Source organism: Tachypleus tridentatus, chromosome 9, assembly GCF_004210375.1.
Source record: "Tachypleus tridentatus isolate NWPU-2018 chromosome 9, ASM421037v1, whole genome shotgun sequence".
Classification (NCBI taxonomy): domain Eukaryota; kingdom Metazoa; phylum Arthropoda; class Merostomata; order Xiphosura; family Limulidae; genus Tachypleus; species Tachypleus tridentatus.
Genome location: NC_134833.1, coordinates 7,569,603 through 7,635,895, shown reverse-complemented (window position 1 = coordinate 7,635,895; position 66,293 = coordinate 7,569,603). Strand labels below are relative to the sequence as shown.

General features: G+C 33.5%; 1 pseudogene across 1 annotated transcript; it reads right to left on the bottom strand.

Annotated features, from left to right (window-relative positions):
* Positions 1-11,010: 11,010 nt before the first annotated feature.
* LOC143224728 (chitotriosidase-1-like) lies at positions 11,011-60,702 on the bottom strand (annotated as a pseudogene). Its single transcript, XR_013013419.1, has 16 exons — positions 60,566-60,702; positions 37,817-38,077; positions 36,506-36,684; positions 34,864-34,988; positions 30,698-30,821; positions 27,607-27,792; positions 24,358-24,476; positions 23,740-24,019; positions 21,431-21,737; positions 21,117-21,240; positions 19,899-20,023; positions 18,820-18,943; positions 16,686-16,871; positions 14,960-15,079; positions 13,833-14,025; positions 11,011-12,121 (listed from the first exon to the last, which is right to left on the bottom strand). The product of XR_013013419.1 is annotated as a chitotriosidase-1-like (transcript).
* Between the last annotated feature and the right edge of the window lie 5,591 nt (positions 60,703-66,293).

The following is a 66,293-nucleotide window of genomic DNA, read 5'->3' as shown; positions in this document are numbered from 1 at the left end:
TTACAAGTCGAGCACCCTAACCACCTGGATATGCGGGCTAATCTAAAAAACTCATTCAACAATAAGAAACCAGCACAACAATAGTAACTTTTGTTGAGTAAAATGTACTTTTACAATAAAATATTAATATCCGTAAAATAAAAGTATAACAAACTGAATTTGTTGTTGTTTTAATAGAAGCTGGAAATGAAAAACACGCCACTTAATGATGAAGTTTGGAAAGAAACTCGTAAATGGAAAGATAATTACTTGGATGTACAAGCAACGATAAAGGAAAACCACACGATATCATCATTAAACTCTAATCTACGACAGGAGGTACCTCTTTTGTCGCTTTTTTTGTGTGGGGGGAAGACAAAGAAATTATAATGTTAAATTAAGCTTAAAGTGAGGTGTGTTAAATATCCATGTTCATCATTGGAAAAAAAAATGTTGCATGATTATAAAAGATTCGACCTCTTTCCATGAATGGACTTGTCTTCTTCAAAGAGATATTATCTTCCTTTGCCCCTAGTAAAAGAAATTAGTTAATAAAAACAGAAAAGAAAATGAAATGGAAAAGAAAAAGGTAATCGCAAGAAAATAACTCAGGTGAAAAGATTAAAGAAAATTACACAAACAGGTTTGTGTATATAACAGCTAAGCCTATTACTGAAACCATTTAAACCAACTGAGTTAGTAATTTTAATTCATAATAGGTGTGTAAGCATGTGATAATAAAAGTAAAATGTTTATTTCGGAATTTGTCATTTTATACCATTCCTAAAACGTGAGAGTTTTTATCTGTTTGTGTAATTTGCGTAGGTTTATAAAACTTTTATTGTTATCTCTGATATTAGAAATTATGTTGCACATTGTCAATCGTATTGAAAAGCTTCTTGAAATAAAACAAAAAGAAATAAATATGAGTTATGTTTTCGTGTTTATAAACCAAAGATGGAAATACGTGGCATGAAATAGCCTTTTAAAAAAATATAAAAAACCTGAACCATCATGGGCTAAATTTTATTAAACATTTGGGTGGAGTGAAACACTGTATCCTGTAAGTTACTCTTATTGTGAAAAAATGTAAGATGGCACTGGTGTATCGTATGTGGTTGTTTTGTAGTTTAGAGTTTATTTATCAAAGAACGTTGAAATATTTGGATAATTACCGTTTCCTCTTCACTACAGGTCGCGTTGTTGAGGAACGCTGTAGCGGTAAGTGTTTTAAACTTTATTATTGACAGGAAAGATACGAGACGATTCAACGTGATTTAATTTGTGCTGCATTAATTTATTTTATATTAACTGTAAACAAATAGTTTCTAAGTACTTTTATTTTATAATTTCAAAATTTTCTCGTGTATAACGAAATAAAAACTTTTGTTGTTGTTCTTTACTGACGTACAAAATGGACCTTAGTTTGTATCGCTACTTAATTTCTGGCTCATTCTAAATAATAACATTTAAATAATCAAATTGTTATATTCCTGAAATCCGGTGAACAGGGATTTTTTTATAAATTAATAAGAAGTCGTGACGTGTAAAATTCTAATAAATCGTTCTTATTATGATACATTGGTATTAGGCCTATTATATCTTTAATAGCGTATTCTAGGCCTATTAGAAATACAAATGTCTTACGTCAAATGTAGTAATTATCACTCGTCCCCAGCTTGGTGAAGGCGTTCACACCTGATTATAGATACTGTTTATCTTCAACAAGCACCCTCTAGTGGCACAACGGAAAGTCTACGGAATTAAAACGCTAGAAACTGGGCTGCGATACCCGTCTTCGGCCCACAACAAATAGCCCATTGTATAGCTTTGTGCTTAACTACAAACAATATATTTTAATACATATATTTAAATAAACAAAGAGAAAAATACAAAACATTTGAACTTTTTAGAAAATTTATTTATTGCATTTAAGCTTAGATCGTAGATTTCTGTAAGCTATTTATTTAATTTTGGGTTTTATATACACTAGAGCCTGGAAGGAGACAAGATCAGACTGATGCAGATAGAAAGCGAGGTATGTGGTTATGTTGTAGCAAATATCAATATACAATGTTGAGACAAATGTCTTTCGGTCTCGACTCACAGCTTATACTATACAAAATATTATACCTTAAAAAACTGAAAAGTTATATTGGGATAATAATATGAATTTGAAAATAAAATCAATCTCTATTATAAATGCATGTTTATATTTGTAGAACTATTGCAGTGACAAAACTATTTGTTTTAGCGATTTTGGTTAAATAATAAAGTCAAGGAAAAGTTTCAGTAATTTAAACAAGGTGTGTTAGGTGTTATGGTGAAATGGCCTACCTTTCGCGCCTGTTTAACAATGAAAATACTTTCTATACATTTTTACGATTAAAAACAACAACGTAAGGGTTCCTTTCAAGCCAGGCCCGGCATGGCTAGGTAGTTTGGGCGCTGAACTCGCAATTTGTGGGTTTCAAATTCGAATACCCGTTATACCAAACACAGTCGCCCTTTTTAGCCATGTGGGCGTTATAATGTGACAATGAATCTTACTATTTGTTGCTAAACGAGTAGCCCAAGAGTTGGCGGTGGGTGCTGATGACTAGCTGCCTTTCCTCAATACTTAGGGACGGCTAGCGCAGATAGTCCTCGTGTAGGTTTACGCGAAATTGGAAACAAACAAGTCCTTTAAGCCTTTTTTGCATATCAAGCCGTATTTCCGTGCATTCTAAAATATAGGTAGTCTTGAAAAGTGATGAGACATTGAAGTGTACAAAGTACGAAACCAAAGACGTCTCAATGTTCTAAAAATATTTCAAGCTCAGGTCCACAGGTGCAGGAACTTTCGGTGTTTCAGTAAGGTATCGATCATGGTTTTCTATTATGATTTTTCAAGAAGGGCTTGTGTACTCGAGCCTTGCGACACCTCTGTACAAAACTTTTTCTCACGACAGGAGGTCTGGTTTTTGCACACAAAAATGAAAACGTTTCTAGTTCCACTTATTTGAATGTCCATTCTTAAATAAAGTTTCTTTAAAAATTGGTTTATTTACAGAAGCTCACTGTTATTTGTGGAAATAAGCTTTTTCTAACTTTTTGAATGTCTTCTAAGAAGTAACTTTTAACGGTTTATTTCTGTTATTTTCAAACATTTAACGTTCCAAGAATCAAAAAGGAATGTGTTTTAGAAGAATACCTACAAAAACCATTCCAAGGTCCAAAAACCTTTCATATGTCGAATGTTGAAAACTTTCATCTGTTTGTTTATTACAAGGAGAGGGAGTAAAAGAATTATGCGGACAGCGTCAGTCCGTGGGTTTCACAAAACTGAAACATTATCAACATGGTAATCGCAAGTGGTCCGCGATAGTTCAGGGAGGTAGGAAGACGACATCTGGTGTGGAAAAGATTGAAAAACGCTAATCTAATTCATGTCCTTCTGCAGGTGTGAACTTTGGCATTCTGTTATATTAAACATGAAGAATCGTAAGAACTGGACCCAGAGTCAGTGACCGGGAAGTCACACTTTGAGTGTAGACATATTATTGTCCACATTAAAAAAACAACAAAAAAACCAACTTCGGTTACGTGTCGCTGAATAAATGTATACGTACAAATTATATATTTTAAACTCTGAGAAATACATATTAGTTGCATAACATGCTTTGATTGCTTATCCTTGCATTCTAATCTTGGTAAGTCCAGCAGACGCTCAGTTGTTAGGCCTAGGCCAGCTAGAGTCTATAGTAGCGATTCTCAAACTTTTCAGGCTCGTGTACCAATTTTATTACTATTTCTTCAAAGTATAAACGAGGCCTAATTTTAAAGATACCAAAGGAACTTACTGGCAAAAATTAATTTTTCTGAAAAGGTCCGAAAACTGCCTGGAAGGGTAATCTGTTTTAAATCCACTCGCTCCGCTATTTAATATTGTGTTGTCTGTCTGTCAGTAGATATTAAAATGACATTACATAAGAGACGCTTAACTTGGTAATTCGTACTGTCGTGCGACAGTAAAACCTGTGGAGGGGGTATCTAGAAGGGAAAGAAATAATTTATGAAATCGGGAAATTCAAATTGAGTGTTACAAACTCCTGAGGATGGATGACTGGCAAAATAAGGGAAGAGGTCCTTGGAACCTGACCCTTAGGTCTAGCAGACCTATATCCCGATGACTGGAAGATAATTTTGAGATTAATATTTTTCGCGTATTAAACATTATTAAGGATGTAAACTTTTGATAAGGATATATATATCACACAATATGAGTATACAAACTATTGGTGAGGTACGGGATATATGTCATACATTGTGAGTATACAAACTATTGGTGAGATACGGGATATATGTCACACAATATGAGTATACAAACCATTGGTGAGGTACGGATATATGTCATACATTGTGAGTATACAAACCATTGGTGAGGTACGGGATATAATGTCATACAACATGAGTATACAAACCATTGGTGAGGTACGGATATATGTCATACAACATGAGTATACAAACCATTGGTGAGGTAACGGGATAGAAGCCTCATACAATATGAGTATACAAACCATTGGTGAGGTACGGGATATAGCGTCATACAATATGAGCATATACAAACCATTGGTGAGGTACGGGATAGAAGTCATACAACATGAGTATACAAACCATTGGTGAGGTACGGGATAGAAGTCACACAACATGAGTATGCAAACCATTGGTGAGGTACGGATATATAGTCATACATGTGAGTATGCAAACCATTGGTGAGGCAATGGATAGAAGTCATACATGTGAGTGGTACACAAGACCTGGTGAGGTATGGGATATAAGTCGTATATTGTGAGGGTACAAGACCTGGTGAGGTACGAAATATAAGTCATACATTGTAAGGGTACAAGACCAGGTAAGGTACGGGATATGTCATACATTGTGAAGATACAAGCTGTTGTTTTAATAATTATTATAGAGTCACATTAGAGTGTTATTGTTCTAAGAATTATTACAGAGTCACATCAGAGTGTTAGTATTCTAATAATTATTACAGAGTCACATCAGAGTGTTAGTATTCTAATAATTATTTATAGAGTCACATCAGAGTGTTAGTATTCTAATAATTATAACAGAGTCACATCAGAGTGTTAGTGCTCTAATAATTATTACAGAGTCACATCAGAGTGTTAGTATTCTAAGAATTATTACAGAGTCACATCAGAGTGTTAGTGTTCTAATAATTATTACAGAGTCACATCAGAGTGTTAGTATTCTAATAATTATTACAGAGTCACATCAGAGTGTTAGTATTCTAATAATTATTACAGAGTCACATCAGAGTGTTAGTTTTCTAATAATTATTACAGAGTCACATCAGAGTGTCAGTGTTCTACTAATTATTACAGAGTCACATCAGAGTGTTAGTATTCTAATAATTATTATAGAGTTAGCATTAGTGTGTTGAAGTATACATTTTATCAAAGTATATTATACTCGTTGAATCTTCTAAACAAAAAGTCAACTTTTCAAAGTTAAACTGTTTCGGTTTCGTGTAGCTGAAGGATAAATGTGAAGAACTGGAACATGAATTAAACATTATGAAGAAAGAAAGAGAAGAATTGGAGGTAAGATCCCTACTTTCTTTCCACGGTAAGTTTTGTTAACCATCCTTGTCATAGGAGTAAACAAAATTTAGACAGACAAAGCTGAATAATTTGAAATGGATTCAAGACACTACTAAGTCTAATTACAGTAATGAACAAGCAGTATTAGACCCAACTAAGTATAGGCCCGCTCTACCCAGGTTGTGAAGCAGTTGGTTATTGGTTTTCGTTCCGTTGCTACAAAAGTGTACCCTGTACATTGGAACCTTGAGTGTGGAATACGAAGGATACTTGGGTGCTGTTAACATGCTGCCTGCTCTGTTGTTAGCTCAGAATTATGGACGGCTGTCTGCAGATAGCCGTTTTTTAGTAGTTTAGTTAGCGCAAAAATTCTAGAATAAAAGAAATAACTACCGTAAGTTTTTCTCAGATCGTAACTACAATCAAGTTTAAAATTCTATATTTTTGCTGAAACAATAACATTATTTTTTATTAAAAACGACATTTCTAAATTAACGTAATCTCAAGAGAATATAAAAAATTTAAAATAACTGTCTACTTATTAAAATTTTTCGTTTTTTTTAAATAATTAGTTGTTTCTAATACTACTTGTTGTACTCTTATTAAAAGGTGTTCTATAAATATGTATGGAACTTTGTTTTCAGAATACAAAGACAATAACTAAAGCTGATGGCAGTGATGTCGTAACCACAGACTCTGGTCGTCACAGTTTCCAAACTGAGGATGAAAATGACCGACCAGAAAACGAAGAGATATTGATTGACGTTCCCACGATCCGCCCACCTGCGGGTTTTCGATCTCCAACAGAGGAGGAATGTGTCAGTGAGGAGGAGATAACATGTCAAAGAGGGGATGATGAACCCCAGAACCTCATTCAAGGTATAGATCCCCTTATATCGAATGTGGACTTGGACCTCAACTGGAGTTATCCCAAAATACCCCAAGTCAAGATTATACCTTATACCCAAGCTTCTAGGAACGGTGAACTAGCCATCAGAAGGCCAACTGATAAAAATATAGTCTTTGTTCATGAAGAAATGATTTTGTTTCCAAACACTGATAATTTACGAAATAGTTATCATTCTTTAGAAATAAATGGAGATGCTCAACACATGTCTTCACCAGACAGGGAAACAAACCAACGAAAAACTAGCCCTTGTCAGGGTTACGAACGCAAGGTTCATTGTTCCTTGATTACACTGACATGCGCATGCGTAACTGTCGGAACCAAAACGACAGATTCGATCAGATGACATTCGTGACTTTCAGGCTGACTGTCAACAAACACGAAATAGACTCGGAGAAGATCCTCATTATTTAGATAATGTGACTGAGAAAGTGATCAGATGTAAGGAGGACAACTACCGTATTAACAGCTTGTACAAACAACAAAGCGCTATCCTTAATGATTTTATCCAGTTAAAAGCCAGACTTGATCAATACAATTCGAATCCTGACAAGGAACATGATGATGCGAATTCAATAAAACTAGCAAACGATTCGAACATTATACATTTTGAAAAGTCAGATAGAACAATTTTGTCCAAAAGTCCAGAGGAGGATTGCAGGAATAATCCCAACATTATCCAGTCGGAAGATTTATTCCATTATCGAAACACAGATGTATGGAGTAAAGTACCAGAAGATGTTAAACAATGGAAATGTCCAGAAGACTCTACCTCCAAAAATGGTCCACAAAATAAACAGCTTGAAGCTCTAGCAGAAGGAAATTCTTACGCGAACAACGTTGGTCTTACCAGACGTAGGCCAAATAATACCGAGGTAAGATATGTTGATTCATCTGGATTTTTCTTTAAACCAGGTACTGGTAGTCTTGATTTTCCGGCTTCGTGGGAACAAACCGAAACGTCCTGTGCTTATCGAAAGAAAGTTATACAAGAGGAACCAATAAAACCAGTCACAAAAACATTTCCGTTACCCATAGCATACAGAAATAACTTACTAGTAAATAAACACGTGAAGTCTGACCTGTATACTGGGGTAAGTAATAAGTTCTACGACCCACCAGAAAGAATCAGTTCTCTTGTTCATCAGGAAATAACAAAGGCTGTTAAAGAAATCAGTGGCTGGCTGTGAAACTATAGTGGCTCTCTCTAGTGACAACTGTGAAAAATAACAATAACTAACATTTGTCTTCGCGATGCTTTGGGTTATTACATTCAAATTGCTACAAACAAGAAGTAACATAGCACCATCATTTATTTTGGGTTTCCATTAAATTTCAAAATCGTATGTTAATATTAACTGTTTGTTCGACGTACGCGCCATCTATCGTGTGTCTATGAAAATCAAGGCGTCAAGCCTCTTTTATAACATTTACATTTAATTTATTCAGACCTAATATGTAATAATAATTTTGTAAAGTTCTAAGACTTGAAATCGTGGCTGAATGCTGCTAAAGAAATAACAAACCATTCGAATTGCGTCATATTAACCTATAACGCCACCTGCCAATAATTATGTATATTATAAAACAATGATCAATATGAACAATTGTTAACCATACTCAGTAAAGTTCGCTTTATTTCTGAATATACATTGAATTTGAGTAGGAAGTTACCGCGATAAAATATTAGCAACTAACTATGTGCAATTCTCAAAATTAAATTCAAACACATACACTGGAAAGACCAGCATTTACCAACGAATCCAGTATTTCTTCCTTATTCATCTCATTCTATAGAATCGTCAGAAAACAGAATATTCTTTCAAAAGGAGAGAAATTAACACAGTATAAACTTGAGGCTTCGTTATGAGAAAGATGAAGTAAGGATATTAATCCATAAAACAGTCAGTTCTGCATAAATAGATTTATTCACATTGACAAAAGCTTTACAGGTGATTTTTGGGCAAATAAAACGTTTTATTTGACATGTATATGAAATTTTGTGTATTACGTGATTCAGAATATTATTAACAACCGTCCCCTGTAATGTTTAGTTTGTGGGATCTTCTGTAACGTGTCGTTTCGTTAAATTTTATCTGCATTGGTCGAAGTTTAGAGGAGTGGCAGATCTAAAGTTCTAACTTTAAAATAAAAAATAAAATTCACAAACCCAGTATCTGTTTGTTTCAATCTCTGGAAACTATCTGAAGGTATCTTTTGCCCACTCTTTGAAGTTTATAGCAATATGAGAGAATCGAAGGCGAAATTATGTGTTTTTGTAATGTTTGACCTTTGACCCCTTAAAATTTGAATAGTTTCTTGGGGTATTGAATCAAGGTGGTATTCTAGTGTTGAGACAATTGACTGTAAAGTAAACAAGTGGTGCATAGCTGGAACTGTTTTAATGAATTAAAAAAAACGACCATAAAAAATTTAATATATCTTCCTTCCTTTGGTGGCTATATAAATAATTAATGTAATGGCATATGATAATTAATTATTAAATACATTATTAGCTTAAGTGTAAAACTGTCAGCGTCTTAACTAAATAGGAGGATTACTACTACCAAAGGTGGGCCCGTCACGGCCAAGCGTGTTAAGGCGTTCGACTCGTAATCCGAGGGTCGTGGGTTTGAATCCCGTTCGCACCAAACATGTTCACCCTCCTAGCCGTGGGGGCGTTATAATATGACGGTCAATCCCACTATTCGTTGGAAAAAGAGTAGCCCAAGAGTTAGCGGTGGGTGGTGATGACTAGCTGCCTTTTCTCTAGTCTTACATTGCTAAATTAGGGACAACTAGCGCAGATAGCCCTCGAGTAGCTTTGCGCGAAATTCAAAAACAAAACAAACTACCAAAGGTTCCCAATCCACATGTGGCATTTATTTCGTTGTCTTCACACAGATGGCGCTTTCCTACGGTTTTTGAGAAATTAATCCTTCTGACAGATGTTTTATAAACGTATAATTATTTTAATAAATTATCTAACATGTAAGTCCACATTTCCTATATCTCCATGGTGACGTATCCAGAGGCGAAAAAATAGACGTTAAGCCAGTACCAAGGAGAAAAATGTAAACAGTCAGTAAACTTCTGAAAGAACTGAAAGTCTAACGGTTATCAGAACTAGAGTTATAATACAGTAACCTAAACGATTGACTGGATGTCAGCTACGGTGATAGGTATTCACATCTGATTTCGACAGCTATAACCAGGAGTTTACAAAAATCGAGTACACATTCTAAAAATTTAGAATGAACTCTAATTACGTTTCATATTGATCTTAGACAAAATGGAGAAGGCATAACAATCTTTGTGGATTTCTGTACTTCAGTCAAGTGAAGTAAAATAACCATTGAAGCCGTTCTGATGAAGAATATGCCACCTTAAATAAACATTCGTCAAGACAACCCTTGTTTATTTTTATAAACAAGTTTGTTGTCCCCTGGTTTTACAAATGGAAATTATAGATTATGTGCCAAGTTTTATAAAGAAGGCTTGCATATATTTTATCATCGCAGTATTATAATAAAAAAATATGTGTTGCTGTACTTGTTAGCTAGAATTGGTATGTATTCCAAATCTATCGTATATTCAATAAATAATCCTTATGTTACGTCTTTTCTGATTAGCTAGGCCTAGAAGTTGAAAAATCCAAGATTGTATTTGTTTTGTATTTGTAATAATATGTTAAGAGCAAATCTGTATTTTGTTTTATAAAGAATGTAAATAAAGATAAGTAATAACATTTTTGTGTTGTGATTGAATAACAGAATATCGGTTATACGTAGGTTAATGTTGTATTACGTCAGAACATAAATACTCTTCTATGGGATCTTGTCCTTTTAAAAATCTTACAATATAAACCTAAATTACTTGAAGTATGTTTAGCCTATGTTATTGTTAAATATTATACAGCAGACCAACTAATTAATTATTAATTTACTCTTATTTTTCACCGAAGATAAAACTGAATATGTAATTTGTGACGTATAACCCTAATGTGTTCTCTGATTGGCCGTACCGTCTGTAGTTCATATAATCAAAGCACAGTTTTTGATCATTAAACCATTTAAAAATATACTCAAATATCCCATCCATATTATCTACGCATCATTATTATAAGAGGCGTAACTGCATATCTTTGTTCGATGAGCCTTAAATAGGAGAAACTAAAGTTCACAGCAGAGGGCGTGAGGAATCATAAAATGTGTTAAGCCTCAACGTCGTAGATGATGTTTACAATTTTACGAAAACGAAATATCTAATAGAACCACTTCTATTCTATTCCGATGTGAGGCCTACAGTTTAATATTTACATGTCAAACTAACCGACACATGCGTTTCTAAAGAACATAGTGGGTGGAAACATTATTACTTCATGATGAAAACTGGTTATTTCGTTTGTTCTTTTCACTATTACTTTTAATATCAAGACTAAAAAGTGTAAACCAGGCGTTTGAGGGGAGAAGGATCTTTTCGTCTGCTAGCTTTAAACTGAGTAAACAAAAACTGCAATTTTGATTTGAAGTAATTTTATTACGATATGGAAGGATTGTTCAAAACTAGTCAAAAACGTTTTTAGAAAAATTAACAATTTTAGTGCAATAGTAAAGGTGTACGTTCCAAAGAAAAATTATTTATTCCCATAACAAAATTTATATTCTACAGAAACTTAATGCTAAATGTACACAATAACAACCTTACATGGATATTTAACTTTTTTTTTTTTTTTAATCAAAATACAAGTCGAAAGTTACTTACGAATTTGGTAACACCTGTTGACTGAAATTCGAATTAAGGTTATTTCAGTTAAAAATATACAGTGTCCAAATATAAAGGGTTTGAATCTTTGAATAGACAACTTTTTACATTGATTATTACATAATGGAAGACCAGAAGCCTCAATATATACCAAGAAAAATAAAATAAAACAGTATTTAGAGATCACTTACACTAATAATAATATTTCAATCATTTACATGGATCTACGGTAAAATTACAACTACATTTTAAAGCATTCGAACACAAGAAATATCCTGTTTAGAAGAATATAACATTGAAAAATATGACCAAAACTTATACACATATGTATATAAGTGTGTGTGTGTTCTATGTGATGGTTTATATATATATTTTGTAACCTAATAAAACCCTACTCCCCGTAAAAAAAACAATGAAGTTTAAGAAAACCAATTTAAACTAGATATTACACAACGCTGGTAATATCTATAGAGCCATTTTGTAACTATTTTGTAACTATTTTCGCATCAAACAAATAAACTGAGAACGAGTTTCACATTTACAGTTACATTAAATAAATCACCACGTGACGTAACCAACATCGGTATCACGTTTCAACCAATAACCGCGACGTTCCTTTCTCTTATACACACGTGGTCCAATGACAAGAGTTTTAAGTTCTGATGGGTTATTCACGTTTTCATGCATCCTTCGACGTTTTCAGGCCAATCACAAACGTTTTCGTTTGCGTTGAACACCAGCTGATCGGGACACGGCATATGATAGCGAATTTTACCTTGACATAAGAAATATTTCGAACATTCCTTCACATCTCGGTGGTAAGAGATAATTCCATCTGGCTCTTCACACACGACTTCTTCTGGATCTGGTAAAAATACGTGGAAGCCATAAACAGATACATTAGTTCAATAAACAGAAAGGAAATAGAGCAACGCTGACGTGGAACAATTTATTTAGTGTTAGCTGTTACTGTTATGTTGTCTACAAAAAAAAACTATGGAACTAAAACAATACAAACATTACAAAACGTCCTGGTGGTAAATTTCAGAACATCTGTCTAATAGTCTGATATTTGCCAAGGTTTATACTGGCACTAAAGTGCAAAACAATTAAATTATACAAAACTGCCTCAGATATAGGTCAAATCTTATATTGATTAAATAAACCATTTTTCTTTGGGTATTGAGACATTCTAAATTAGGTATAAATTTTCGAAGTGCTTCTGAATAGGTTTATACATATGGAAACCATCTTCCAAGCACAAAACTTTCAGCTGTGAAATTTGTTCTCGATATATGAGAAAAAAATAGACAATTGTAATTATTAAATGAATTACATAAATCTAAAAAAAACTGACTCATTTAATTAAAGTGTGATTGAACAGACACGTTGTTAACGGTAGGATATAACATTGTTACTTAGTGTCAGTAGTACATGTTGGAGTATACAAGACATATTCAGTAGTACATGTTGGAGTATACAAGACATATTCAGTATATTTCTTTAGGAGTGTTTTACTAATATACATGGGCCCAGGCATGGCCAGATGGTTAAGGCATCAGACTCGTAATCCGAGGGTCGTGGGTTCGAATCCCCGTCGCACCAAAAATACTCGCCCTTTCAGCTGTAGGGGCGTTATAACGTTACGGCAATCCCACTATTCGTTGGTAAAAGAGTTAGCAGTGAGTGGTGATGACTAGCTATCTTACACTGCTAAATTAGGGACGGCTAGTGCTGATATCCCTCGTGTAGCTTTACGCGAAATTCAAACCAAACTAAAATACAAACCACAGCTAACAGTACAAAATGGTAATACCAAACTTAATCGTGAAACAAGTTTTACTTGTAATACCGGGTTTAATCACCTGTTATCACAACTGTCATCAAAGAAGCACAGTTTGAGTATTATGACCAATAGTAATTATTTTACTCTTTACGTGTTGCCCTCTGGCTATTTGATAAAGTGGAAAATGAAGGTAAACAAATTAAAAGTTGTTTTCCGTGGCCACGAAAAGATTTGAAAACTGCTCTCAGATCAATAGGATATGTTTAGTATAATTAAGTCCAAATTTGATAAATGATTTTGAAATTCGTAATTAACTTAAAAGTGTGATTTCAACGTTCCATACCAAGGAACGTAGAATCCGCAATTTAAATTTATTAACATAATTACGTCACTCGTTTCATTGCGAAGTTTGACAATCGAGTTAAAAAACAACAACAAAAAACACGTGTCTTACCGACTAGCTGACCAAGAGAGTTATGAATGTTTTAAACACGTGTCTTACCGACCAGCTGACCAAGAGAGTTATGAATGTTTTAAACACGTGTCTTACCGACCAGCTGACCAAGAGAGTTATGAATGTTTTAAACACGTGTCTTACCGACTAGCTGACCAAGAGAGTTATGAATGTTTTAAACACGTGTCTTACCGACTAGCTGACCAAGAGAGTTATGAATGTTTTAAACACGTGTCTTACCGACCAGCTGACCAAGAGAGTTATGAATGTTTTAAACACGTGTCTTACCGACTAGCTGACCAAGAGAGTTATGAATGTTTTAAACACGTGTCTTACCGACCAGCTGACCAAGAGAGTTATGAATGTTGCTACTCAGGGCTTCCAGGTTCGCAACTTTGTAATCTTTCAATTCTTCTTTCAGGGTTCTTATGAGAGGATAGGAAAAGCCCATACACGACCCCATGAAGTCGTCCATGTCTAATGACCAGATCATCACACCACCGTAACCTGCTTGCATCAACCACTGGGCCTGGAAGAGACGGACTTTTTAACCCTAATATTTACATAAGAACACAATAAAAACAAGTTTCTCATATTACCCTGAAACCTAAACATGTTAAATCCGTTTATGGTAAACTTAATCTCACTGACTATAGCATAAAATAATCTTCCAAGAATCGATTTTTAATTTTTGATAGCTCATAAGATACAAAACGACATATTATTTGAATGTTGCCACTATAGAGGAATCTTATAACAACGTAATAGGGTTGGTTTATTACGAAAGCAAAACGCACTTCCTACGTAGTTATGCGTTTTTAAACATGAAGTTTCATTGTTTGTTTGTTGTTTCCAGCTGTGTCCACTGCGAGAAATCAAATTCAGATATCGTAGCAAGTTCGTAAACTTATCGCTGTTCCGTAGGAGGACAAAAGGTGGCTTGAAATGTTGAACAAGCAATGTGTTATATTACTTTTTAAATTAATAAATATATTTGGGCTTGCCTCACGTTGAAATGATGGTTGTTCAGACGGTTTTAGGTCCATAGAACTAACGGTTATTTATATTAATAAAAATAATAACATCTTTAAGTCAGTGTTGTATTCTTTCAGTTGGAAACAACTATTATTTTTTTTACTTTCCTAATATTAACTATAGAAAACATAATTCATGACTTATAACTGCGTTAATAATATTCTGTCTTCACAGATAGCACATTAGTTTTATGTTCACATAATGTGATCATGAATTACTTGTTATTTTAACTGACGCAATTTAACACTTGGAAGTGACGACATCTTTTAGCAATTTGCATAAATAGCTTCATAAAAAACAGAATATATACATAATTTACAAATCATATTTTATTATTTCTCGCTTTAATTTCCACATAATTAACAAGTAAAAGAATTGCAAGAAAAGACAGAATAGAAACTGCTGTGAGTGACTCAAATATCACTTACTTTTAGTTTCACACTTCTCAAATCGTCAAAACCAACCCACTGGTCATCCTTGTAGGCGTAAGGCACCATTTGTTCATTATCCCACACGAGCACAGCTCCGGATTTAAGGAAGTCGCAGATCTGGAGAGAAATTGCGAAATTTCAGTATATTTGTGTGTTCGTTGAGTGCTAATTATCGAAACTTGATTGTCTTGTTTTATAAAACCCCCAGACTTACCGCTGATCCACTAGGGGGCCATTTGGAGCAAAAAAAATACCTGGTATGTCTACACAACTTGAAGAAGTTTTAAAAGTATGTGGGTCACAAAAAATAAAAAAAAAATGAAGAAATGGGTGCTCTCAAAAGGCAGACCCGGGGTCGTTTGTTTTTTTCATCAGAGTAAATTGATAAAAATTACAAAAGAAATTAACTATTCTCAGCATCCAGTTACGAATTCCATTTTCCTTTATGAATTATTGTACCTCTAATAATAGCTATGTCTTTTAAACACTTGTTTCCTTAATGCAAATCTACAAACGGACTGTCTACACGCTGCCCACTGTGGGAAGGCCCAGCATGGCCAGGTGGTTAAGGCACTCGACTCATAATCCGAGGGTCGCGGGTTCGAATCCTCATCATACCAAACATACTCGCGGGAGCGTTATAATGTGACCGTCAATCCCACTATTCGTTGGTAAAAGAGTAGCCCAAGAGTTGACGATGGATGGTGACGACCAGTTGCCTTCCCTCTACTCAACTGAATTGGGGACGACTAGTGCAGATATCCCTCGTGTAGCTTTGCGCGAAACTAAAAACGCCAAAACCAATCCACTATAAGTGGAACCGGTTGTCTTACCACCAGATCGTGAATTGGGTTTATATTACTCAAAATGCGACAAGCACGAACACCAATAAATAACATGTCTTGTGCACACTACACGTCATGAAATGAAAAATTACGAATCGCACACGTGTACTTTTGTTTTTTTGGGTGAGTTGGGTCATGGTTAAACATACTCCGTAAAATGTTGTTAATATTTATAAACACGCTGTATTGCAAACACCAAATAAAAATTTCGTACTTCGGACGGAAATTTCAAAATTTTGAGTTTACATGTAAAAAAAATTCCAGTGATTTTCAACGTTTTTTTCCCACTCCTCACCCACAGACTCGTGGTTACAAGACCGTTGTTTAATACATTTTCAGACCTGATCTGTGTTAACAGTCCTGGCTGTTGAGGCGCAATATGCGAGTCACGGATTCAAAACCCATCACGACATATGCTCCCTCTCTCTTGTGTGGCCAAGCGCGTTAAGGCGTGCGACTCGTAATCGGAGGGTCGCGGGTTCGCATCCCCGTCGCGCCAAACATGCTCGCCCTTTCAGCGGTGGGGGCGTTATAATGTGACGGTCAATTGCACTATTCGTTGGTAAAAGAGTAGCCCAAGAGTTGGCGGTGGGTGGTGATGACTAGCTGCCTTCCCTCTAGTCTTACAGTGTTAAATTAGGGACAGCTAGCACAGATAGCCTTGAGTACCTTTGTGGGAAATTCAAAAACAAACAAACTCTCTCTCAGTTATGAAGGCGTTATAATGTGACGATGTATCTCATTTTTCGGTCAAAGAAACAGCCCAAAAGTCGGCATTATATGCCTTGCCTCTCACCTATATTTTGATATTCAGGGACGGAGAGCGCAGACAGCCCTCGAGTAGCTTTGCATAACAACAACACCTGTTAAACACTTGCCTCAAAGAAGGATAAGAATCCAGATTCACCGGTGTAGTTCCCGGGTTGACCACCTCCCACGGCGGGGGCGCCGATGTCTGTCAGAGACGTGTTGCTAAGAGTGAAACTACGTCCGTATGTAGGAATACCGATACACAGCTTTTCCTTAGGTGCTCCTCGTTTGACCCATTCTGCAGCACTGTAGTCCTTTTGAAATATTGTAAAAACAGGTGAACACTGACATAAAACGAACATGTGGGGAGACAGTTTGAAAGTTATAAAGAAACATGGTGTTCTCCTATTAATACACCGCATCGATAAAAATATACAAAACACCGGTGGATATACGTAACACGACTCTTCATTATGCGTAATACAACTATTCTTAGACGTTACTAACAGCAGACTGTCTTGTGTAATTACTTTACCTTCTGGTATATCAGCCAGATTTCTTGATGTTCATGTTACAAAAAACACATGAGGTGTGATGTGGTTCAGATGTCTGGGTGAGAGAGTTATTGTGAGATGTGACGTGGTTCAGATGTCTAGATGAGAGAGTTATTGTGAGATGTGATGTGGTTCAGTTGTCTGGGTGAGAGAGTTATTGTGAGATGTGATGTGATACAGATGTCTAGATGAGAGAGTTATTGTGAGATGTGATGTGATACAGATATCCGAGTGAGAGAGTTATTGTGAGACGTGATGTGATACAGATGTCTGAGTGATTGGTTATTGTAAGGTGTGATGTGATACAGATATCTGGGTTAGAGAGTTATTGTGAGATGTGATGTGATACAGATATCTGGGTGAGAGAGTTATTGTGAGATGTGATGTGATACAGATATCTAGCCAGAGAGAAGTTGTGAGATGTGATGTGATACAGATATCTGGGTAAAGAGAGTTACTGTGAGATGTGATGTGATACAGATATCTGGGTTAGAGAGTTATTGTGAGATGTGATGTGATACAGATATCTGGGTGAGAGAGTTATTGTGAGATGTGATGTGATACAGATATCTGGGTTAGAGAGTTATTGTGAGATGTGATGTGATACAGATATCTGGGTGAGAGAGTTATTGTGAGATGTGATGTGATACAGATATCTGGGTGAGAGAGTTATTGTGAGATGTGATGTGATACAGATATCCGAGTGATTGGTTATTGTGAGATGTGATGTGGTTCAGTTGTCTGGGTGAGAGAGTTATTGTGAGATGTGATGTGATACAGATGTCTAGATGAGAGAGTTATTGTGAGATGTGATGTGATACAGATATCCGAGTGAGAGAGTTATTGTGAGACGTGATGTGATACAGATGTCTGAGTGATTGGTTATTGTAAGGTGTGATGTGATACAGATATCTGGGTTAGAGAGTTATTGTGAGATGTGATGTGATACAGATATCTGGGTTAGAGAGTTATTGTGAGATGTGATGTGATACAGATATCTAGGTTAGAGAGTTATTGTGAGATGTGATGTGATACAGATATCCGAGTGATTGGTTATTGTAAGGTGTGATGTCTGAGTAAAGAGAACATTTTGAGGCCTGAAGGCAACTCCAGTTCTTAGAATGTTCATTCCACAGTTGTAACACATATGGTTAACTGAAAGCCATGCATCAAAACGTACCAGAAAAAAAGGAACAATATCACCATGACAACACGAAAAATACTGGAGACTTTATTAAGTGTGATTTGTGAGGGATGAATGGTGACAATGTTCAATATTAAGTGTGATTTGTGAGGGATGAAGGGTGACAATGTTCAATATTAAATGTGATTTGTGAGGGATGAAGGGTGAGAATGTTCAATATTAAGTGTGATTTGTGAGGGATGAAGGGTGGCAATGTTCAATATTGAGTGTGATTTGTGAGGGATGAATGGTGACAATGCTCAATATTAAGTGTGATTTGTGAGGGATGAAGGGTGGCAATGTTCAATATTAAGTGTGATTTGTGAAGAATTACTGTTCGTGGTTCTGTGGATAAAAGTCACCTTACGTCGGTTCGTGGCAGTGATTGTGTAACGTTTAACATGAATTAATCACTATTACGTTACTTTTTTAATGTTTCACTTTCTTCGTTTGTGGAATTCTTGAGAACAATGATAAACAGTAACCACCAATAGATGGGTTATAAAGGTCCTGAATAATACTTACCACTGTTAATTTACTCTGATATCTACTCGCACTCTCTAAAGGAAAGAGGGGGCTATTGTGTCCCACCTGTTTTTCCCAGTCCCCATGGAAATCATACGTCATAACGTTCATTATATCGAGATACCTACAAGGAGACAGAAATAACTCCTCACTTATAACGTACAAGAGTTTCATGAAAATGTCGATTCTTGAATGAATAATTTCATGGTTAATTTTTTTAAATAGCACAAAATAAACAATTTCTGACAGCTACACCAAACTGACGATCTAAAAATTCTTAATAGAATGTAACAAAATTAAACTAAGATTGGTATGTTTATTACGAGAACCGCTACGTTAATTAACAATTACTCAGACTGTTAATTAGCTTCTGATTAAAGATTCCTTAAAAACCCAACGACATAATTGGATCATTTTCCCACAAAATCTGATACACCAAACACGCGTAGCAAAAAAGTCCAAAGCAACCTGTTTGTTTGTTTGTGAATTTCGCACAAAGCTACTCGAGGGCTATCTGCGCTAGATGTCTCTAATTTAGCAGTGTAAGACTAGAGGGAAGGTAACTAGTCATAACTACCCACCGCCAACTCTTGGACTACTCTTTTACCAACGAATAGTGGAATTTACCGACACTTTATAACGTCCCCACGGCTGAAAGGGCGAGCGTGTTTGGCGCGACGGGGATGCGAACCCGCGGCCCTCAGATTACGAGTCGCACACCTTAACACACTTGGCCATGCCGGGCCAACCAAAGCAACCTCTCCTAAGCTTTCCCACTTCTAAAAATCGAACATGTGTAAAATAGCCTAAGGTTTAACATTTGTTGAGGATAATAAACATTCTCAGTCAAAAACTGAAATAACTATAGCATTAAACAGTTCAAACAAAAACTGAAATGAACGTCGGCTTTCACACATGACAATCAATTTAGGGCTACCATTTAATACATTTAATATGAACGTTAATAACAAATCACACAATTTAGAGGATAATGACTAAAACTAAACAAAAGTATATTTATAATGATGATAAGAGTAATAAACGAACTTTTGACGTATTATAATTTATACTACACTCACTTGCTTACTTCCTCCACGTCATATCCGGCAAGCACTGCCTCAAAGTTAGACGGAACGGCAGCAGAAAGAATAAGTTTTGGCTTTTTTGAAATAATTGTTTCACCATCAAAAGCTTCTTTTAAATCCTGGAAAAATATTAATAATTAACGTAATTTTAAAATAAAATAAAATTATGAGGATGGAAATAACATGATATCTTCAAAGAGAATTGGTGTGAAATATGTACTAAGGTTAGAAATAATGAAATGTGTGCTTATACAGTCAGTGTGAAATATGTACTAAGGTTAGAAATAATAAAATGTGTGATTATACAGTCAGTGTGAAATATGTACTAAGGTTAGAAATAATAAAATGTGTGCTTATACAGTCAGTGTGAAATATGTACTAAGGTTAGAAATAATTAAATGTGTGATTATACAGTCAGTGTGAAATATGTACTAAGGTTAGAAATAATAAAATGTGTGCTTATACAGTCAGTGTGAAATATGTACTAAGGTTAGAAATAATAAAATGTGTGATTATACAGTCAGTGTGAAATATGTACTAAGGTTAGAAATAATTAAATGTGTGATTATACAGTCAGTGTGAAATATGTACTTAGGTTAGAAATAATAAAATGTGTGATTATACAGTCAGAGTGAAATTGTTTAAATTTTAGTTTTTCTTAACCAGTTCAGTAAACCTGGTTGCATTCAGTAACCTTTGCTTTATATCACTGATAACAATATCAGGACATATCCTCACCTTAACCAGTTCAGTAAACATGATTGTGTTCAGTAACCTTTGCTTTATATCCCTGATAACAATATCAGGACATATCCTCACCTTAACCAGTTCAGAAAACCTGGTTGTGTTCAGTAACCTTTGCTTTATATCCCTGGTAAAAAACTCAGGACATATCCTCACCTTAACCAGTTCAGTAAACCTGGTTGTGTTCAGTAACCTTTGCTTTATGTCCCTGAAAACAATATCAGGACATAACCAGTTCAGAAAACCTGGTTGATTCAGTAACCTTTGCTTTATATCCCTGATAAAAAAAAGTCAGGACATATCCTCACCTTAACCAGTTCAGTAAACCTGATTGGTACAGTAACCTTTGCTTTATATCCCTGATAACAATATCAGGACATATCCTCACCTTAACCAGTTCAGAAATCCTGATTGGTACAGTAACCTTTGCTTTATATCCCTGATAACAATATCAGGACATATACTCACCTTAACCAGTTCAGAAAACCTGGTCTTATCCTCTACTCCTCTTGGGAATTCCCAGTTTATCTCCATACCATCAAATCCCTGTTGTCGTAGGAACTCAATGGCGTTGAATATAAACTGTGATTTTCTGAAAGAAAATAATGCTAGTCAGAATAGTTTATACTAAACAATACATATATATATACTATATATATCCTCAAACAATATATACGTTTGTATATATAACGACTATATGGAGAAAATATTTGACTCTTATCCACAAAAGGTTTGTTTTAAGAAAACGTGTGTATGTTATTCAGATTTATCTAAACATTTACCTGTATGTATTTTTGGTCAGCTCCCTGAAAGGGCCTGATCCAATCATCCATCCTCCAACCCCCAGGAGAACTTTCAAAATGGGGTTCTTACGTTTTAGAGCGAGAATGCGGTCGTAAAGACCCTTTTCGTTTCCATGGGTTTCATCCACGTCTTCTGTAGGTGAGATCTTGAAGTCTTTGATCCCAGCAAAGGCGAAAACAATATGAGTACAAAGTTCAGGGTCAATATGTTCTGGTTCAAAGGTCCCAAGCCCTTTCCTTTTAAACGACCAGTTGGTGAAGTAGCATACAATACGTGCATTCGATTCTTTATGGAAGAGATTGGTCAAGAAGAAATAGCAATAAATTATTTGTTATTTAAAGATAATCTATTAAACTAATTCACAGGTTCATCTTGAACTAAAATTCAGTTCATTGAAAGCATTAGGTGCTTAAGTAATGTGTTAAGAAACAACCACATCACGCATATTATCAACTTCTACTTTGTCAACTAACGTCATGTATATTGTCAACTTCTACTTTGTCAACTGACGTCATGTATATTGTCAACTTCTACTTTGTCAACTGACGTCATGTATATTGTCAACTTCTACTTTGTCAACTGACGTCATGTATATTGTCAACTTCTACTTTGTCAACTGACGTCATGTATATTGTCAACTTCTACTTTGTCAACTGACGTCATGTATATTGTCAACTTCTACTTTGTCAACTGACGTCATGTATATTGTCAACTTCTACTTTGTCAACTGACGTCATGTATATTGTCAACTTCTACTTTGTCAACTGACGTCATGTATATTGTCAACTTCTACTTTGTCAACTGACGTCATGTATATTGTCAACTTCTACTTTGTCAACTGACGTCATGTATATTGTCAACTTCTACTTTGTCAACTGACGTCATGTATATTATCAACTTCTACTTTGTCAACTGACGTCATGTATATTGTCAACTTCTACTTTGTCAACTGACGTCATGTATATTATCAACTTCTACTTTGTCAACTGACGTCATGTATATTATCAACTTCTACTTTGTCAACTGACGTCATGTATATTATCAACTTCTACTTTGTCAACTAACGTCAGGTATATTATCAACTTCTACTTTGTCAACTAACGTCAGGTATATTATCAACTTCTACTTTGTCAACTAACGTCATGTATATTATCAACTTCTACTTTGTCAACTAACGTCAGGTATATTATCAACTTCTACTTTGTCAACTAACGTCAGGTATATTATCAACTTCTACTTTGTCAACTAACGTCAGGTATATTATCAACTTCTATTTTGTCAACTAACGTCAGGTATATTATCAACTTCTACTTTGTCAACTAACGTTAGGTATATTATCAACTTCTACTTTGTCAACTGACGTCATGTATATTATCAACTTCTACTTTGTCAACTGACGTCATGTATATTATCAACTTCTACTTTGTCAACTGACGTCATGTATATTATCAACTTCTACTTTATCAACTGACGTCATGTATATTATCAACTTCTACTTTGTCAACTGACGTCATGTATATTGTCAACTTCTACTTTGTCAACTGACGTCATGTATATTATCAACTTCTACTTTGTCAACTGACGTCATGTATATTATCAACTTCTACTTTGTCAACTGACGTCATGTATATTATCAACTTCTACTTTGTCAACTGACGTCATGTATATTATCAACTTCTACTTTGTCAACTGACGTCATGTATATTATCAACTAACGTTAGGTATATTATCAACTTCTACTTTGTCAACTGACGTCATGTATATTGTCAACTTCTACTTTGTCAACTAACGTTATGTATATTATCAACTTCTACTTTGTCAACTAACGTCAGGTATATTATCAACTTCTACTTTGTCAACTAACGTCACCTATTCGCTCAGTTCCAAACTGAGTGGATAACAAACACACCACAATGTTTTTAATACTATCCAGGATCGTATCCACACAACTAGCAACACAGAATCAGATAGCAACCAAAAAGTAGAATAAAGCTAAATAGTAATATTAGTATCTAATTTTAAAATAATATTTAATAATTAGACTGAAGTGATCCTATAGGTCAAACGTATAGAACGACTGATATATAATCACCACAGTGTTACCGCATATCAATAGTAACTCTCAATTCGACAGCGGGTCAGACAAGTTAAACTGAGTAATGTTTTCTTATTGTTCTAATGGAACATCCCATAGGTTAACTCATCGCTTATCCAACTGGAATGAAGTACATCTAGTTGGAACAAAATCACTCTGCAGTATTAGTCCTAAAGTTCAGTTTAGACAAACCTGGAATTTTCACTGCAACAGTTTCGATGTCCTCTGGTTTTTGTAATGTCTCTGGCCTGATAATATCAACAGAGTTGGCTGGAGGCAAAGTGGGCTTGGGGGCTGTCTTAATTATACTCTCTAGACTGTAAGTTGATCCTTTGCTGGGTCTTCCTAGCAATTCTTCTGCCATAACTCCTATGAGGGGATAAGTTCTTTCAGTACAGGACCCCTTGAAGTCGTCCATGTCCACAGTCCATACCATGGCTCCAGCATAATCATGCTCCTTTATCCATTTCATCTGCAGAAGGAAATTCGATTTGTAGCCATCGTTGACAAAGACTGTACATGAATCACTACGTAACTCTTGTTAATAACAATTCAAAATAACATTTTGGATAAAAATTAAAACCACCTACTTCAATCATGCTGTTGTTAGTTTCAGAAGAATCGGGTCAGTTTCAAATTTGGATATACTATGCGCTATGATATACTCCTTATTAAATAGCTTACTCTTACAGAGACACCTGGTGGCCCGAACAGAAAGCTGAAAATATTTTACCACAAGAAATAAAATAACATATTTAAATATTGATTGATGCAGGAAATTATTGCAAAGCGATTGGTTTATTTACCTACCTTTATTCTTATGCTTCGTTCGTCATCAAATCCAACCCACTGATCTCCGAGATACGCGTAGGGTACCTTCATGTCGTCGTCCCACACATAGGTGGCGCCCTTTTCAACATTTCGCATACCTTATAAGAAAGCAGAAAGCAGGTTATTAAAACTTGTTTTATTAATACAAAATCGATAACCTGTCTTATAGCATAAATTTTATCACCAGCTGTACGTCTTTTGGCATCAATATTTAATTATGAAATAATTAAATAATTTGCTACTTTCAAGTAATTAACTTACTTTAACTTTTTATCCTTAAAACCAGTGGTAGCCTCAATAATATTAGAGATTTTAGAAACATAATCCATTGATTATGCCAGGTATTGTAACTTTATTTTGCAGTCTGTAATAGCTAATATAATTCTAGTGTTTGTAAGAGCTGACGTTACTTTGACTTGTAACACATAATGTGGTGTTTCTAACGGCCAATGTAACATTATGCAGTGTTTATACCAGTTAATATGAACTTTAACGAATGCCTGTGCTATCCAAAAAGTTGTTAAACGTTTGCTTGTTCCAACATGAATTTGGTGAAAATTTATGTCAAATAATGTTATAATTTGTGCATTAAATAACATAACTTTCATGTCGTTAAGTAACAAAAATTTAACATAAATTTTATACTAAATGGGACACGAATTTAACATCTTATTTGAAGCATTTCACCTATTCAAATGATGAGATATATTACAACTTTATCACGTGACAATAAGCTGTATAACAGCTTCTAATGGAGGTCAGCTCTGAAAATAGATAAGCCTGAGGCTACATATTATTAAATAGAAGAGATTCCAGTCCCCAACGTCACTAGCGAGTAAACAAAGTGTTAGCACTAACTTGTGGTTTGGTCCGACTAAACGCCATTCAGCCAAAACTCGTCTCGGGTGAACGAAGCACCCGAACAAAGTTTTAAACACTTACAATGAACCTACATGTTAATACTGTTGGTATAATTGATTTTAGAGTTTTTTGTTATTTTTTAAAATATAGATTCTACTTACGAAATTATATTGACCAAAATTATCATTGGCAAAGTTTCTCACTACAACTATGGGAAAACGTAACGGTGACCCAATTCGAAAGTTAAAATTGATTTGAGATATGTAGGTACATGAAATGACTTTCTGTTAACTGAAAATAAAAAGTGAAACAAATAAAAACAATGTTTAAAGAATGGGATAATGAAATGCAGAATACACCCTAACCATCGAGAATATGATTGAATGTTTATGTCCTTTGTTATTTTATTTACTTTCCCTTCACAACCTGTCGCAGGCTGAAAACTATTTCTACGTCACGCTGCACGAGATCTAGATGAAATATCCTGTTAATTATCCTACAATGAACAGATAATTATCCTACAGATAATTCGTTCTTCTCACACACTAATATGGTGAACTACCTACCCACCCTCTCCCTATTGGACGACCTGGTTATTTTACCATGACACAATTTCCATGGTTGCCACCAATATCTTAATCTAACTTACAAACATCGTCTTATAAGCCTTGAAAACTTTTTTAAATTCCAGTTTTGCTATTAATCAAAAGATGTTTGAGTCGTTACTATGAATTTCGTTTCATTATTTTAAGCCCTTCAGAAAATATCTCTCTTTTATTTTTCGGACGATAGGCAAGACCGGTGACCAAATGTCGGGCGTTTTGTCCAGAGACTATTATTGCATATAAAAAAATATTTTGGCATATGCAAATGAGCTTATTATGGAAAACAAAATATTGTATTACGTTTTTCCGTTAGCTATAAAAGTTTTACGTCTCATTATAATTCTATATGAATTTTTCTACAACAGTATTTTCGAACAAAGTATTTAATCCATAACTGAAGAAAAACACGCCGTAATCTTCCACAGAAAAGATTGTTCATAGAATGAATACTTCACGACATATCAGAATATCAGAAAAAGTTAAATTGTGGAGGTCAAAGGTAAGGTTAAAAACATATATAAGCAAAATGAAAATGAGCTAAACTTTCTGATAGTTTGAATATGATGGTAACTGGACACCGGCCAGTTAGATATAAAAAAATATGTACGATATTTAAACACTTAATAATTATCTAGTTGTTCGGTTACCACGTAGGTCACATAACGAGTGTGTGTGTGTGTATGTTTTCTTATAGCAAAGCCAAATCGGGCTATTCTGAGTCCACCAAGGCACATAACGAAGTAAACTCGAGACTTTAAATAGTCCTAGATCTATCTATACAGTTTACATAAAATAGTAAATTAAGGTGGCAATATGGCAGACCTAGATACTGTATATACAGGTCACATAATAGAGAAAATTAATTATTGTTCTATTTCATAATAATCAAGTGTTGTTTAAATGTCCGGTGTTCAGTCCTATATTCAAGTATGATATAAATGGCAAATTAGAATTTTAAGAAAACTGTTTTGATTATATGACTGTTTAATTATTGTTACATGTTCTATAATACAAGTGAAAAGATAAGTTGTCATGTATGTGGCTGCTTTATTATTATTCATGTTTTATAATATGTGAAATGGAAATACAGATGTTTCATGTTTACAGTTTTGTTTGTTATCAGATGTTTCATGATAAATAAATTTAATTTCACTTGAGGATACCTTTGGGGTCACAGAGATCATTATAAATTATCAATTATTATTGTATTAGTTTATCAGCTTTCGTTATTATTTGTTTCGCTAATTAACGAACGACAAATCTAAATACCTTGTTCATACTAAACATAATAATTATAATTAACCATGATAATTAAACGACTGGTTAATATAAAAATAAAAAGGAAATCATGCAAAATAGATTAAAACAAATGTGTTAACAAAGTAGTTATTCAGGGTGTAACACATCTACTGACCACTAAGTTACGTTTCGACCGATCAAAATCATAACGATAGTTAGAGGATGGGTTGTTTAGGATAAAATATCTGTCGTAACATTATGTTACGTCTTAACCTGATATGGTCAGTGAAGGACCAGGAGTTAGAACCAGGTATTTAGAAAGCATTTTTTTTAAAATTCTGGAGATATACGTTGTTAAAATAGAAAGTTGCATCACAAGTATCCAAGATTTGTTTGTTTTTTTAAATCTTACTTAGTTGAGAACAGTAGAAGAGAGAACTTGTCAACTTTCACATTCCGAGCTACATGTTTCCCTTAAGTAATGAACATGGTCAGTACTGTCTTACAGCAGAGCTGGTCTTACCTCGTAATAAGCTAGAAAACCAGCTTCTTTGGTGTACTCCCCAGCCTTTCCACCCCCTGTTGTTGGAACATTAACACTGTTCTTTCTTGGATCAGCCAACGTGAAACTACGGCCGTAGGTTGCCATTCCAATGACCAGCTTGTCTTTAGGGGCACCAAGTTTCTCCCAGAGTTTTACTCCATAATCCTGTGTTGAAAATATTTAATTTAAAGAGAGAAAAAACTGTTTATGTGATAAAATCAACAATGAACGAATCATATAATAATAATAATAATAAATATTTATATATCGTAATGTGTGTTATCTTTATAGCAAGGGCCCGGCATGGCCAAGCGTGTTAAGGCGTGCGACTCGTAATCCGAGGGTCGCGGGTTCGCATCCCCGTCGCGCCAAACATGCTCGCCCTTTCAGCCGTGGGGGCGTTATAATGTGACAGTTAATCCCACTATTCGTTGGTAAAAGAGTAACCCAAGAGTTGGCGGTGGGTGGTGATGACTAGCTACCTTCTCTCTAGTTTTACACTGCTAAATTAGGGACGGCTAGCGCAGATAGCCCTCGAGTAGCTTTGTGCGAAATCCAAAACAAACAAAGAAACTTTATAGCAAAGCCACACCGGGCTGAGCTCACCAAGAGTGAATCGAATGCCTAATTTTAGCGTTGTAAATCCGTAGACCTGCTGTACTAGTGGGGGTGGGTGGCATTTAACGTAATAATTTGCAAATAAAAAATATATCTTCATTTCAGTTTTCTGTTGTTGTTGTGGACGGGGACGGGGGAAGAGACTAACTTCAATGATACGTATCAAGTTGGTTACCCCCACAAACATTAATATGACACGTATCAAGTTGGTTACCCCCACAAACATTAATATGACACGTATCAAGTTGGTTACCCCCCACAAACATTAATATGATACGTATCAAGTTGGTTACCCCCACAAACATTAATATGATACGTATCAAGTTGGTTACCCCCACAAACATTAATATGATACGTATCAAGTTGGTTACCCCCACAAACATTAATATGATACGTATCAAGTTGGTTACCCCCGCAAACATTAATATGATACGTATCAACTTGGTTACCCCCACAAACATTAATATGATACGTATCAAGTTGGTTATTCCCCACAAACATTAATATGATACGTATCAAGTTGGTTACCCCCGCAAACATTAATATGATACGTATCAAGTTGGTTACCCCCACAAACATTAATATGATACGTATCAAGTTGGTTACCCCCGCAAACATTAATATGATACGTATCAAGTTGGTTACCCGCACAAACATTAATATGATACGTATCAAGTTGGTTACCCCACAAACATTAATATGATACGTATCAAGTTGGTTACCCCCACAAACATTAATATGATACGTATCAAGTTGGTTACCCCTACAAACATTAATATGATACGTATCAAGTTGATTACCCCCCACAAACATTAATATGATACGTATCTAGTTGATTACCCCCACAAACATTAATATGATACGTATCAAGTTGGTTACCCCCGCAAACATTAATATGATACGTATCAAGTTGGTTACCCGCACAAACATTAATATGATACGTATCAAGTTGGTTACCCCCACAAACATTAATATGATACATATCAAGTTGATTACCCCCCACAAACATTAATATGATACGTATCAAGTTGATTACCCCCAACAAACATTAATATGATACGTATCAAGTTGATTACCCCCACAAACATTAATATGATACGTATCAAGTTGATTACCCCCCACAAACATTAATATGATACGTATCAAGTTGGTTACCCCCACAAACATTAATATGATACGTATCAAGTTGGTTACCCCCACAAACATTAATATGATACGTATTAAGATGGTTACCCCCCACAAACATTAATATGATACGTATCAAGTTGGTTACCCCCACAAACATTAATATGATACGTATCAAGTTGGTTACTCCCGCAAACATTAATATGATACGTATCAAGTTGGTTACCCCCCGCAAACATTAATATGATACGTATCAAGTTGGATACCCCCGCAAACATTAATATGATACGTATCAAGTTGGTTACCCCCGCAAACATTAATATGATACGTATCAAGATGATTACTCCCGCAAATATTAATATCACTATGTGGAATTATAAAATCAAAATTGGCTTTAGTTTACGTTGTCTGAAATTAGTCGCTTGATTTAATTTCAAAAAGTCCCGTTAGAGGGTTAAATTCGTGAAGTACGATTAATAAAATCTTTAACGTTGACAACAAAAGGGTTAAGCTAAATTTATGATCGTAACAATGTTAAAGTAAGTCATTTATTATAACCCCACCTGATGCATCATGGGAACACGTTATTTCATCACAAATGATAAATGTCATTTTTATGCCGTAAAGCTGAACAAGGACAATCAACTTCAGCCATTCCTGGTATTGAAGTGACAGACAGATCATTACCAGTGTCAACTGTTAGGCCGTCATTCTTTTAACACACCAACAGAAATGGATCGCAAACGGTGGACCCTCTAATACACGTTCTGATGTGTTAACTACTAGAGCTTACACATTCTGTGAACAGATGATTTGATCAGCAATGGAGGCACCCTGAACGTTATGTAAATAAGTCGTTTCATCAATGTTTGACATAGTTCCTAGAATACATTTCTAAACAAGGTTTAATTATACATTACAGAATACGTTTTTACACTTTTTACACACGATACACAACGTTTGATCATACATTACATAATACGTTTTTACACACGTTACACAACGTTTGATCATACATTACATAATACGTTTTTACAGACGATACACAACGTTTGATCATACATTACATAATACGTTTTTACAGACGATACACAACGTTTGATCATACATTACATAATACGTTTTTACAGACGATACACAACGTTTGATCATACATTACATAATACGTTTTTACAGACGATATACAACGTTTGATCATACATTACATAATACGTTTTTACAGACGATACACAACGTTTGATCATACATTACATAATACGTTTTTACAGACGATACACAACGTTTGATCATACATCATAGAATACGTTTTTGAACATGATATACATACAATACATAACTGCTTTCTCCAGTTGGTTTCATCTTTCGGTGCGTACAGAGGGCTGTTATGGCCTGTTTGTCTTTCCCATTTTCCGTGAAAATCGTATGACATAACATTGAGAAAGTCCACATAACTAAAGTAGCAGCAAAGAAAAAGTTGAAGTTATTATTTTATAATTTTATTATGATAAGAACAAAAAAATAACAAAGATTTATTTCACATACATTGTATTAAACATTTCATTAGTTTTAGACCAGTCAACTTTCAAACACATTTCTGGTTAGAGATAAACAATTTTTTTAGTCTAAGATATATTAGCTCTTTCACTGCTAATTTACAATTCTGCTAATATTATGTTGCTTCTAATATTATGTTGATTCTAGATAAGAAATATAAACAAAAAGACATGAAACTACGAGCAAAGTTTGGTCACTTCTTCACGTTAATAAAATTCGAAGCTTGTGTTTGTTATTTAGACAGTTTTCATCGCTAAAAGTATAAAGATATTCCATGGGATGTTCTAGAGAAGGACATATATACAGTACTGTACAGTGTTAGGACGAGACAATAATATGTCATTATTTCCATTCTATTACAGAATGTAAGTTTCACCACTATGCTTCACTGTTAACAACTGAATGAACCAGAGTGAGAACACTTATCATTCTTTATAATTCCCTAATACTAATGACGTGTAATAAGGGTTCTGGTTGAATGAACATACTGATCAAATTTAGGGTCTGAAATAACTGTCATGGTACCTCACGTGGTGTCTTAACTTTAATGAAATAAACAAGCAAGAAGGTAGCATGTGGTACCGATATGTACCAAATAACAGAAAAGTGTCCAGATCTACAGTATGAAGAAGACTCAACCAGAATATCTGGTTGTGTAGCAGTTAAAAATACAGTATGAAGAAGACTCAACCAAAATATCTGGTTGTGTAGCAGTTAAAATTACAGTATTAAGAGGACTCAACCAGAATATCTGGTTGTGTAGCAGTTAAAAATACAGTATGAAGAAGACTCAACCAGAATATCTGGTAGTGTAGCAGTTAAAAATACAGTATGAAGAAGACTCAACCTGAATATCTGGATGTGTAGCAGTTAAAAATACAGTATGAAGAAGACTCAACCAGAATATCTGGTTGTGTAGCAATTAAAAATACAGTATGAAGAAGACTCAACCAGAATATCTGGTTGTGTAGCAGTTAAAAATACATTTACTTCAATATCCAAATATTGTCAAGAGACTGACGATTGTTAAAATGTATAAAAACTGGACTGTTGGTGATTGGGAAAGGGTGTTATGGACAGGTGAGTTCAAGTTTGAAATATCTGGTGTAAAGTGTACATTGTACATCTGGCAGAAGAAAAGGTGAAAAACACTTACCTCAATGCCTAGCACTTACGACGAAGCATGGGGTGTGATGTTTTGGGAATGTTTATATGTTAAGACTACTGGTGATATTTATAAAATAGATGGAATAATGCACCAGCGAAGGAACCATTATTTACCGACGTCGTGGTATACTGAGTTGTTTGTGTATTATTGGTGAATTATTCTACTGCCAAGAAGATAATGACCTCAAACACTCATCTAATCTATGAAGACTTAACTAAGAAAGAAGTTTCTAGAGTCACTCAAATTATATAATGACTCTCACAGAGCCCAGATATCACTCAAATTATATAATGACTCTCACAGAGCCCAGATATCACTCAAATTATATAATGACTCTCACAGAGCCCAGATATCACTCAAATTATATAATGACTCTCACAGAGCCCAGATATCACTCAAATTATATAATGACTCTCACAGAGCCCAGATATCACTCAAATTATATAATGACTCCCACAGAGCCCAGATATCACTCAAATTATATAATGACTCCCACAGAGCCCAGATATCACTCAAATTATATGACTCCCACAATGCCCAGATATCACTCAAATTATATAATGACTCTCACAGAGCCCAGATATCACTCAAATTATATAATGACTCCCACAATGCCCAGATATCACTCAAATTATATAATGACTCTCACAGAGCCCAGATATCACTCAAATTATATAATGACTCCCACAGAGCCCAGATATCACTCAAATTATATAATGACTACCACAGAGCCCAGATATCACTCAAAATATATAATGACTCCCACAGAGCCCAGATATCACTCAAATTATATAATGACTCCCACAGAGCCCAGATATCGATTAATTTAAACAAATCTGGGAATTGATGGATCAAAAGCTACTTCCAAATAAAATTTATGGAAGTGCATTAGAAGTACTTGGAATAAAATCACAAAAGACACTTTGATTACATATGTTGCAGCAATATATGAAAGATTGTCTCCAGTTATTAAAACAAAAGTAGGAGACATAATATATTAACTGTTTACTGAACTCAACCACATCCACTGAGTTACTGTTGTACTAAGTATGAAGGGTAATCAACTGTTGTAACTCAAACACATCCAGGGAGTTACTGTTGCACTAAGTATGAAGAGTAATCAAATGTTGTAACTCAAACACATCCACTGAGTTACTGTTGTACTAAGTATGAAGGGTAATCAAATGTTGTAACTCAAACACATCCACTGAGTTACTGTTGTACTAAGTATGAAGGGTAATCAAATGTTGTAACTCAAACACATCCACTGAGTTACTGTTGTACTAAGTATGAAGGGTAATCAAATGTTGTAACTCAAACACATCCACTGAATTACTGTTGTAATGAAGTATGAAGGGTAATCAAATGTTGTAACTCAAACACATCCACTGAGTTACTGTTGTACTAAGTATGAAGGGTAATCAAATGTTGTAACTCAAACACATCCACTGAGTTACTGTTGTACTAAGTATGAAGGGTAATGAAATGTTGTAACTCAAACACATCCACTGAGTTACTGTTGTACTAAGTATGAAGGGTAATCAAATGTTGTAACTCAAACACATCCACTGAATTACTGTTGTACGAAGTATGAAGGGTAATCAAATGTTGTAACTCAAACACATCCACTGAGTTACTGTTGTACTAAGTATGAAGGGTAATCAAATGTTGTAACTCAAACACATCCACTGAGTTACTGTTGTACTAAGTATGAAGGGTAATCAAATGTTGTAACTCAAACACATCCACTGAGTTACTGTTGTACTAAGTATGAAGGGTAATCAAATGTTGTAACTCAAACACATCCACTGAGTTACTGTTGTACTAAGTATGAAGGGTAATCAAATGTTGTAACTCAAACACATCCACTGAGTTACTGTTGTACTAAGTATGAAGGGTAATCAAATGTTGTAACTCAAACACATCCACTGAGTTACTGTTGTACTAAGTATGAAGAGTAATCAAATGATGTAACTCAAACACATCCACTGAGTTACTGTTGTACTAAATATGAAGGGTAATCAAATGTTGTAACTCAAACACATCCACTGAGTTACTGTTGTACTAAGTATGAAGAGTAATCAAATGTTGTAACTCAAACACATCCACTGAGTTACTGTTGTACTAAGTATGAAAGGTAATCAACTGTTGTAACTCAAACACATCCACTGAGTTACTGTTGTACTAAGTATGAAGGGTAATCAAATGTTGTAACTCAAACACATCCACTGAGTTACTGCTGTACTAAGTATGAAGAGTAATCAAATGTTGTAACTCAAACACGCCAACTGAGTTACTGTTGTACTAAGTATGAAGAGTAATCAAATGTTGTAACTCAAACACATCCACTGAGTTACTGATATACTAAGTATGAAGGGTAATCAAATGTTGTAACTCAAACACATCCACTGAGTTACTGTTGTACTAAGTATGAAGGGTAATGAAATGTTGTAACTCAAACACATCCACTGAGTTACTGTTGTACTAAGTATGAAGGGTAATAAAATGTTATTTTTCACCTGTTATTTACCTTCTGTTGTTCTCTGAAAGTTGCCTGAAAACTGATTTTTGAATTTGTCCTAACAATTTTGGACAGTACTATGTACGTGTTCATGACATGGACATACACATGTGTGTCCGTGACAATGTTAGGAAGTAATGTACCAAGGATATGAAACAGAGAGGTGTTTCTGTCTCCACTTTATTATATTACAAACATGTCACAAATACTGATGTGTTTTTTGTCTCTTCCCTACAACATTACAACTTACGCAGCAACAGCTGGCACGTCGTATCCTCCTTTTACATTCTCAGCTCCAGCGGAAACAGCTGCTGTCAACAAAAGACGCGGCAAGCGGTTCTCCTTGGCCTCAGCCTCAAAAGTCTCTCGAATCTCCTGTAAAAAGAAAACCAAATTGAGAATATGAACTTTAAAAAAATATTCTTCTATTGCTTGTCTTTGAAATTCGTATTTCTCTCTATTGAATTACATCTTTATATAGCACCTTCTTGTCCTCCGATGGGACAGCGGTAAGTTTAAGGATTTACAATGCTAAAATCTGGGGTTCGACTGTCCTCGATGGATACAGCAAATAGCCTTACGTGGCTGAATGATAAAACAAGCTAACAAAAGATCTTAACATTCTGTCTACATAACATCTAATCCTGACGCCATTTGATAAGGGTAAATTAGATCACACTGTATTAGACTGTTAAAAAAATTCATTGTTGGCGGATCCATGTTTGTTATTATGAATTCGTGAATGATTCCATGTTCCAATTTTGAAACCTGTAATCGATACTACATTCAAAAAGAGGCTCAATTACAAACTATAGGACACAAACGAAATATCCTGTAAACACATATAGATTTCAATAACTGACACATAGGTACAGATTACCTTTTGTTATTTACTTCATTTTGGTCTTTCCAAGCTGAGCCTCACATGAGATAAACTGCCAGGTCAGAGTTCAGTTACTGCCTCAAAGTGCTGAATGCATTTTTGCAGAAAAGAGAGATGCGAACCACGGATTCACAATCCGAGAAATCTTACCACTAAGCCACAACCGTTGCTTAGATACAATTTACGATTCAGTTTTTAATACTTTTCCAATAAACGTAATAGTTTTGGAACGTAAATCCCTCGTTGGGCGGTTTCTTTTAAAATTATTTGGTGAAAATAATATGCAGTCCAGCCGACGTCACAACAATATTGTTTAACATTTCCACAAGCTTTTATACTGTTGTAAGTTGTCGTAAGCCTAGCTTTATAAAATACTTTACAAACGGTATTAAAATTTAAAAAAAAAACAACTTATTTACATGTACAGTTTCATACCTAATCAACTGAATATGTTCGATCGTTAGCACTGATACAAACACTTTACTACAACTAAGTACTTTACTGACCTACACTGAGTAACTGATTCATTGCTAGCTCATTCACTATTCACTACTCGTTTAAGGCAAAACATTGATTCTAGTATTTATAATGTGGTTTTGTTTATACATACTTATCAAAGTTACTGAATTTACATGACATCGTCTATAATGTTCCAGTATTACTTCATGCACTCTCTATTTAGCATCCAAGTTAAAATATTGGAAATATAACCCAACAAAACAGATTAATTTAATTAGGATACTAGGTGGGGTACACACTTTGATTTTCCGATGGCTTGCTTCTACTTTGAAAACATTTTGAGATTTTTCCTTACAAACAACAACATTAAGCTGCCCATCCTTAAATATTGACTTTCCCTACAGGTAATAAACCTTTGCTCCACAAGTAAACAGCACAAACACGACAATAACAGGTGACTATGTACTTAAGTAAACGAATATTCAAACAATGACCACGAAAACATCAGTTTGGTAGTCTTGGGATTTCCGAGTGTAAACATATTGTTCACCTTGACTAGTTCGACAAAGTTGGTCTTATCGCTTGTCCCCCGAGGAAATTCCCAGTCCAAGTCCAAACCATCAAAGTTCCGTTGCCTGAGAAACTCCACTGCACTGAAAATGAATAGTTTTCGGTTGTAGCTGTTTGAAGCCATATCTTTAAACCTCTTCGTGCCAAATGACCAGCCCCCTGACGTTAAGAAATGAAATTATATCTATAACATCGATAAATAACATCTAATATAAAATAAGGCTAAATCAGGGTAAAGAAAGTTAACCTTGCGAAACGTTGATATATTTATTTCTTTTAACTGTTATTACTGGAGTTTAGTTACTTAGTTAAATATTTCTTTTGCCAGTTTTAACAGAATATAAAAAAATGTAGAGAAAGTTAGAGGACTAAACTAGTTCATTAAATGAATACAACTGTCTTTAAACACTATTAAATGTGTGTACTTAATAGGCCTAACCAATGCCTTGATTAAATATAACAGGCGTCTCAAACACCATTAAATATATGTAGTTAATAGGCCTAACTAACGTACTAACTAACTTAAATCTGCGTACTTAATAGGCCTAACTGGTTATATATGACAAGAGTCTTAAAAACACTATCACATATATGTACTTAATAAGCCTAAGTAATGTACTGATTAACCACAACAACGGTCTTAAGCAGCATTGAATATATGTACTTAATATACCTAACTAAAGTACTGGTTAAATATAACAACTGTCTTAAATACCATTAAATATGTATACTTAACAGGCCTAATTAATGTACTCATTAAATATGACAACAATTATGTTCAACAACAGAACTTCCTAAGTTATATCTTCTTTGCTCGTTTTCACATTACAGCTACTCAAACGTGTCAAAATATTTTTTAATCCATTCTGTTTTAACCTGGATCTTATATGATGGATTTTCAAATACGTTTTATGATTTATATTTATTAAGTTTCAGAATGTAAGACACTCCTAACCACTACTTGCTTCCTATGTAATTCATTCAAATTTATCTTTTAATAAATTGTTTTCCATAAAAACTCACCTGAAAACCAGCCACTATGCTATCTTAAGATTTTAATAAAAATTGCATTTTACAAGATTATCTTATTTTCTTGAGTTTATAGATCAAGATATGCTCCTAGCGGAGAAAAATATAGAACTAATACAGGTGAATATCTCGTGTTTGCTCATATTACAGAGTAGTAAAATGTGAATGTTTATCTACTGCAGTTTCCATGACTGGTTACATTCAATTTTTACACAAACGACAGACCTTTAATTCAACGTCCATTCGCCAGAGAACAACTTACCCACAGCAAGGAGAATCTTCAGATCGCTGTTTTTCTTCTTCAGCTCAGTAACTCGCTCATAGAGACCTTTCTTGCCATCTTTACTTTCGTCCGAAGCATCATGAGCAGACAGTTGGTTTTTCTTCATCCAACCAAAAGCGAATATGATGTGGGTGCAGAGAAATGGATCAACATCTTCTGGATAAAATTTTCCTATGTTTTGTCTGTACTGCGACCAGTTTGTGTAGTAACACACCACCTTCTTTGAGTTTCCACCAGAACCTAAGAAATACAAATCAACACATACAACACCTAAATTCAGATGAGTCAGGCATTATTATGAACGTTAAACTTAATCCTTTTCACTAAATTCAGATTAGTCAGGCATTATTATGAACGTTAAACTTAATCCTTTTCACTAAATTCAGATTAGTCAGGCATTATTATGAACGTTACACTTAATCCTTTTCACTAAATTCAGATTAGTCAGGCATTATTATGAACGTTACACTTAATCCTTTTCACTAAATTCAGATTAGTCAGGTATTATTATGAACGTTATACTTAATCCTTTTCACTAAATTCAGATTAGTCAGGTATTATTATGAACGTTATACTTAATCCTTTTCACTAAATTCAGGTTAGTCAAGTATTATTATGAACGTTACACTTAATACTTTTCACTAAATTCAGGTTAGTCAGGTATTATTATGAACGCTTTCTTTATAATTAAGTTTGTTTTTGTTTGAATTTCGCGCAAAGCTTCACGAGGGCTATCTGCGCTAGCCGTCTTTAATTTAGCAATGTAAAACTGGAGGGAAGGCAGCTAGTCATCACTACCCACCGCCAACTCTTGGGCTACTCTTTTACCAACGAATAGTGGGATTGACCGTCACATTACAATGTCTCAACGGCTTAAAAGGCGAGCATGTTTGGTGCTACGGGGATTTGAACCCGCGACCGTCAGAGTACGAGTCGAACGCCTTAATCCACCTGGCCATGCCGTGCCCTTATAATTAAGCCTTTTTACTAAATCCATGTTAGTCAGGCATTATTATGAACGTTAGCGTTACATTTAAACTTCCTCACCATATACCAGTTTTTTCTAAAATTGCTACAGTACGACGCATCCTGAAATAGCTCTACTAAACTAGGAATCTCAAACAACTACATACAACTGACCAGTAAATCGCGAGTAACGCCCATATTTTAATGTAAGAACCCACGTTTTTATAAAATGAAAATAACTCTAAAAGACAACTCTAACAAACAGCAAAGAAAAAGTTCAGTTGTCTTCTATGTGGTTAACAAACAGCAAAGGAAAAGTTCAGTTGTCTTCTATGTGGTTAACAAACAGCAAAGAAAAAGTTCAGTTGTCTTCTATGTGGGAAACAAACAGCAAAGGAAAAGTTCAGTTGTCTTCTATGTGGTTAACAAACAGCAAAGAAAAAGTTCAGTTGTCTTCTATGTGGTTAACAAACATCAAAGAAAAAGTTCAGTTGTCTTCTATTTGGTTAACAAACAGCAAAGAAAAAGTTCAGTTGTCTTCTATGTGGTTAACAAACAGCAAAGAAAAAGTTCAGTTGTCTTCTATGTGGTTAACAAACAGCAAAGAAAAAGTTCAGTTGTCTTCTATGTGGTTAACAAACATCAAAGAAAAAGTTCAGTTGTCTTCTATGTGGTTAACAAACAGCAAAGAAAAAGTTCAGTTGTCTTCTATGTGGTTAACAAACAGCAAAGAAAAAGTTCAGTTGTCTTCTATGTGGTTAACAAACATCAAAGAAAAAGTTCAGTTGTCTTCTATGTGGTTAACAAACAGCAAAGAAAAAGTTCAGTTGTCTTCTATGTGGGAAACAAACAGCAAAGGAAAAGTTCAGTTGTCTTCTATGTGGTTAACAAACAGCAAAGAAAAAGTTCAGTTGTCTTCTATGTGGTTAACAAACAGCAAAGAAAAAGTTCAGTTGTCTTCTATGTGGTTAACAAACAGCAAAGAAAAAGTTCAGTTGTCTTCTATGTGGTTAACAAACAGCAAAGAAAAAGTTCAGTTGTCTCTATTTGGTTAACAAACAGCAAAAAAAAAGTTCAGTTGTCTCTATGTGGTTAACAAACAGCAAAGGAAAAGTTCAGTTGTCTCTATGTGGTTAACAAACAGCAAAGAAAAAGTTCAGTTGTCTTCTATGGGGTTAACAAACATCAAAGAAAAAGTTCAGTTGTCTTCTATGTGGTTAACAAACAGCAAAGGAAAAGTTCAGTTGTCTTCTATGTGGTTAACAAACAGCAAAGAAAAAGTTCAGTTGTCTTCTATGGGGTTAACAAACATCAAAGAAAAAGTTCAGTTGTCTTCTATGTGGTTAACAAACAGCAAAGAAAAAGTTCAATTGTCTTCTATGTGGGAAACAAACAGCAAAGGAAAAGTTCAGTTGTCTTCTATGTGGTTAACAAACAGCAAAGAAAAAGTTCAGTTGTCTTCTATGTGGTTAACAAACAGCAAAGAAAAAGTTCAGTTGTCTTCTGTGTGGTTAACTCCATTATTTAAATTTCCTGTGTTTCTCCTGATCTCTTTTGTCCCCGGGTAGGATAAAAGTATGATATGAGCTGTGATAAAAGTATGATATGAGCTATGATAAAAGTATGATATGAGCTGTGATAAAAGTATGATATGAGCTGTGATTCCCTGTGGTGAATACAGCAGGTAGTCCAATGTGACTTTTTAGTGATGTCGAGAAAACCCACTTGTAGAGAAATATATATGTAAAAACGGATCGTTTGGGTTGAGAAAATATTTTACATAGAAGAACGAACAACGTTTCGACCTTCTTCGGTCATCGTCAGGTTCACAAAGAAAGAAAGAGGTAACTGACCGGAAGCTGACCACATGTTTGGAAGGGATTGTGTAACTGAGTGTCGGAATGTAGAGGGCGGTGTTAGATGTTTGGATATATAATTTTATATTATTTATTTTATTATATTTAATATAGGTATAAAGGCGTTCCTTTGTATTGGTTTATTTTGGGTTTAAGTTGTTGTATAAGTAAAAAAACAAACATAAACAAAGGCTAAATTAAAGAAGCCTCACTTATACAACAACTTAAGCCCAAAATAAACCAATATAAAGGAACGCCTTTATACCTATATTAATATAATAAAATAAATAAAATTATATATTCAAACATCTAACACCGCCCTCTACATTCCGACACTCAGTTACACAACCCCTTCCAAACATGTGGTCAGCTTCCGGTCAGTTACCCCATTCTTTTTTTGTGAACCTGACGATGACCGAAGAAGGTCGAAACGTTGTTCGCTCTTCCACGTAAAATATTTTCTCAACCCAAACGAGCCGTTTTTGCAATGTGACTTTGTAAAAACACAAACAAACAATATTATGTATTTTAAATTCATTTTTTTCTTTAGTTTTTAACCACTGGTGTCATGTGTTTGAACTATTTATAATTCTGGTCAGAACTTGACATACTTTTAGAAAAGGAGTAACAAATAATTGTTCTTTGGTAGCTTTAACAACGTTTTGAAGCTTATGTTTAGCTCTTGGGAGGCTAACCTGAATTTTAATAACTCCGAGAATTTTGTGTGATACTAAAAATTTTCACTTTCTAATCACAGTCTACGTAAATGCCCTATTTAGGTAATTACCGTTTTCACAGATTGTAATTGAAGCTTACACCTTTCACAGTCACGAAACTTCCCTATCAACAAAACATTGAGGAAAATAAAGTCGAAACCAAAACTGAAACCTTTACTCGTGTTATCATTACAATGTGCACAGCACCGACAGTTACTTCGTGTTCTATTGCACATTTAACACGTAGTTTTCCAAATAAGGAGTATAATTAAACCAAACAATTGCTGGAAAACAGCGGAAAACGAACTATTTGGGGCAAACTAATTAGTTCAAGACACAAAAAATAACACAGGTGGTTTGCCTCTGGGCCTAAAGTAATGGACTGTAAACTAGGCAAGGTATATTTAATAAAAACACACTGTTTTACAATACATTCAGTGGTCGAAAATGACACTCAAGCGATAAACCAAGGTTCAGACGCTATGATTAGTCCAGCCCCTCGTGCATAGCGGTGTGAAAAACTTTTGGAAGAAACGTTGTAGAAAATGGACAAGCTGTGTACTGAACGAGATATAGACATACTGAGAGCCTTATTAAATGTAGGGGACTCGATACAGATCTAAGGTGATTTATGATTACAGAATATCTTTTATGAGCAACTTGTATAAGGAATGTGTTATGCTAATATCATAGGAAAAAGACAAATAATGATTTATCAATATAATGGAAGAATATATGGAAGGGGTCATAAATGATCCGACAGAACATAAGTCTGTCTTCTTCCGCATAATGAAGTGAGGATCGGTTTCCATGGTTAATAGTTGTGTTATGATAGGTATTACTTGTACTAGTACAGGACAGGTGATCTGTACAGTTGATAGTTGTGTTATGACAGAGATTAATTGTAGTGTTACAGAATAGGGGATCAGTACAGTTGATAGTTATGTTATGATAGGTATTACTTGTACTAGTACAGGACAGGTGATCGGTACAGTTGATAGTTGTGTTATGATAGGTATTACTTGTACTAGTACAGGACAGGTGATCGGTACAGTTGATAGTTGTGTTATGATAGGTATTACTTGTACTGGTACAGGACAGGTGATCGGTACAGTTGATAGTTATGTTATGACAGGTATTACTTGTACTAGTACAGGACAGGTGATCGGTACAGTTGATACTTGTGTTATGATAGGTATTACTTGTACTAGTACAGGACAGGTGATCGGTACAGTTGATAGTTATATTATGACAGGTATTACTTGTAGTAGTACAGGATAGGTGATCGGTACAGTTGATACTTGTGTTATGATAGGTATTACTTGTACTAGTACAGGACAGGTGATCGGTACAGTTGATAGTTGTGTTATGATAGGTATTACTTGTACTAGTACAGGACAGGTGATCGGTACAGTTGATAGTTATGTTATGATAGGTATTACTTGTACTAGTACAGGACAGGTGATCGGTACAGTTGATAGTTATGTTATGATAGGTATTACTTGTACTAGTACACGACAGGTGATCGGTACAGTTGATAGTTATGTTATGATAGGTATTACTTGTACTTGTACAGATTTGTTTATATATTCTTTTAAAAAGTAGTTTCTAAATTTAACTAGTCGGTGTAAAAACAATATCTTTTTCCTTTACTAAACATACAATAGCTCAATATGAAATGAAGAACAAGTGTAAAGTTTCTTTTTTTCTAACAGTCTAACTAATTCATCAAGTTAAAAGCTTCAGGCCAAGGAAAATTAACAAGTAGAACCAGTGGAACAAGTCCCTCCAACGAAAGACCCTGGTCATAGGTGACCTAAAAACAGATGGTTTGTAAACCTAAGCTCCATAATTTAAAACTCCTGATTCTCCTAATCTGGTGTTTTGTTTTAAAATAACGACTTCCAGCACTTGTATTGGCTCCAGTGTTAACGTAAACTTTGATATTATTGGTTGTTAACTGGATAGTATCCTGACTTCATCTTGCATCTACTGCCAATATCCGTTTTTATGTTAATCTTTATCAAGAAATTTGGATTTTAGACAGCCGTTACTTATAATAATGTGACAACTTTCACAGATAACCCTATTGTTACTCTGTAAATCGCTAGATAATCTCTGACGTAAGGATAAAGCACAAAACAAGGGTTAATCAAAGGTTAATACCCTAGTAATTGTTAGTAAGACATACGGTACTAGATGGATCCAACACTACTTAGGTTATCCACTATTACAAATAAAATTTAACCAGGGAAAATCTTACTTGTACGAAATTGTACGAGTATATATATATATATACCACCCCTTGAGATGAGCTCAGCTCTCATTGAGAGGGGGCAGAAGAAAAGCCAGATTTGTACGAATCTAACTGTTGAGGTAAGAAACCTTATCTGAGTAAAGTGATAAGCACTTGTCTCTTTGTTTGTTTTTAATTTTGCACAAATCTACTCGAGGGCTATCTGCGCTAGCCGTCTCTATTTTAGCAGTATAAGACTAGAGGGAAGGCAGCTAGTCATCACCACTTATCGTCAACTCTTGGGCTACTCTTTTGCCAACGAATAGTGAGATACACCGTCACATTATAACGCCCCCACGGCTGAAAGGGCGAGCATGTTTGGCGCGACCGGGATGCGAACCCGCGACCCTCGGATTACGAGTCGCACGCCTTACGCGTTAGGCCATGCCGGGCCCATTATATGATTATTCTGCGTAATATATACTTTCTTTTTATGAAGGCCGGAAACAAATAAAACAGGTAGCGATCATTCTGATGAGAAATTCGAGAACAACTAGTTCAGACATGTTGGAAATAATTTATGTCTGTCGAGCTTATTTTATGGATAACTATTTGACTTTGATTCGTTGACGATGTGTCATTTATTGTTTCTTTTGTCAATGTCGTAGCCAATGATATTTTATGGCTCTGATTTGTGTGTTCTTTAACTACACTATATGGATGTAGAAACAGTTCCTTCATAATTATTTTTGTTTGTTTTATTTAACACCTAGATTTGTCTCCTGGTTTTAAAATGACAATTTTACCCATAAATACCTAGATTTGTCTCCTGGTTTTAAAATAACAATTTTACCTATAAACACCTAGATTTGTCTCCTGGTTTTAAAATGACAATTTTACCTATAAATACCCAGATTTTTCTCCTGGTTTTAAAATGACAATTTTACCTATAAACACCCAGATTTGTCTCCTGATTTTAAAATGACAATTTTACCTATAAATACCCAGATTTGTCTCCTGGTTTTAAAATAACAATTTTACCTATAAATACCTAGATTTGTCTCCTGGTTTTAAAATAACAATTTTACCTATAAATACCTAGATTTGTCTCCTGGTTTTAAAATAACAATTTTACCTATAAATACCTAGATTTGTCTCCTGGTTTTAAAATAACAATTTTACCTATAAACACCTAGATTTGTCTCCTGGTTTTAAAATAACAATTTTACCTATAAATACCTAGATTTGTCTCCTGGTTTTAAAATAACAATTTTACCTATAAATACCTAGATTTGTCTAATGGTTTTAAAATAACAATTTTACCTATAAACACCTAGATTTGTCTCCTGGTTTTAAAATAACAATTTTACCTATAAATACCTAGATTTGTCTCCTGGTTTTAAAATAACAATTTTACCTATAAATACCTAGATTTGTCTCCTGGTTTTAAAATGACAATTTTACCTATAAATACCTAGATTTGTCTCCTGGTTTTAAAATGACAATTTTACCTATAAACACCTAGATTTGTCTCCTGGTTTTAAAATAACAATTTTACCTATAAATACCTAGATTTGTCTCCTGGTTTTAAAATAACAATTTTACCTATAAACACCTAGATTTGTCTCCTGGTTTTAAAATGACAATTTTACCTATAAACACCTAGATTTGTCTCCTGGTTTTAAAATAACAATTTTACCTATAAATACCTAGATTTGTCTCCTGGTTTTAAAATAACAATTTTACCTATAAACACCTAGATTTGTCTCCTGGTTTTAAAATGACAATTTTACCTATAAATACCTAGATTTGTCTCCTGGTTTTAAAATAACAATTTTACCTATAAATACCTAGATTTGTCTCCTGGTTTTAAAATAACAATTTTACCTATAAATACCTAGATTTGTCTCCTGGTTTTAAAATAACAATTTTACCTATAAATACCTAGATTTGTCTCCTGGTTTTAAAATAACAATTTTACCTATAAATACCTAGATTTGTCTCCTGGTTTTAAAATAACAATTTTACCTATAAATACCTAGATTTGTCTCCTGGTTTTAAAATAACAATTTTACCTATAAACACCTAGATTTGTCTAATGGTTTTAAAATAACAATTTTACCTATAAACACCTAGATTTGTCTCCTGGTTTTAAAATGACAATTTTACCTATAAATACCTAGATTTGTCTCCTGGTTTTAAAATAACAATTTTACCTATAAATACCTAGATTTGTCTCCTGGTTTTAAAATAACAATTTTACCTATAAACACCTAGATTTGTCTCCTGGTTTTAAAATAACAATTTTACCTATAAATACCTAGATTTGTCTCCTGGTTTTAAAATAACAATTTTACCTATAAATACCTAGATTTGTCTCCTGGTTTTAAAATAACAATTTTACCTATAAACACCTAGATTTGTCTCCTGGTTTTAAAATAACAATTTTACCTATAAACACCTAGATTTGTCTCCTGGTTTTAAAATAACAATTTTACCTATAAACACCTAGATTTGTCTCCTGGTTTTAAAATAACAATTTTACCTATAAACACCTAGATTTGTCTCCTGGTTTTAAAATAACAATTTTACCTATAAATACCTAGATTTGTCTCCTGGTTTTAAAATAACAATTTTACCTATAAACACCTAGATTTGTCTCCTGGTTTTAAAATAACAATTTTACCTATAAATACCTAGATTTGTCTCCTGGTTTTAAAATAACAATTTTACCTATAAACACCCAGATTTGTCTCCTGATTTTAAAATAACAATTTTACCTATAAATACCTAGATTTGTCTCCTGGTTTTAAAATAACAATTTTACCTATAAATACCTAGATTTGTCTCCTGGTTTTAAAATAACAATTTTACCTATAAATACCTAGATTTGTCTCCTGGTTTTAAAATAACAATTTTACCTATAAACACCTAGATTTGTCTCCTGGTTTTAAAATAACAATTTTACCTATAAACACCTAGATTTGTCTCCTGGTTTTAAAATAACAATTTTACCTATAAACACCTAGATTTGTCTCCTGGTTTTAAAATAACAATTTTACCTATAAATACCTAGATTTGTCTCCTGGTTTTAAAATAACAATTTTACCTATAAATACCTAGATTTGTCTCCTGGTTTTAAAATAACAATTTTACCTATAAACACCTAGATTTGTCTCCTGGTTTTAAAATAACAATTTTACCTATAAATACCTAGATTTGTCTCCTGGTTTTAAAATAACAATTTTACCTATAAATACCTAGATTTGTCTCCTGGTTTTAAAATAACAATTTTACCTATAAATACCTAGATTTGTCTCCTGGTTTTAAAATAACAATTTTACCTATAAATACCTAGATTTGTCTCCTGGTTTTAAAATAACAATTTTACCTATAAATACCTAGATTTGTCTCCTGGTTTTAAAATAACAATTTTACCTATAAATACCTAGATTTGTCTCCTGGTTTTAAAATAACAATTTTACCTATAAATACCTAGATTTGTCTCCTGGTTTTAAAATAACAATTTTACCTATAAATACCTAGATTTGTCTCCTGGTTTTAAAATAACAATTTTACCTATAAATACCTAGATTTGTCTCCTGGTTTTAAAATAACAATTTTACCTATAAATACCTAGATTTGTCTCCTGGTTTTAAAATAACAATTTTACCTATAAATACCTAGATTTGTCTCCTGGTTTTAAAATAACAATTTTACCTATAAATACCTAGATTTGTCTCCTGGTTTTAAAATAACAATTTTACCTATAAATACCTAGATTTGTCTCCTGGTTTTAAAATAACAATTTTACCTATAAATACCTAGATTTGTCTCCTGGTTTTGACAAAATAAACAATTTTACCTATAAATACCTAGATTTGTCTCCTGGTTTTAAAATGACAATTTTACCTATAAATACCTAGATTTGTCTCCTGGTTTTAAAATAACAATTTTACCTATAAACACCTAGATTTGTCTCCTGGTTTTAAAATAACAATTTTACCTATAAATACCTAGATTTGTCTCCTGGTTTTAAAATAACAATTTTACCTATAAATACCTAGATTTGTCTCCTGATTTGTCTAATTTTAAAATAACAATTTTACCTATAAATACCTAGATTTGTCTCCTGGTTTTAAAATAACAATTTTACCTATAAATACCTAGATTTGTCTCCTGGTTTTAAAATAACAATTTTACCTATAAATACCTAGATTTGTCTCCTGGTTTTAAAATAACAATTTTACCTATAAACACCTAGATTTGTCTCCTGGTTTTAAAATAACAATTTTACCTATAAATACCTAGATTTGTCTCCTGGTTTTAAAATAACAATTTTACCTATAAATACCTAGATTTGTCTCCTGGTTTTAAAATAACAATTTTACCTATAAATACCTAGATTTGTCTCCTGGTTTTAAAATAACAATTTTACCTATAAATACCTAGATTTGTCTCCTGGTTTTAAAATAACAATTTTACCTATAAACACCTAGATTTGTCTCCTGGTTTTAAAATAACAATTTTACCTATAAATACCTAGATTTGTCTCCTGGTTTTAAAATAACAATTTTACCTATAAACACCTAGATTTGTCTCCTGGTTTTAAAATAACAATTTTACCTATAAATACCTAGATTTGTCTCCTGGTTTTAAAATAACAATTTTACCTATAAATACCTAGATTTGTCTCCTGGTTTTAAAATAACAATTTTACCTATAAACACCTAGATTTGTCTCCTGGTTTTAAAATAACAATTTTACCTATAAACACCTAGATTTGTCTCCTGGTTTTAAAATAACAATTTTACCTATAAATACCTAGATTTGTCTCCTGGTTTTAAAATAACAATTTTACCTATAAACACCTAGATTTGTCTCCTGGTTTTAAAATAACAATTTTACCTATAAACACCTAGATTTGTCTCCTGGTTTTAAAATAACAATTTTACCTATAAACACCTAGATTTGTCTCCTGGTTTTAAAATAACAATTTTACCTATAAACACCTAGATTTGTCTCCTGGTTTTAAAATAACAATTTTACCTATAAATACCTAGATTTGTCTCCTGGTTTTAAAATAACAATTTTACCTATAAAGTAATTCTCCGTTATCATTTCAATATAAAATAAGTTCATTTATTACGATGTAGGGTGTAGCCAATTATTTTCATTGTTGGGCCGAGGGTTCTTTGCTTCCGTTACTACTAACAAAAAAAAAATTGAATCTTTCTGCCCTTTAAAAGCGTAGGGACGTTATAAGAAAGACAGTGAAATCCTATTATTCGATTAGAGTAGTTCAAACGTTGACAGTGTCTGTTGTAGACCAAGCGTTGGCAGTGTCTGTTGTAGAATAAGATATTTTTATTCTAATCCATTAGTTCAATATTAGGTATGACTAGAATAAATACCTCTAGTATGACTTTGTGCAAATATCATACGCAAACAAATATTTAATAATATAATGGTTCCGGCACCTGGTTTCCATATGACTATCTTTATCAATACCGTATTTTCCCGATGTTATCATCTGGAATCATGATCAGTTTCTGTAACGAAATCTGACAAGTGCACCTAGTTTTCTAATGACCATTTTTAGGCATATTTATAGCTAGCTTTGTATAAAATAAAATGGTTAATTTAGGTGCATTGTGTTAGAATACATCATCATTTACTGGATAATAATTTTATTTTGATTTATATTTACCCTTAGGATAAAAAAATTCACATTTCGTTCATGAAAAAAATAGTAAATATAAATAAATCACAACAAATAAATATAATTTAATTAATTATTTAGAGGTTTGATATAATTCTAAAATAAATAAATGTTATACCATTAAACACATTGTTTATTCTCCGTTTTCGTATACACGGAAATATGGTTTAGAATTTTAGAAAAAAAACATTCTGAAGCCACTTTAAATTGTAAAATCTATCCCAAAATTCAACTTAAATTATTTATAATCAGATATTTCGTTAATGCAAAACGGCACAGTTCTTACGCCATCTATAAATTTATATTTCCAAGGTGCAATCATGGCTATATGGATGTTGTAGTTTGTTGTTTGAATTTCATAACTAAAAAGCATTGGCATATACCCAGTCAGACATTCTTGAACGTTGTTTGTAAGACTGTGGTATTCTTAGTAATGTCCAAGCTTTCAGTATTCTGGGAAATGCTTCACGTGAAAGATAATTTCGGAAGAAAATAAACTTTGTGAACACGTTATATCCATGCAATGATTCAACAAAAGATGTATCACAAACAATGTATGAAAACGTTTGACCAAAAGCAAATAGTGTCAAATCCTGTTATAAAAACATATACTTAGGAATTGGTATTGGAGGAAAATATTACAATGTTCATTGACTAATATTATATTATTTTGTCCTTTCGTTATCTATCATAATGTACGACACTTAAAGGAAGATTTTTAGTGCTAGTTGTCTAATATCATAAAAAAAAGGTTGAAACTTTAGGGTCTTCACTGACTAATACTGAGGAAAGACAATTGAATAAAGATGTGCTGTAGAATGTACAGTTACTAGTGTTGTTTAATGGCATCGAGGAAAGACAACTGGAGAAGTTGTGTTGTAGAATGTTCGTTTTGTTAGTATTGTTGAATGGCATCAGAGAAAAAATAACTGGAGAAAGGATTGTTGTAAAATGTTCGTTTGTTACGATTCTTGAATAGCATCACAGGAAAGACAACTGGAGAAGTTGTGTTGTAGAATGTTTGTTTGTTAGTATTGTTGAATGGTATCAGAGAAAAAATAACTGGAGAAAGGATTGTTGTAAAATGTTCGTTTGTTACGATTCTTGAATAGCATCACAGGAAAGACAACTGGAGAAGTTGTGTTGTAGAATGTTTGTTTGTTAGTATTGTTGCATGGCATCAGAGAAAAAATAACTGGAGAAAGGATTGTTGTAAAATGTTCGTTTGTTACGATTCTTGATTAGCATCACAGGAAAGACACCTGAGAAGTTGTGTTGTAGAATGTTTGTTTGTTAGTATTGTTGAATGGTATCAGAGAAAAAATAACTGGAGAAAGGATTGTTGTAAAATGTTCGTTTGTTATGGTTCTTGAATGGCATCAGAGAAAGACACCTGAGAAGTTGTGTTGTAGAATGTTCGTTTGTTAGTATTGTTGAATGGTATCAGAGGAAAAATAACTGGAGAAAGGATTGTTGTAAAATGTTCGTTTGTTATGGTTCTTGAATGGCATCAGAGAAAGACACCTGAGAAGTTGTGTTGTAGAATGTTCGTTTGTTAGTATTGTTGAATGGTATCAGAGGAAAAATAACTGGAGAAAGGATTGTTGTAAAATGTTCGTTTGTTACGATTCTTGAATAGCATCACAGGAAAGACAACTGGAGAAGTTGTGTTGTAGAATGTTTGTTTGTTAGTATTGTTGCATGGCATCAGAGAAAAAATAACTGGAGAAAGGATTGTTGTAAAATGTTCGTTTGTTACGATTCTTGATTAGCATCACAGGAAAGACACCTGAGAAGTTGTGTTGTAGAATGTTTGTTTGTTAGTATTGTTGAATGGTATCAGAGAAAAAATAACTGGAGAAAGGATTGTTGTAAAATGTTCGTTTGTTATGGTTCTTGAATGGCATCAGAGAAAGACACCTGAGAAGTTGTGTTGTAGAATGTTCGTTTGTTAGTATTGTTGAATGGTATCAGAGGAAAAATAACTGGAGAAAGGATTGTTGTAAAATGTTCGTTTGTTACGATTCTTGAATAGCATCACAGGAAAGACAACTGGAGAAGTTGTGTTGTAGAATGTTCATTTGTTAGTATTGTTGAATGGCATCAGAGGAAAGATAATTGGAGAAAGAATTGTTTTAGAATGTTCATTTGTTAGTATTGTTGAATGGCATCAGAGAAAGACACCTGAGAAGTTGTGTTGTAGAATGTTCATTTGTTAGTATTGTTGAATGGCATCAGAGGAAAGATAATTGGAGAAAGAATTGTTTTAGAATGTTCATTTGTTAGTATTGTTGAATGGCATCAGAGAAAGACACCTGAGAAGTTGTGTTGTAGAATGTTCGTTTGTTAGTATTGTTGAATGTTATCAGAGGAAAAATAACTGGAGAAAGGATTGTTGTAAAATGTTCGTTTGTTACGATTCATGAATAGCATCACAGGAAAGACAACTGGAGAAGTTGTGTTGTAGAATGTTCATTTGTTAGTATTGTTGAATGGCATCAGAGGAAAGATAATTGGAGAAAGGCTTGTTGTAGAATGTCCATTTGTTAGTATTGTTGAATGGCATCAGAGGAAAGATAATTGGAGAAAGGCTTGTTGTAGAATGTTCATTTGTTAGTATTGTTGAGTGGCATCGAGGAAAAACACTTGGAGAAGTTGTGTTGTAAAATGTTCGTTTGTTACGATTCTTGAATAGCATCACAGGAAAGATAATTGGAGAAACAATTTCAGAAATTGTCAGAATTATGCTGGAAAGTCTTAAAAATTAATTGTGATATGATAAGTAGATGGTGTTATCTTTTGAACGTACGTTTCGTAACAAAAATACATTATTATAATACTGAGAAGAGTACTCATCTATATCGTCAATTTCAAAGTATCATATCTGTCTTAAGTACGTGAAGTGAAACCAAATGTTCAGTTATCCTGACGGCGATTTTGGTAACTATCAAAACGTTTTAAATTAAACTCACGATTCTTTCGATAAACACTCTGAGGATGAGGTTAGTTAAATAGTAGTATAATATATCATAACAGACATTCGTCTTTCCTATCAGTGTTGAAAAATGTCAAAATTACCTTTCAGTATTTAGAAAAGTCAAAGTGTGTATCTCTGCATGCATTTAGGAAAATTCCGGCATAATGCAGTAAACTCAGTCAATGAACCATCAATGAACTGAATTTAGGCTTAGGTTTCAGACCTTCTAGTATTTATTATTGTAACAATACCTCTAGGGGTACAGTGACCTCCATTCGTTTTCCCTGTAGGATAAAATCATGGAACTTCTGCATCCAAGTTTCTTTAGTGTAAATTGTCGCTGTCACTTTTGAGATAAATTCTGGGTTCAAACCGCCATTTTGTCAGTCATCTTTCGACTAACAAAGACTGGTACGTGTGAGAACGAAGTCCTGATCAATCCATAAAGTCTTTTAACAACACTGAACTGTACTGACCTCATTACTGTAAGAGGTCAACGGCCTTACCTTAATGTTGGTATGTGAATGAAAGCATAATTTTTTACCCTGGCTGAACCGAGTAGGACTCAACACCTAGTAACTGGGCGATTCGCCTGCGGCACGGACAGGGTGGGGTTGTCTTAGTACACATCACCCTCTAACGAACGTGAAAGTGTCCTCCTGACTTCATTACGTTACATATGCCATAGATTAAAGAATGAAGGAAAAAACTTGTGTAATAGTAACCTGCTCTGATAATCCAGTCGTACTGCTACACTTGTTAGCTTGCAACAAGCCCTGCCCTATAAAACTCAAAAATAAACGAAGTGGTAAATATAGACTAGACATCAACCTGGAATTCACAGATTCGACTTTCTTCTTCTTACCTACCAACATAATGTTCAGTGTAATTATTTAATGGTCGAGGTTGCTTATAAAAGGTTTAGACTGTAATGTGACGAAATTGTTATGGAAAAAAAAAAAAAATTAGAACAGCAACGTTTTCGTGGTAGCCTATGGTCAAACATGTCAGTTAGTTATACCAACAGGTTTCTCTACAACACAGACCCCTATTTCTGGCTCGGTCACTGGGGTCGACAAACAAGTTCTTTATCGCTTTCAAACGTTAGAACATCCATATTATAATACGTTTGTTCGTGTTTCTGTTACAGAAAATAAGGTGTGTGCGCATGCGTACTTGATAGTAAGGTGAGTGCGCATTATCATGAGGCAAAAACTGAATATTATTATAATAGACTAGCAGAGACCCACAAGGCATTTAAACTTGGATTATTGTCTTTATCGTACAAGTACCTCTTTAAATACAGATGTTTTTGGAATAATACAAAATTGTTCTAATCATAGACACCGAAATTTTGTCATACTGTTATTCTGCTGTCAATACGCGTGACAAACATGCCCAGTAAGAATTTTACCCCGAAAAACAGTGCAAGCGCCTGCCTGCGCCAGTTAGCTGAAATCTCAACGAAAAACCACTATAACTGTTTTATTAATGAAAGAATACCCAAAACACATGGATGTAAATATCCTTCATTAACCATTTAATAAAATAACATTAAAAGTTCGAAGGTTTCAGAAAGGTCTGACGTTAGGTATTAAAATAACATTCATATGTTTATTTACAGATGGCGTTAAGCACAGTATAATTTAGTTCTAACGAAGCAAGTGTAAAAAATGTATACAGTACAATGTCAATTTATGCCTTTTTATTGAACTCAGGACTAATATCAGTTTTATAACTATGACTTCAATAGAAATGGCCTTGCACATATCGGTGTCTACCATTGCATTTCGTATCATTTTACAAATCTTGGATTTTAATAAATACTGGTTCCAGTAAAGAGACTAATTTGATAGCAAGCAATTTGCGAGTGTCTGCTACTAAACTTGTATTTCCAGTAGCTTGTTCTACAACACTAACTCCTATTTCGGCCGATTAGGTTGACGAACAAGTCTTCCGTCGCTTTTCGACAGTAAAATATCTATTATAGCATTTACTACTCCAAAGATAAACGTTTAATTCCATCCCAATGTTTTAATAATCAATGATGTATGTAGATAGGAGCTAGAGGGGGCTCAGCCCCAAGGCCCATGGTCGGTCTTTATCGAGGCCCATTGATAATTTTATTCTGTTTTATTGGTATCTGGGCCCACACAATCTTAAATCTGCTACTGTTAATGATACCTACGAATGCTACAAACATTTCCAGTTAAAATGTTCTGACGAAGTCACAAATCTCTACATGATGCCAAAATCCAGAGTAAACACATAAACAATTCAGCCCGCAAAACAGTTTCTGTTTCTTTTACGTTGACGTAAGGAACACAATCCAATTACTATACCGAGTAAACATTCGTGTGTTGGATTCCCACGAGGTAAATGACGGGTGAATGATTCCACTAAGTAAATATATTAGTTATTTCACTAATTATTATTTCTGCTCAACATCCTTTCCAACACATTGTATTGGACTTCGAGTTCTTAACTCAATCGGTGATAATGACGGTTAGTTAGAATTATACACGCTAAGACAAGTTTCTACGTTTTATACACATTAAGACATGTTTCTGTACTTTATACACATTAAGACAAGTTTCTGTACTTTATACACTTTCAGATAAGTTTCTGTACTTTATACACATTAAGACAAGTTTCTGTACTTTATACACATTAAGACAAGTTTCTGTACTTTATACACATTAAGACAAGTTTCTGTACTTTATACACTTTCAGACAAGTTTCTGTACTTTATACACATTAAGACAAGTTTCTGTACTTTATACACATTAAGACAAGTTTCTGTACTTTATACACTTTCAGACAAGTTTCTGTACTTTATACACATTAAGACAAGTTTCTGTTATACACTTTCAGACAAGTTTCTGTACTTTATACACGTTTAGACAAGTTTCTGTACTTTATACACATTAAGACAAGTTTCTGTACTTTATACACATTAAGACAAGTTTCTGTACTTTATACACTTTCAGACAAGTTTCTGTACTTTATACACATTAAGACAAGTTTCTGTACTTTATACACTTTCAGACAAGTTTCTGTACTTTATACACATTAAGACAAGTTTCTGTACTTTATACACATTAAGACAAGTTTCTGTACTTTATACACTTTCAGACAAGTTTCTGTACTTTATACACATTAAGACAAGTTTCTGTACTTTATACACTTTCAGACAAGTTTCTGTACTTTATACACTTTCAGACAAGTTTCTGTACTTTATACACATTAAGACAAGTTTCTGTACTTTATACACATTAAGACAAGTTTCTGTACTTTATACACATTAAGACAAGTTTCTGTACTTTATACATTTCAGACAAGTTTCTGTACTTTATACACATTAAGACAAGTTTCTGTACTTTATACACATTAAGACAAGTTTCTGTACTTTATACACTTTCAGACAAGTTTCTGTACTTTATACACATTAAGACAAGTTTCTGTACTTTATACACATTAAGACAAGTTTCTGTACTTTATACACATTAAGACAAGTTTCTGTAATTTTATACACATTAAGACAAGTTTCTGTACTTTATACACATTAAGACAAGTTTCTGTACTTTATACACATTAAGACAAGTTTCTGTACTTTATACACATTAAGACAAGTTTCTGTACTTTATACACATTAAGACAAGTTTCTGTACTTTATACACATTAAGACAAGTTTCTGTACTTTATACACATTAAGACAAGTTTCTGTACTTTATACACATTAAGACAAGTTTCTGTAACTTTATACACATTAAGACAAGTTTCTGTACTTTATACACATTAAGACAAGTTTCTGTAATTTTTATTACATTTTCAGACAAGTTTCTGTACTTTATACACATTAAGACAAGTTTCTGTACTTTATACACATTAAGACAAGTTTCTGTACTTTATACACATTAAGACAAGTTTCTGTACTTTTTATACACATTAAGACAAGTTTCTGTACTTTATACACATTAAGACAAGTTTCTGTACTTTATACACATTAAGACAAGTTTCTGTACTTTATACACTTTCAGACAAGTTTCTGTACTTTTATATACTTTATACATTAAGACAAGTTTCTGTACTTTATACACATTAAGACAAGTACTTTTACACATTGTACTTTATACACATTAAGACAAGTTTCTGTACTTTATACACATTTTAAGACAAGTTTCTGTACTTTATACACATTAAGACAAGTTTCTGTACTTTATACACTTTTCAGACAAGTTTCTGTACTTTTATACACATTAAGACAAGTTTCTGTACTTTATACACATTAAGACAAGTTTCTGTACTTTATACACATTAAGACAAGTTTCTGTACTTTATACACATTAAGACAAGTTTCTGTACTTTATACACTTTCAGACAAGTTTCTGTACTTTATACACATTAAGACAAGTTTCTGTACTTTATACACATTAAGACAAGTTTCTGTACTTTACATTACACATTAAGACAAGTTTCTGTACTTTATACACATTAAGACAAGTTTCTGTACTTTATACACATTAAGACAAGTTTCTGTAGTTTCTTTATACACATTAAGACAAGTTTCTGTACTTTTATACACATTAAGACAAGTTTCTGTACTTTATACACTTTCAGACAAGTTTCTGTACTTTATACACATTAAGACAAATACTTTATACACATTAAGACAAGTTTCTGTACTTTATACACATTAAGACAAGTTTCTGTACTTTATACACACATTAAGACAAGTTTCTGTACTTTATACACATTAAGACAAGTTTCTGTACTTTATACACATTAAGACAAGACAAGTTTCTGTACTTTATACACATTAAGACAAGTTTCTGTACTTTATACACATTAAGACAAGCTTCTGTACTTTATACACATTAAGACAAGTTTCTGTACTTTATACACATTAAGACAAGTTTCTGTACTTTATACACATTAAGACAAGTTTCTGTACTTTATACACATTCAGACAAGTTTCTGTACTTTATACACATTAAGACAAGTTTCTGTACACATTAAGACAAGTTTCTGTACTTTATACACATTAAGACAAGTTTCTGTACTTTATACACATTAAGACAAGACAAGTTTCTGTACTTTATACACATTAAGACAAGTTTCTGTACTTTATACACATTAAGACAAGTTTCTGTACTTTATACACATTAAGACAAGTTTCTGTACTTTATACACATTAAGACAAGTTTCTGTACTTTATACACATTAAGACAAGTTTCTGTACTTTATACACATTAAGACAAGTTTCTGTACTTTTATAAGACAACACTTTTACAAGACAAGTTTCTGTACTTTATACACATTAAGACAACATTAAGACAAGTTTCTGTACTTTATACACATTAAGACAAGTTTTGTACTTTTATACACATTAAGACAAGTTTCTGTACTTTATACACATTAAGACAAGTTTCTGTACTTTATACACATTAAGACAAGTTTCTGTACTTTATACACATTAAGACAAGTTTCTGTACTTTATACACATTACAAGACAAGTTTCTGTACTTTATACACATTAAGACAAGTTTCTGTACTTTATACACATTAAGACAAGTTTCTGTACTTTATACACATTAAGACAAGTTTCTGTACTTTATACACTTTAAGACAAGTTTCTGTAACTTTATACACATTAAGACAAGTTTCTGTACTTTATACACATTAAGACAAGTTTCTGTTTCTGTAAGACAAGTTTCTGTACTTTATACATTAAGACAAGTTTCTGTACTTTATACACTTTCAGACAAGTTTCTGTACTTTATACACATTAAGACAAGTTTCTGTACTTTTATACACTTTATTCAGACAAGTTTCTGTACTTTTTATACACTTTATACACTTTCAGACAAGTTTCTGTACTTTATACACATTAAGACAAGTTTCTGTACTTTATACACATTAAGACAAGTTTCTGTACTTTATACATTTCAGACAAGTTTCTGTACTTTATACACATTAAGACAAGTTTCTGTACTTTATACACTTTCAGACAAGTTTCTGTACTTTATACACATTAAGACAAGTTTCTGTACTTTATACACATTAAGACAAGTTTCTGTACTTTATACACATTAAGACAAGTTTCTGTACTTTATACACATTAAGACAAGTTTCTGTACTTTATACACATTAAGACAAGTTTTTGTACTTTATACACATTAAGACAAGTTTCTGTACTTTATACACATTAGGACAAGTTTCTGTACTTTATACACATTAAGACAAGTTTCTGTACTTTATACACTTTCAGACAAGTTTCTGTACTTTATACACATTAAGATAAGTTTTTGTACTTTATACACATTAAGACAAGTTTCTGTGCTTTATACACATTAAGACAAGTTTCTGTACTTTATACATTTTCAGACAAGTTTCTGTACTTCATACACATTAAGACAAGTTTCTGTACTTTATACACATTAAGACAAGTTTCTGTACTTTATACACATTAAGACAAGTTTTTGTACTTTATACACATTTAGACAAGTTTCTGTACTTTATACACATTAAGACAAGTTTCTGTACTTTATACACATTTAGACAAGTTTCTGTACTTTATACACATTAAGACAAGTTTCTGTACTTTATACACATTTAGACAAGTTTCTGTACTTTATACACATTAAGACAAGTTTCTGTACTTTATACACATTCAGACAAGTTTCTGTACTTTATACACATTAAGACAAGTTTCTGTACTTTATACACATTTAGACAAGTTTCTGTACTTTATACACATTAAGACAAGTTTTTGTACTTTATACACATTTAGACAAGTTTCTGTACTTTATACACATTAAGACAAGTTTTGTACTTTATACACATTTAGACAAGTTTCTGTACTTTATACACATTAAGACAAGTTTTTGTACTTTATACACATTTAGACAAGTTTCTGTACTTTATACACATTAAGACAAGTTTCTGTACTTTATACACATTCAGACAAGTTTCTGTACTTTATACACATTAAGACAAGTTTCTGTACTTTATACACATTTAGACAAGTTTCTGTACTTTATACACATTAAGACAAGTTTTTGTACTTTATACACATTTAGACAAGTTTCTGTACTTTATACACATTAAGACAAGTTTTTGTACTTTATACACATTTAGACAAGTTTCTGTACTTTATACACATTAAGACAAGTTTTTGTACTTTATACACATTTAGACAAGTTTCTGTACTTTATACACATTAAGACAAGTTTCTGTACTTTATCATACGGCTGACACAAATTATTGATTAATATTTAACCTTAACTTTACATTAAAAACCCCCCAAGGAAGATTAGATGTTTAATCAAACTAGGTCTTATGATCTTTCTTTACTACACAGGTGGTTTTTCATCTTTTTACTCAGAAATTATTTCCCAGATGTAGAAGTGGATTATTTAATTATACTACAGGGGATTTTCCCCCTCACCCTAGGATAACTATTTTTCATTATTACCCACGAAATGTTCCCCCAATGAGACAACGGTGGAAAGATTCTTGCTATTACACGGAGACTTTTTCTTTTACTGCCTGGGGGATGTCCCCCCTTCACTAAACATTTAATTTTTTTTCATTTTATAATACATTAGTCCCTCTCTCTTAATTTTTAAAGCAGCCGCAGAAACATATAACACATGCTCTTATATTAGATAGTTTACAAAAAATATTAAACATTTTATTGAAACAGTAAGCGAAACTAATACCGAAACGTTTTAACAATATTTGGGGTCTTCTTCGGAGCTTAGTTTTGTGGTGTTTAATAACATTAGTGTGTTATATTCAGAATTCAAACCTAAACAAACAACCATTGCTTAATGTTTCGTAGATTTATGAATGTTGCTGAATAGATCACAAAGTTACTCCAGGACTAACATGGTAGCTTTAATTTTAAATGGACATACTAATGAAAGGGTAACTGGTCAATACCACCCACAACTAGCTGTTGGATAGTAAGGGTAACTGGTCAATACCACCCACAACTAGATGTTGGATAGTAAGGGTAACTGGTCAATACCACCCACAACTAGCTGTTGGATAGTAAGGGTAACTGGTCAATACCACCCACAACTAGCTGTTGGATAGTATATAACAATTGATAAATACTATTGATTATAACGACCCCTCGGCTGAGAAGACGAGCATGTTCGGTAAAGGAATACCAAGCTGGAAATTAGCGTCATCCAGACTCGAACCATGGAACCATGAAGTCTAATATAAAACATAAGATCACTTACTCTTGTAGTCGGTTTCTGTCTTGACTATTGTAAGGAAACATGAATACACCAGAAATATCTTCAACAGCGCCTGTAAACAAACAAATAACGAATGTAAATTAAACGGAATAAGAGAAAAGAAACAACGTATTGGTTACTGTTGGGTTTTCAGAAGTTGGTAAATCTATATCTCGTTAGGACAGGGCTTCTCTTTTGGTTTTTAAAGCGATACGTGTTTTAACGTTTAACTGAATTCCTTATTAATACGTTAGAGGTCCTTAACTTATACAGAAATTGGTTTCGGTCAGTCTTGATTGGCTTTCTTTTTAATCAACGATTGTTAAAATATATCATAGCGACCACTAAACTGACACAAAGAATGGACGTGTGTTTTTATTTTCATTATGTTTCTTAACAGCACATGGGTAAATGTAAATAGTTTGATTTCTTTATAGTGAGACAGTTGTTGTTTTTTTTGTATCGTGAAGACTGTTTAATGGTTTGTATTTATGGCAAAGCTACTAAAACTACCTTCCATAATTTTACCAGAGATTAATCTGCGTAGTATCGCATGCATTCGAACCCGGTTCGCCAGCTTCGAAATTCAGAGGACCAAAGAAAGGTCACATACTAGATAACACTTATGATGAATATAGCAGTTTTCCTTGTTACCTCATATTTATTTATTAATTTAATGTAAACTAATTATGTTAGTGTTAGAAAGCAAAATCTAACAAACACGATAAACGTCAAACAAACAAACATCAAACGCTCATTAAACAAAGTTCACTGACCAGATTTAGACAAAAAAAAACAACTAAAAGGCCTTAGGACAAAACACTCGAATTACATAGCAAACTTTTTTCGTCACTTAGCAACCAATGTGACGTGTTTTTTTCCAAACTGATATCTTGTTCTGCTACGTAGGTTGGTAAGGCACGACGGAAAGAAAACCCCGTTCTGTTACATTCAACCAGTTTTTCACAGAAACATTTCTTTCTCACAGTCATCGTGCTCAAAAATTTAGCTCGTGCAGACGTGACTCGTATCAACAAAGGTTAAATAATAAAAATACACTGAACACATTTTTAATCAATAATAACAAAATATTGTTTTCTGGAGCTATTCGTGGAGACAGAACCAAGGACAAAATGGCTATATAATTTTTTTTGAATTTCGCACAAAGCCACTCAAGGGCTATCTGCGCTAGCTGTCTCTAATTTAGCAGTGTAGAACTAGAGGGAAGACAGCTAATCATCACCATCCACCGCCAACTTTTGGGCTACTCTTTTACCAACGAATAGTGGGATTGACCGTATTATTATAACGTCCCAGGCCTGAAGGGGCGAGCATATTTTGTGCGAACCTGTGACCCTCAGATTACAAGTTGAACGTCTAAACCCACCCGGCCGTGCCGGGCTTAGTTATATAACAACATTACCTTTCTAACCGAAATATTGCTCGAAACGAAGTATTTTTTTTTTTTTGTGGCTTATAAATACTCTTAATTAAAAGTATTTTCTATTATTTGAGTTTACCACTTTGTCTGTATTCATAACCATTCATATATAACTTTATCCAACTATTAATTTCCAGGGGAACGAAACACGTTGGTACCCTCCTATTTACGAATATTTTTATATTAAAAATGTAATGAAACGCAGCCTTATACAGCTAGGTTTGTTTGTTTGTCTGTTGTGTAAATAATGGGATATTCGCGATTAGCTGACATAAATCAAAATATTCTGTTCTATGCTGAACATTTGTATAACTTTAACTTATTTACTTAATCAACAATACGGTATATATTTCTCCATGAAATTTATAGTACATTAAATACTCATATGAACGTTTATATAATAAAATGTACTATAATATCGATTAGCTAGCAATGTACTTGTCTCCAAATCCAACCTCGAGCGTCACGTACTTCTCAATAGTGTTTGAAATACATGATTCCTGACCATGAACACTAAAATATCGACATATTAAAAAAACCAAATTCCAGAAAATGTTGATTATTAATCAAAATGTATAGAAGGACTATTTGTGTAAGTTATAAATATCATCCCCACCCCGCGACTTAGAAAAAAGGATGAAGACTTATAACTTTAAAATTCGAGGTACGATCCGTGCAGTGTTCAACAGTCAGAGATCCTGTTGTACAGGGTTGTGCTTAACAATATACGATTATAAACTAAAGAAAAAGGTTTTTGAACAGTAACTAATAATAACGAAAAATGATGGTCAGATAAACAAATTAACGGCAACAGCAACGTATTCACGGAACTTTTAACCACACACAAACATCACGTTAACCATATTAACTTTGACTCATTCAAATGCGTCATCAACGACTGTAAAACTATATGTTAATATGCGAAAGGGCCTTGACGGCGATATAACTAAGTTTGTGTCTTATTATATAAAGTATACACAAGTAACTGGCCAATCTCTATCCGTGTATTGTAGCTGTCTTTTAAGGTCGCGTCAGCTGACTAATCAGATTAATTCTTGCTTGATTTTGGATTTTACTTGTGTGTCAGGATTTCTTTTTCGAACAAAAGACACCAAAAGAATAGATTAAGAACACACGCAGGACGTCAGAAACTCTTTCATATTCCACTCATCTTTCATATTCCAAGAAGAGTTAACATGAAAATTTTACGAAGGGTTTATAAAATAAGTGGGCTAGGTGTGTCGTTCAACTGGGGTTGTTTTTCCTGGAATGGAATATAGTGAAATACATTAAGAAACTTAATACAATATTGAACATGTATCTCATTTGCCATCAGTTTAAAATGAACTATAAAATTTTGAACTTATGATTTCGTGATCACAAAATTGAGGAATTTGTTCGTCTTCCATTTTCATAGTACAAAGTTATAATGTCAGTTACTGTTCTTTCTTTAACACTTTCATCAGTGTTAGAACTATTCCATAAAATCATAAGTTCATGCTTATTAAAATGCTAACACTTAGTAATCTATTATATTAACACTTGTTTAAAACACTAATTTTATCGTGTTGTTTTTCAGTTGTTATTTACGATGCTATTGTTTGTTCTTATTGAACTAACTTGTTTACAACAGTTACTACGTGTTCTTTGTTAGATTAACGTTTGTTTAGAAAAGTAATCATTATATGTAATGAACCTAATATTATATATTTATTCTAATATCTGTGTTTATTTCAGTTTAATATATATTTATAAATGCTTGTAACTTTCATTGTTAAATGTGTATTGTGAAAGTTTCGCCTGTTCTCTACATTTGTAGAAGATTCTCGAGTGTAAGAATCAACAACATATGTTTTAATTTCTGCCAACAGAATATTTGCGAACCTCGTTTAAAGTTTATAAACCGACACACGGGAAGACGGTATAATATTGTTCTTTGTGTGTTACAGTCAGTATATTATAAAACTCGAAAGCTATAACTGTGATAAACGCTTATTAATTGGAAAACTACAAATGTTTGACCAAGAACGTTTATAGATTTTGAACATCACAAATCGTTAATATTTCTACGAGGATGTTACGTATTTTCGTCTGTGAAAAACTCTCGTGTGAGGAGCAAGAGACGTCTTACCTGTTAAGTGAACTGTGCCGATATCAACCTAGAATTAATTTGATCATCGTAAACCGTCAATAAAATATTGAGTTCCAGATCAGATAGTCGACTCAGTATTGTTTGTAAGTTTGTAAAACTTTTGTATATAAGTTAATACTTATAATTATTTGTAATAATCGTTGCTACAGATTGCATTGTTGTTTGTATATTAAAATATATTTGTGTTAACAAATGAAATTCTATGTATCAATTTTGTTGGTAAATATCATAAATATGATACATATCGACATTCAGTTAACTTGTAAGTCAAAATTAAAACTTCCAGCTGTTTGAAATCATAATACGTTAAATATACGCAACGTAATAAATCGGAGAATCGTCCTGGATAACTTATAATACGTAACATATGTTTTTGTTCAATTAATACAACACGAACCATTAGATCTGTCTTTTGTTGTTATTGGAATATTGCATATTTAAAACTTTAACCATTAGTGCTTAAATTATAACGCTAACTATTAAGCTTTTAGGTGAATAACGTTTGTTTATAACACAAAATATGTGTTTTGTTTTACTGGATTAACATTAAATTATAATACCACCCATTAAATTTTTAATTGGATAACACTTCTTTCTAACACTAACCATTAGGTTTTTAATTGTTCTATAATAACAACTAAAATATCTTTGAAACATTGTCTTTAGTTGAATACTAGGCCTAACTTATTCATGTTGTTATTAGGGTGTCGCTGTTACAGCTAAGAGAATCTTTATATAGTATAACACTTTTGTAAAGTGTTTATAATTACATATATCATAATAAATCACAGACATGGTAACTATGGTGACGGATAACAGCCACTAGTTAAAAACAAACAGGTGAATCCATCTAAATTATTCCAGCTGTTTTAATCTAAATTCGCTGATAAATATTAAACAGGTGTTACAGTAGATGAAACATGATACATCTAGCCCTCGTCTCACAGAAAGACCGCTTGGTTTCTTGTTTCTAACATTAGAGGACATTGTAACGTGAAGAGAAATCAGCGCCTGATGCAAGTTTTTAATTATATTCCAAACGATATCTCTGAAACGGTCCAGATATAAAGGTGTGTGTATTGATGCGTGAAGCGTCAATACATTATTACTTTCAACGTCTTTTTATTAGTGTCTTAACTAAAACTAAAATATCGAAAACCGACTATCTATACATATATATATAATACACATTTAGAAACAGCTCCAAATTACAACTTTTAATCATTCTTTGCTTATCGATTCTTGAGAGAAAAAAGTTCTAGGTTTGTATTGAATAAGAAAAATATGTCACACTATCTCCTAAAAAATAGGTCACACTATCTCCTAAAAAAATAGGTCACACTATCTCCTAAAAAAATAGGTCACACTATCTCCTAAAAAAAATAGGTCACACTATCTCCACTTGGTTGTGGCTCAACACAATTACCAGGGACGATTTGTTTGTTTTTGAATTTTGCGCAAGGCTACACGAGGGCTATCTGCGCCAGCCGTCCCTAATTTAGCAGTGTAAGACTAGAAGGAAGGCAGCTAGTCATCACCACCCACTGCCAACTCTTAGGCTACTATTTTACCAACGAATAGTGGGATTGATCGACAGTCACGTTACAACGCCCTACGGCTGAAAGAGCGAAGATATTTGGAGTAACGGGGATTCGAACCTGTGACCCTCAGATTACGAGTCGAGCGCCCTAACCACCTGGCCATGTCAGGCCACAATAGTCGATTTTCAAATTTCAACTTTTGCAGCAACGTAGCAACGTTAAAGACTGTTCTGTTCTTCACTCCAAATATCCTAATATTGAAAATGAACGCCTATCTTAAATACATACGTGCTGAACTACATATATAAAGGAAAAACTATTTTTAAAATATTCTATATGTTGACAAAAAATCTTAATAACCGATACATTAGTGTAATACCAACGAAAAGTATCCGTAATTATACAATATTGGTATTTCCAGCACTAATCGAGCAAAGTTAAATATAGTTCTCTTGACATCAAATTAGCTACTCTGTGTTTGTGAATGAATGTTTTTTTTTACATACAATTTTATTATTTTTCCTCTCAATTTCACAGAATAAGAGAAACAGAGCTCCTGCCTAGCAGAGCTGTGTCTGGCCTAGCATACCCTACTAC